We start from the raw sequence: 60,948 nt of genomic DNA on the forward strand, positions 1-60,948 counted from the left end.
CATAAAGCAAGAACTGTCTGTATTTAGTGTTGACTTAGTGCCTTTCAATAAGGCATTTAAATCCCAACTTTAAGTATCTCTGGGAAGAGTCCTAGATGGGGATTCAAATATGGAATCTTAGGTGCTAGAATCCAGGGCTTGGGTCACCTTGTGATATTGACAAACTAGAGTGTATCCAAAAGGAAGGCAAGCAAAATGGTGAGACTTTTAAACTGTGCTGCATGAAGATAGTTGGAAGAACTGAGACTATTTCATCTGGAAAAGAGCAGACCTAGCAAGGATGTCATCACTGTCCTAGAGTGCTTCAAAGACTGCCACAGAAAAGAGGGATTGGACTTGTTCTGGGTAGCCACAGAGGGCACAAGAAGCAGTAGTTGTAAGGGAGGCAGATTTAGGCTTAAAGTAAGAAAAAATTTCCTGTCACTTAGAGTGGTCCAAAAGTAGACTGGCTTCCCCATCACTGTAATCTTCAAGTGAAACCTAAATGAGGTTCTGTGAAATGACTCAGTTATTTTCATTTAGTGTTGAAAATTCTATAGGTGTGTTGGGATGGCAGTGGGGAGGGGAGGAGAAAAATGGAGGAAGTGCCTTTGTTCCACAGTTATACATGCTTCTTTGAGGTCATGATTAGTATTTCTGCATTATTTTATTTGGGAGATCTGTAGTAAAATGTAATAGGCTACGATAAGAGAGATGAAAGGGGACCATTGCTCTACCAGAACAAAATGAACATCCTCCTGGGCCTAGGCTAAAACCTGTAGGGCTTGGATTTTCAGGATCATAGTTTGATTTTACTGCTACTCATTTACCATATTGCCATAAATGCAGTTGTGGGGGACTACCTGATTTCCCCAGAAGGTTGTCTGAACTGGGCAGCTTGGTATTGATTTACTGACAGTTTGGTCCAGACCCATTTCAGTTGATGTCATGGACCTCTTAAGTTTCTAAAAGACTCAACATCCATCTCATAGGTATAAACTGCAAATGCAAAAGAAGACAGCTCTGACAGACTGGGAGCACGGCAATTGTAGGTATATTCCAGACAGGCTCCCAATGATACAGGGACCTATAGGTTCTAGGCTAGGGGTGTGAAACTCAAATAGAAAAGGGGCTCCCCCAATCCGTACATAAAGATCTCTGCGGGCTATATATTGACTTCGTTTTAAAATGTGATATTAGCTATGCTTCATTGTAATTGTATTTTTTTTGCACTAGCCGGGAAGTCAGGAAATAGGAGGATTATAGACCTAGGAAAGATCTCAGAGGCCATTTAGTCTTCATTTTCCAGATGAGAAAACTGAAACCCTGGGAGGTTAAATGATTTGCACAAAATCACACAGCTGGTAAATGCTGAAGGCAAGAGCTGAACCCAAGCCCTCTGACTCCACTGTACCATACTGCCACCCAACAGGGTTCTCATGCTGGCTCTTAACTGAAGTTGCTATGTGGTCTTGGGCAAATCACTTCCCCTTTTGAGACTCCATTTCTCCATCTGTAAAATTATGAGGTTGGGCTAGCTAATAACCAATCCTTATTTTGCATATATTGTCTTCTTTGATCCTCACAACTCTGTGAGATATGTGCTACAAATATCCATTTTACAGAGGAGGAAACACTGGAAGAAAGTGAGGCTTTCCCAGCATCACACAGCTAGTGAATGAGGCAAAATTTGCACTCATACCCTCCTGGTTTCTACACCATACTGCCTTAGACAATCTCTAGCCCATTCCTACTTTAAGTTCAATGAGTCTATCCATTTTACAACCCTTCCTAAAATCTCTCTAAGCTTCCAAGATTAAGGTTTGGCCTCACCTCTTGTTGAGTGGGTGTAAAGACATCTGTAAGATTAGTTTGCGCCCAAATATGTTACCTCTGAGAGCAAAACAGACCTTCTTTAAACAGACATTTTTCTGTCACCAGAATGAGTGTAGGTGGTTCTTTCCCTGGTGTGGAGCTACTTAGAGAAGCAGGCCATAGACAGCTAGCTTCACTGTCCATTGGGTTCCTGAAGGAGTTAGACTTCCTTTGAAAAGCGACTTTCTTGTAGATATTTACAGTAGTGTTTCTTTTTGTGTGTTCATCCTTAATAATCCTGCAGAATTACTGTGACTGTTTAAGCTGCTAGTGTATGACCTGTCACTGTCCTTGAGCATCCTTTAAAGATGTTCTCCTTTGATAAATGAACTCCCTTAAAAGAAGCACCCACATACTTTTGTTTAATTTTTTTAACTGGGTTTCCTTATCTCACCAGGCTGGGAGGGCAGTGGCTACTCATGGCTGGTCCATTTCCTTTGCTTCATTTGCCTGAGTGCTCTTGCCTCCTGCATGGGGCTCACCATACTGATGCGGGACTTTTTCCGACACCAGTTTGGCTTAGACCTCCGCCGCTCAGAACTCCCAAACTCAAGGGATCTATCGGCCTCGCCCTCTGACCGCGGAGATGCACACGGGCACCATCGTGCCAGGACCCTCCTCCCCCAGCTTTAAGACAATTTCCTTTATGGAAGCTGTGGTAGTGGAAGCAGCGGTGGATTTGCAGTCAGATAATCTATTCGAATCCCAGCTCTACTACTTACTAGCTGTGTGATCTTAGGAAAGTCATTTTCTAGTTCTACGGACCTCAGTTTCCTCACCAGTGAGATGAAGGGATAGGACTAGATATTTAGATCCTTTCTAGCTCTAACCTCCTACGAATAGCTCGGGCGTCCTGGCAGGTCAGTGGGAGGAAGGCAACAGCTCTGAGGCAGCTCTGTCCTTGGTCTCCAATTGCGTCTCCCTGGAAAACGGGGACTCCTTTGAAGGAAGGTAGTTGTGGTGGTGGGAGAGTTGTTAAAAATAAAACATTTTGTCCTTTCGTGTCATGTAGGGCTCTCTCCCTGTTCGTTTTATTCCCCAGGCTCCCCTTCCCGGAGCCTTGTGCTGCCTAACCCTTACTTACCAAGCCTGTGCTGTGAGGCTGTGGCTCAGTTTCCCTCTGTGCTGTCTATCAAGGGACGAACCACCAAGTGTCTTAAATTCACTTTGTATCGCATTGTTTTTCGTGCCAAGTCCGTTTGTGCTGTGATTCCGTGTATGACCGCTCAGCTCTGTTGGCCATGGCCTGGACGGCTCTTGTGTCTCTCCTCACCCCACTCCCACCCCAAAACCCGAAATAAAGTACGGGATTTGACTGGCCTTCAGTGTTTGAGTCTAACTCTGTCTGCGCCTCCCACTCAATTATCTCAGGGTGATCATCCTGCCCCAGGGAAAGAAGCTCAAAGGCCCCGCCCCGTGCCTGCATAGGCCACGCCCTGTGCCTGCATAGGCCACGCCCCCTGCCCGGAGAAACGATCTGGTGGTTCCTGGCTCCGCCCGCCGTGCTGACCACGCCTTTCCCCGCCCCTCCCCAGCCTAAAACAGAAGAGGAGGGATCCGACTCCGCCCCCCCTCCTCCCCCCCCCTCTCCGCCCCCCCCCCCCCCCGTACCATGAGCCCGCCCCCGCGCCCGCCTAGGCCTGAGGGGGACACTCGCTCCGCCCCGCCTCCACCCTGCTCGAGAGGCTCCGCCTCCATGCCGGGACGCAGGGCTCCCGGGCCCGGGTCCGCCGGGATAGAGACGGGTCCTGCTACCGCGGCTTCCGCTCCTCGGAGTTGCGGCTGCAGGAGGTAGCAGCTGGGGGGGCGCCATGGAATCCGACGTGACGCAGCCGCTGCTGGGCAAAGCGGGCCCGAGGTCCGGGGCAGAGGAGCCGCGCCCGACGTGAGCCGGGAAACGGGCGGGGTGGGGGTGGGGGTTCCCGGGGCTGAGCGGGGCGGCTGCGGCCCCGCGAGCCCGGCCCCGCTCACCTGCCGCTGTCCCCGCAGCGCCCGCCGGCCCTGGGGCCTCTTCCTGGCAGCTTTCGCCGCCACCTTGGGCCCTCTCAGCTCTGGCTTCGTCCTGGGCTACAGCTCCCCCGCCATCCCGAGCCTGCGGACGACCGGACCCGAGCCCCTCCAGCTGACCGACGACGAGGCCTCCTGGTTCGGGGTGAGACCCTTCCCCCCAGACCTGCTCCTGACCAGTTCCCACCTCCCCAGACTAAACGTTCCCCCCTCCAGTCCTCTGCTTCCCTTTGCCCCTGGCCCCCTCCTCAGCTCTGTCCGAGACCCCCGCCCCTATTTCTTATCTTGCCCTCCCAGCGCCCCCTTCTCCACAGCCCTCCCTCAGCGTCCCCCCAACAGGTAACCTCCTGCCTCACCCTGACCCCGCTACTCCTCTCACCCTAAGCATCTCCCTAGTATGGGGACCCCCAGGGCCTTCCCTCCCCCCCACCCCCCAACTCCCCGCGGAGGCCCCATTGCCCAAACACATACCCTCGAGTTGCGAAATTCATAGACCATACGTTCATATCTTATCTGAACTTTGTATGTTCCTCAGCGCCTAAAAAGTGCTCTGCCCAAGGCTGATCGCGAGTAGAATCCCCTTTTCCATGTTTTTAACATGTGAATCAGCTCTGGTAACTGAGGCTGAAATTGTCTGAAGTTAAATGGAATTACAAAGACAGCCTGCGTTTAAGACTAACCGAGCACTCCAGAGTTAAATGTCAAGTTATTTTTGGCTTATCCATATGGGCTTTGTAGGAAGACTCTTGTGTTTATTCTTTTTATTTCCCCACTCAGAAACTGTTCTTTCTAATTCTCCCCACTTTGGGTGCAGAATAATGGTTTAAGTGGCTTAAACTTGTATGCTGCTTCTGTCCTCTTGTGGGTAGTCCATTGTGACCCTCGGTGCTGCTCTAGGAGGGGTGCTAGGTGGCTGGCTGTTAGACAAGACTGGAAGGAAGCTGACTCTGATGCTGTGCACGGTGCCTTTTGTTGGGGGCTTCAACCTGATCACTGGGGCCCAGAACATATGGATGCTCTACGGGGGTCGCCTTCTGACTGGCTTGGCAGCCGGAGTCACTTCCCTTGTTGTCCCGGTGAGTCACATGTTAGTCTGCTCATCTGAAATAGTAAGAAAATAAGAAAACAAAACCCTTAGAGATGGAGTTGGGGAGAATTTCCACTTCCTGAAACAATTTGCTTATGACAAAAACCAAACTAATTAATAAATTGTAATAAGAAATTGGTTTCAGGAAAACACTTAGAAACATCACAGGAATAGAGATTTTAAAATACTTGTGCCCTTGAATAATCTGGCAAATGAAAGTGGTAATATATGGATAAGGGTGATGGCCCAATGTAGCCTGGCTCTCATAGCGTTGGGTGACCCTGCCTTAGAAAGCATTGTCATTTCAGATTGTTTACATTTATCACATGAAAGATCAGTATCATCTTGTTTGCAAAATCTTCTGGTCCTAAACCAGAACCACCTGTTCTTAGTCTTATTCTGGCCAGGTTCAGAGAGTCACATACTGAACTGAACTTGTAAAAGTCTACCAGGATGAAACATGCAAGTCATTATTTTAGAGTTGGAAAAGGGGATTTTCAGGTCATTTAGGCAAGAGATCAGCAAGCAGTGATCTGACCCCTGCTATTCATTTTTATTCCTACCTGTTTTTGAGCAGGCCCTCAAGCTAAGAAGGATTGTTTAAATGATTTTTTAAAGTTGCTATTGTTTTTAAAAATCTAAAAAGCATTCTTAACCTTCTGGCTGACCTCAAACTGGGGACTGGCGAGATCTGGCTGTTTTTGCTAAGCCCTTATCTAGTTCAGTCCCTTTATTTTGCAGGAGAAAAACTAGGGCTGGGAGGCAAATGCACCTGCCTGTGCTTGCACAACTAGTGACAGAACCACCATTTGAACTCATGTCTTCTGACTCAAAATCTTAGTACTATATTACACCAGCTACTTCTTCCCCAAAACTTGATTATAATGAAAATAAGTACCAAATATATTAATTCTTAGACTTTCTTACCCACTCATATCTCCTTAAGCATTGTAGGGTGGGATTTTTGGGGGGTTTATTTCAGCCTGGGACTATGATGTCATTATCATTAGGGATAGAGAATTCCCTCTATCTGTATTGATCAGATCAGCAACCATTCTGCATAGTTGCCTGGGGTTACCAGAGGGGTTAAATGATAGCCAATATGTTTCTGAAGCCAGATTTAATACATAACTCTGGACTTGAAATTAGAAAAAAATTGGAGTTTGAAATCTGTCTTAATATCCTCATCTGTAAAATGGAGATAATAATAGTACCTACTACCCAGAGTTGTTGTAAAGATAAAATGATACAATATTTGTAAAGCACTTTGCAAGTTTTAAAGTTTGATATACTGTTAGGTATTTCTATTACTTCCTTTTCTTTTTCTCCTGGGCAAATCATTTTGAAAAACACAGGGTTTACAGAAATAAAATCACATTTGGATTCAACTTGACTTTTTTTTTAGGGTAACAAGTACCTTCTTGCTTAGTTTCAGTCTTCAAAAATTTGAAGGGTTGTCATATGAAAGAGAAATTATTAGATTTGTTCTCCTTGATCTCAGAGTACAAAACTAGAAGTGGTGGATACAAGTTTTAGAACGGAGGCTTTCATCTCATCGTCAGGAAAAACTTCCTAACAATTAGTTATCCAAAAGTGAAATAAACTTCACTTCCAGATGAAGGGAGGTAGGCAGCTAGGCGGTGTTGTAGGTAGATCATATGCTTTGCAATCAGGAAAATCTAGGTTTGAATTTGCCCTGACTCATTTACTAGCTATGTGACCCTGGGCGAGTCACTTAACTTCTGCCTGTCTAATAGTTTCTTCATTTGTAAAATGAGGATGATGATAGCACCTAACTTACAGGGTTGTTGTAAGGATCAAATGAGTTTGCATATACATAACGCACTTTGTAGACCTTAAAGCGTTATATTACATGCTAAGCTGTTATTATTGTTGTTTATATTACTATCGTTATTACTAGTGGGTTCTGCCCATTGAATGTCCTCAATGAAAAACTGGATGATCACTTAGTAGGAGAGAGAAATTCTTAGATTCTTGATCATTTTAGGTTGAAATAGATCAATCAACAAACACTTATTTATTAAGCACCTACATATACCAGGCAATATGCTAAGTGTTGGGGATATGAAAAAAGACTGAACAAAATCTCTGCCTCCAGGGAGCTCACTTTCCATTGAGGGAGGCAACATGCAAATGACTTGGTGATCCTTGAAGTCCTTCCTTGCAACTAGATCCTTTGGGATTCTGGTATAATTGTTCATGTGTTTTCTACAGTTGAGATGGGGGCTTCATACATAGGGGCTACAGAGTATGCTTTTAAAGCAGTGGAACATTACCTTTTTTTTCAGATGAATCTCAGCAAATCTACAGCAAAAAAACTGATAAATTGGTTATTTTATTTACCTGCTTTTGTTCAAAATTCTATATAATGCGAGCTGAATTATTGAATTGGTCCACATAGGAAATGTAACTACTATTTAAAAGTTGGATTGTTGCTTTTTTGATTTTGGAACCTGGCCAGAATTTGTTTAAACATAAAGCTGGGTGTGCCAGTAAATGTTTAAGTAGGCTTTCCAGAAAAAAAAAAAATCAGTGCATGAAACTTTTAAATATAATCTAAATTATTACATTTCTCCATGGCTTTAAGTCTCAGCAGTTAACAAAACAATAAGTCAAGCTCTGATTTGTAGTGTTTGCTGATTGATGAGGTGAAAAGGCTCAGACTGAAAATTGAACAACCAGCTTTCCTCAGATTTGAGCTGACTCTAGCATACTCCTACTTGTCCCCACAGGAATTCAAAAAAACCAGAGGATCCTGGTGTTGGTTCTCAGGTTCCACTCCAGAGGAGTCAAAGGCTTGGGGGATCTGGTGGGGAGGAATGGTTAATAGGTTGGTTTCTTCATTTTCTGTTTTGGTGCTTGATACTTTGGGATTGCCCAAATAATCTTTATTCTTAGGAGGATAGTAATGAAATAAGTTTATATGTTTCAGTCTGTAAATTTGTTTTAAAAAAATAGGCTAGCAACAATAATCTTTTTGTTAGAGGTTGTTATTCCAGTACTAGAGTCTTAACTTTTAGAATCCTAGTTCCAGAGGACTTGTGGAAAAACATGCTACCTGTGTCAAGATAGAGACCTGGGGACTCAATGTAGAATAAGCCATATTTATTTTTGATACAGCCGATACAGAAATTTGTTTTTCTTGATGTACATGTTTCTAACAGGGTTTTCTTTTGAGTCAGAGAATTAAGTAAAATTGAATTTAAAAAATAAAATAATTTAACTGATGTCATTGCCGGGCACATAGGCATATACTGATAGTTCTTGCTGCTAGAAAGACTGAGGCTATTGGATATCTTGACTTTGGGAGCTCTAAGTTACAGTAGCATTGAATAGCCAATCAGGTGTCTGTATCAATATGGTAGGTCCCCAGGAGCTCAGGGCCACCAGCCTGAAATTGGGCGAGCCAGCCCAGGTAAGAAAAATGGAGCAGGTTAAAGCCTCCATGCCAGTTGAGATTGAGTCTATGTGGCTGCTACACTCCTAGCCTGAGAGATAGGGAAATTCTATCCCAAAATAATTTTAAAAAATAGACTATAGGTACAGATTAAGATAGACATTTTCAGATTTAACTGGTCTGAATTTGTTTTGTTTGTCCTTATTTGTTACATAAGGGGACTAATGTTTGAGGATAGTTGGAAAGGATAATGGTAGAGATGAAAAAAAGAGAAAAAGAAAAAGGTTCAGGGAATCATTTTGAAAATACAAAAAATGCTAGGAATTTTAGAAAGAAAAACAGATAAGTGTTGATATTAACTAGTTAAATTAGTTAAATTAAATTAACTAGTTTTTCAAAGAATACTCTGTACATGACACAGTAGAGTTTCATGGTTTCCTATCTAATCTTTCTCTTCTTTGTATATGAAGATATATTGGTTGGTGCCTGTTAAGTTCAATAAACATGAAAAAAAAGCTTAAAGGGACCTACACATGCAAATTAAATTCAAAATTCCACCTACTTTGTATTGGTAGTTACTCACTTTTAATGCTTTCTGGGTTACCCAGGTGTACATAGCTGAAATATCTTACCCAGAAATCCGAGGACTGCTTGGCTCTTGTGTGCAGCTGATGGTCGTCATTGGTATCCTTGGAGCATATGTTGCAGGTACAGTTATCTAGATTTTAGCCATGACAAAGCCTTAAATTTGTGTTGTGTTGTACTTTTCAAAACATCGTCACCAGATCACTTCGCAATAACTGCCATCTCTATAGAACTCTTAAGATTCACACTGTGCTTCATGTCACCAAAAAGTCAAGTGATGTTTTGACCACAGGATGTAGATCTGGGAAGACCTTAGACATCATTTAGTCCAACTCTCTCTGAGGAAATAGAGACCCGTAGAGCTAAAAGAACTTGCTTAGGGTCCCAGAGGTACTCTTTCAGCAATACCACATTGATCCTCAGAATAGCCTGGTAAGGTTGGAAGGGCAGGTATTATAATCTCCATTTTACAAATGAAGAAACTCAGGTTCAGACCCTGGACTAAAAAGTCGTGGCTGATTGTTCCCAAATCCTGTGTTTTTCCACTGTACCACCTTATCTGTCCTATGCCAAGAGATGGTTGGGTTTTGTGGACTGAATGGTAGTAGGTGTAGTAGGTGGTTGAAGTGGGCTTAGTCATTAGGGAAGGAAACTAAATGTTCCCTTTCTCTTTGGTGTATGGACTAAAGGAATAAGCCAGAAAAGTCAGGATTGTATGAAAAAAACTTTTTGGAGGCAGTCAAGGTTAAATCACTTGCCTAGGATCACACAGTTACTAAGTGTTTGAGACTGACTCCAGGGTCAGTGCTTTACCCACTGCACCATCTAGCTATCTCATGGATTGTATGAAATTCTTGAGGTTTCATTGTTCTTAGAAACCTTCATTCTCCCATCTCCTCTTCTTCACAGGGCTGGGTCTAGACTGGTGCTGGCTCTCAGTGCTGGGCTGCATCTCACCCTTCTTCATGCTGCTGCTCATGTGTTTCATGCCTGAAACCCCGAGGTTTCTGCTGATTAAGCATAAGAAGCAGGAAGCGGGGGCTGCAATGAGATTTCTGTGGGGGATAGAGCAGGAGCAGGGAGTAGAAGAGAAGGAATACAGTGATGTGGATCAGGTAAGGAGGTCGAAATGTTTCTTCATAATAGCTTCCCTTTCCATAGCACTGCTAGATTTACAAAACATTTTTCCATACAACTTACCCTGGAAGGTAAGTAATGCATGTGTCATTATCCCCATTTGAAAGAGCGAGAGGCAGAGTGTTTTGGATCTAGGATTCAAACCCAGAGCTTCTGTCTAAAAGACTTCTCGCTGTGCTGTCACACCATGCAGAGTTTCACAAAAAAAGGTCAGAACTAGGAGAGACCTTAGAGATTATCCAGTCCTTTTTTACATATGAAGAAACTGAGATCCATAGAGGTCCAGAGACTTGCCTAGGGTCATACAGCTAATAAGGAGTAACACCAGGATTTGAACCTACATCATTACCCACTGCTAAACAGAAACATATCACAGTGTGTATGCCGCCAGCATGTGGGGATGTGCAAAGAATCCCGCTGATGTGGCCATCTTTTCTTTTGTTCGTAATAGACCCTCTCCCTGCCCATTACTTCCTGTGGATGTCCCAGGAACCCTGACCAATGATCTGCAGTGATAATGAATGGGGCCCACTCACTCTCTACTTTTCTGACCAAAATTAGCACAGTAGGAGATCTTTGGGGACCAAAAAGTATTTGATTAAGCTCTTTTTAGTAACTATAATGGTGAGGGAAAGATGAGTGCTTCATTAACATTTATCCATTTGGTTACTAAAAAGTATTACTAACCAAAAAGTCTGGGATGTGAACTTAGAGGGAAGTCAAATCATAGAGGCTGCTAAAAACAGGAAACCTTCATCTATCAAGGGCTGGGTTTGACAGACACATGGCAAGAAAACCAGAATTTTCATAAAGATTTTGTGCAGGCTCAGCCTTTACTCATCATGCCTTTTGTGGGTATAAAAATTGCTGCTTTTCTCAAGCACTTTATTCATAAACACTTTTCCTTTAGCTCCTTTGAGGGAGGGAAAATGGAGATTACCATTGCACTGAATTTGAGTTGGGAAGGGCCTCAGAGATTTATCCAGCCCCACCATGCCTGAGCAAAAATTCTCCAACAAGTGGTCGGTCACTCAGCCTTTCCCTGAAGCCCTTCAGTGAATGGGGAATCTGTACTAATTACCTCATAAGGCAGCCAGTTCAACTTATGGACAGCTCTGACTTATCAAGCTGAAATTTTCATTATAACTTCCTCGTGCTGCCGTCTAAGGTGAATAGATTGTATCCTTCTTCCACATAGTAGCCCTGATGATGGCTGTCATGGCCCTAGAAAATCTTCTCTTCTCCAGGCTAAATTCCCTGACTTTCTTCATCAGATAAATTCTCATAACTTGGCCATCAGTCCCATCAGCGTCTTTCCTGAGACAGAACATAGTATTCCAGATGGGGTCTGAGCAGGGCAGAGGAGGAAAGAGCCACAAAATTCAGACTGACTGCAGCTTGCCCTTCAACCCAAGGGTCCCTGCTTGCCCAGTGATTGTCATTTTGGCCACATTTCAGTATCAAGTGCTTTCTTCTTTGATGATTTCCCCCACATGGGGAAAAAAGGGATAAACCATTTAATTTAGTGGAAAAACAACTTTCCCTCCTTTCATTGGGGGTCTTTAGAGTCAGCCTGGACTGTGGCTCCGCGAGCTTGCCCATATGACTAACCACTCTTTTCATTCTTCTTATCTTCAGTTTCATCATCTTTTTCCTATGAGGACACTGAAATACCATGGTCTTCCAACAGTGATTTCAAACTTAGACAGAACCGGGAAGCAAAAATGTGATATTATCTACATCTTATTGTATTTTTATTTATTTTATTACGTATTTCTCAATTACATTTTGATCTGGTTCAGGTGCACTCAGGAGTGTTGTGGGCTGCACATTTGATAGCTCTGGTCTTCAAGGTCCCTTCCAAATCTAAAATTCTTATTTTTAATGTAAAATTAACTGAAAATGCCTATTTCTGAAACAGGGATTTCATCTGGCAAGGCTGAAGAATCCAGCGGTTTACAAGCCATTTCTCATCGGTTTGTCGCTGATGGCTTTCCAGCAATTCTCAGGGATCAATGCGATGATGTTTTACGCAGACACAATTTTTGAACAAGCCAACTTTAAGGTAGAAGTTGACCCCATGACCTTTTCAGAGCAACCCTATGTTCTGAGGGGCTTGATTGATTTCCTGTAATCTTTCTCTAAAATATCCTTGTTGGTCCATGGAGGTGGTATTTGTGACAAACTCCTGAATACTTTGTGGAAACATTACATCCTTGTTTATGAAAATCTCTCTCTAAATTTTCTCTTTCTTGGAGATGTTAATGCTCTGGATCCTCTGTCTCCTGTCCAGGACAGTAACCTTGCCTCAGTCATTGTGGGGATCCTACAGGTGGTCTTCACTGCCATAGCTGCCCTTGTCATGGACAGAGCCGGCCGAAAGATACTCCTAGTGCTGTCAGGTGAGATGAACGCAATCCCAGGCCTTACCAGCCTCTGTAAGGAAATGAAATTGTTTGTGCTGGAATAACACTTGGCATCTCAGACTTTGGACCAGTGTCCATGGACCACTGGGGGAACCTTTATGGTCAAAGGGAACTAACTTCCTGATCTTGTAGATTTTCAGGATCTTTCTCATTTATGAGTTTGGACCTAAGCCTAGGGACCCTATTCTCAGTGCTGCATAGGAGAGGTAAGGCCTTGCTGTGGCCAGCCTTAGTGTGACAGTTTAAGTTTCATTAGCCCTAAAGCAGGGATTCTTAACTTTTTTGTGTGTCATGGACCCCTTTGTCTCCTCAGAATAGTACAATAATAGTTGATAATCAATAAATATTTATTAAGTCCCAATGTGCCAGGCACTCTGCTAAGGTCTGGGGATACCAATAAAGAAAAAAAAAGACAGCTCCTGCCTTCAAGGAGCTTACAGTCTAACAGATTTAATATTTAATACATAAACATACAAAGGAAACCAATTATACTGAAATACAGTTATTAAAATATTTAAAAAGCAGTTTCACAGATTCCAGGTTAAGAACACTGGCTTTAAAATTTTCTAAGCTGATTAAGGTGTAGGAGATCCCAAAAGATCTGAATTAACCCTGATTACAGGGTTCCAGGACAGCTAGGTGATGCAGTAGATAAGTCCTGGGCCTGGAATCAGGAAGACTTTAGTTCAAATTTGACCACAGACGCTGACTAGCTGTGTGAGCCTGGGCAAGTCACTTAATCTCTGTCCACCTCAGTTTCTTTAACTTTAAATGGGGATAATAGTAGCACCTATCTGCCAGGATTGTTGTGAGGATCAAATGAGATAATATTTATGAAGCACATAGCATAGTGCCTGGCACATCGGTGGTACAACATAAATACCTGTGTCCTTCCCAATCAATGGGTCCAAGCAGCTCATAACATTGAAGGAAATGAAGCCAGCTCACATTTTTATAGCAATTTAAGATTTCAGAGCATTTTCCTTAGAACAATCCTATGAAGTAAGTGCTACAGGTTAATCTCTCTTTTTAGAAATGAGAAAACTGAAACTTGGATTTCCCTCGCTGCTCCATCCTCTATGGGAGAAAAGCATTAAACAGTGTTTTACACCCCACCCACCAATTCTGGAGGTGCTTGTTTGATTAGCTTAAATGGTTGGGTCACCACCCAGGGTCTTTCCCTTCAAGCTATCTGTTCCAGAATAAAGGGCACCCCTTTAATGCAAGGGCTGGTAATGAGGAGACACCTAGCCTGTACCCTATGGCCCAGGAGTTAAATCCTCATGACCAATCCCTATCCGTGAGTGATATGGAGAGCTTAGTCCCAAGGAGATGGACATGGCAGCTGTTTTTCTGAATCTTATCTCCCTGTGGCAAGATAAACTTCAGACTTTACTCTTCTTGAAGCATGGCTTACACATGTACAGCCACAAGAAGAAAAAAAAAGAAAAAGCATGAAAAATGGCTCTGCTGGAATCTTGCTCTGTCACCACTTTGTTTTGTTTTTATTTTTTAAAGAGCCTCTGACCTGGGCCCAGACTCCTTGCTACTGATTGTCCTCTGCCTCCTGCAGGTACTATCATGGCCATGAGCTGTGTACTGTTTGGTGTCTACTTTAAAATTTCTCTTCCAAGTCCCAACAACTCTTCGAACCCTGACCTCCGTACATACTTGAATACAGAGTCCATGGGAGCCAACTCTGGACTGCCATGGCTAGCGGTGTTTAGCATGGGATTCTTCCTCATAGGTAAGAGTATATCAGATGCTTCTTTGTGAGGGTCTGACAGGGTGGTCTTGTCAGGCTCCAATTCCCATCCTGACTTTCACCCATCTTTTCCTCATGTAGACTGACCCTTCTATGCCATCTAAATGTTCTTCACGACCTGCTATGTTGGCAGATTTCATCTGTCCATGGCCAGCTTTATGCTATGGCTTTGGTAATCTTCTGTTTCTTTGAAATTTCAGGTTTTTCTATAGGCTGGGGTCCCATTCCCTGGTTGCTGATGTCTGAAATATTCCCCCTCCAAGTCAAGGGGCTGGCCAGTGGTGCTTGTGTTCTCACCAGCTGGATCATGGCCTTTCTGGTGACAAAAGAATTCAGCAGCCTCATGGTAAGAACCTCCTGTGACCTAGGGGTGGGTTTTTACTTCTAGTGATGGAAAAAGAAAAACACACTTTAAAGTATCCAAATTCTATAGTACTTTATCGTAGTTTCAAAGTGCTGTAAACATAATGTCATGTGTATATGACAGAAGCCAGCCATAATCACATGAGACAGGAGAAAGGTAGTTTCAGGGAACAAGAATGTGGTCAGGTAGGTGGGAAGAGCTTGTTCTGCACCTTGGCTTTGTAACCTTTTGTACCTCTCCTCATTCGTAAGGTATATATCAGTAGCAGTGCACTCTGGTCACTTGGCTAAGTTTAGTATTTGGAATTTGGGAGACATTTTGCTATGAAATATTATAAGTAATGGTTAGGCTCCCAGGACCACCTACAAAAACCTGGTCATCTGTTCATGTAACTGAAATACTCCTGAGTGCCTTCTCCTAAGGTCCGGGCAGCATCAACAGTCATTTATAGTGAGGAAAACAATTTGTAAACCTTGAAGTGCTGACTACATGTGAGTTGTTAATGTCTTTTTAAAATTTTTATCATGATTGAGTTCACTCTCAATTAGTCATGGATAACTGGGCCCTTACCACTGAACTATAACCATCTGATTGATTCCCTGCCACACTCCTCAAAGCCCAGCATTTCCATTTAGTTTTTTGGATCTAGTGTTCTGATATTGTTTTGTTTTTCTTCTGTTTTTAGCATTCCTTGACACTAGCCCACTCTCACTAGAGGACTTTACTTCTTTATTAAAAACAAGACTATCCAAAAGGATCTCCTTCAATATTATTCCTCCACACCCCTAGATCTCTTATTCATTTTCTTTTTTTACAGGATTGATCTTCCTGCACCATGACCTCAATGCCATTCTTTCCTATCTTCTCCCAGATTCATTCCCTAGTCCTGGTGCATCTTCAGTTTTTCCCTCTCCTGGCTTCTGCCTCAACCTACTGCTTAGATCTTCCTTTTCTTTAAAAAAAAAAAAGGCTCATTCCTGCTGCCTCCTACTGCCCTCTTTCGTTTCCTTGACTACCCAAATTCTAGAAGGTAAAAAGTCATCAACCTCCATGCTGCTTCCTAGGTCCGTGTGTCTGCTGGTCATTTCCCCTATACAGAACTGCTTTCCTAGGCACTAAAGGGCAACTGTATCTCTTTGGATCCCCTTTTTCTATCTTCTCTTCTCACTCAATCAGCAGTCATTGTTACATGCCCAGTATGTGCAGCCAGCTCTACTCAGAGGGACAGTCACAGCCTGCAGACAAGAGGGTTTCTTACTAAGAATGCTAATAGATTTCTAATGTTAGAAAGGGAAAGGTACTAAACTTCCCCACTTCCTCCTACCCGAGAGTTTAAATTATTGAATCTAGAGTTTGTGTTTTGTTTTTAAACTACCAGTTATCATTTTATTTGCAGGGTTTTCTGACTCCTTATGGAACGTTCTGGCTCTTCTCTTCCTTCTGTGTCCTCAATATCATTTTCACATTACTCTTTGTTCCTGAAACAAAGGGAAAGACTTTGGAGCAAATTGAAGCTCATTTCCAAGGAAGGTGATGACCTTCTGATTGAATGTCCTTGCTAAGCAAGGGAAGACTACCTGATCATAATGAAAGAATGGTGATTTGAAAATGGGAGTTCTGTATCTCTCAATATGCATAATTGCTCTCCAGATCTTTCAGGCCTTATCTGGAACTGAGAGAGCCAATATAGAACAAGTTTGTAATTGCTGCTAAATCTAGTCTAGGTGGATTTTTTTCCCCACAAACCATCTCCACAGTCCCCCAAGTGCCCTCATTCTTGAGCTGGTTTTAGCCCAGTTATATGGGGTGGGGTCTAAGGTTCCTGTTGAAGTTAAATTCTGAGTTAAATTGGGATGAAGGGGGAATAAACTACAAGAACCTTGAAATCTTAGCATTGGTCTATTTCATCCATGCATTTTCCTTTGAAGAAGGAAAGGGATAAGACTCAATTATTATAACCATCTCCCTTTCTTCAGACTAGCAAAGGAAATGATATAAGAAGTGATTCCTATCCTGATGATTTTGGCAATAATCTAATCAAGAAGTATGTCTGTTTTCCTCAAATAAAGTTTTTATTCTGAAAATCAAGTGGCAGCACTGTATTTCATATTCTGACCTCTTGTGATATGATAAAAATGAGGGAGTTGTGGGTAAGACACCTTCCCAAAACACCCGGTAGTCCTACTATGTCCTGAGAAAGCCCTTTGGATAATCATTATCTTTGTTAAAGAAATATCTAAAATTGGTCCATTGATTCTAATTCTGCCCTCTGGGGCCAAGCAAAATCAATCTAATTTCTCTTCCTGTAACAGCCTTTCTAATATTTGAAGACTGCTAACAAAAAAGAATTATTAAAAGAAAAATTTTAATATTAAATCAAAATCTAATTAGTATATGATAGAATACTTAGTATATGCCAAGAACCAGGCTAAGCCCTAAAAGTACAAATACAAGCAAGACAACCCCTGCCCTCGAGGAGTTTACCTTCTAATGGGAGAAGAAAACACATAAAGGGAAGCAGGAAGTGGAGGGTGTGGGGAGGAGAGGTCAGACCAGTGCCATGGCATGACATGAAGATGGAAATAGAGGCTTTGATCCTAACCAGATAAGGGGAAAGTCCTTTAACCAAATTAAGATGGTTCAAAGTTCTGGTGAAGAGGAGATGATAAAAAGGAAGTAGAGAAGGGTAGGAAACTGTACAGAAAGATTTAAAATATTGCAACAACATATGAAAAAAGTTGATTTTAAAGTTCTGATCTTATTACCTGTCCTAAGTTTATCCCTTTTCCCATCATGTACAATACCAGTTTATTATAAAACTTGATTCCCTGGTTTTCATTCATATGGCTTGCATTTGGTCATGTACAATTTTTTATTAAAAGATCTAAAAATAGAAGTAGAGGGAATCTTTCAGTGTTCCCTATAAGATGATTTATATGTGGTGGAATGGTAACTTCTATACCTAATTGCCAAATATTTTTTTTTTTTTTAAATGAATGGGGGTGTTGAGGGGGCAGAGCCAACATGGCAGAGTAACAGCACCAAGATGGTTGAGTAACAGCACAGACTTTCTAGAGCGCTACCCCCAGGCCCAGCGAAATATTGGTAAAAAATGACTCTAAACAAATTCAGGAGCTACAGAACCCACAGAATGACAGAGTGAAGCAAACCTCCAGCCCAAGATAGCCTGGAAGGTCACTCGGAAATGTCTAGCGCACCATGCTGGAAGCAGAGCACAATCTAGTGTGGGCCATGAGTACACAGAGGGGACCTGAGAAGGCCTTGGGGGGTACTGAATCTCTCACACCTGTGGCAGTTTCCAGACTTCATGACGTCTAAACGCTGAGGACAAATTGGAAGGTCAGTGGAAAAAGCCTGTGGGACCAGTACAGGAGGGTGGAGTGGCCCCAGCCCCAAGGCGTCAGAGGTGGGAGAGGGTGGAGGAACTTCAACAGGAGCAGCTGCAGCCACTGTTTCTGGAGCTCTAGGCCCACAGATTGTGGAGGAATGGAGCAGCTTACAGTTCACTCCCTACCTCCACTGGAAGCAGAGAACTATCTTGACAAAGAGCTCAAAAGTCAAATAAATGGCTGGGGAAATGAGCAAAAACCAGAAAAAGAATCAGATTATAGAATTTTACTTGGTGACAAGGAAGACCAAAGCATGCAAACACAAGAAAACAAAATCAGAACTCCTCCATCCAAAACCTCTGAGGAAAATAGGAATTGGTTTCAGACCGTGGAAGAGTTCTAAAAAGATTTTGAAAGTCAAGCAAGAGAAATAGAGCAAAAATTGGGAAGAGAAATGAGAGTGATGCAAGAAGAGCATGAAAAATGAGTCAACTGCTTTTAAAGGAGACCCAAAGAAATGCTGAAGAAAATAACACATTAAAAAATAAACAAGATGGGGGGGCGGAGCCAAGATGGCAGAGTGAGAGCAACAATTCACCTAAGCTCTTAGACAAACTCTTTCAGATACCTCTAAAAAGAGAATCTGACCTTGTTTTGGAGGCACATAATCCAATAGGAGACAGACTGGCAGATTCACAGCCCAGGACAGACTGGAAGGTCCACAGGAAGGATCTGTTCCACTGGAGTGAGCCCACAGCGCACAATGCAATGAGTCCAGCGCAGCGGATCGGGAGGGCCCCAGGGAAACCTAAGACAGCAGCAAGTGGAACTGGCAGAGTGGCAGCCCAGAGTGAGAGACCAACAGAGCCGAGCGAGTGACAGCCACTGAACCCCAGATATCAGCTGCAGCAGCTCCTGAGACTTTCAGCCCGCAGATTAAATGTCTGTAAGTCACCTACTTGAACTTCCGGGAGCCAGGAGGGCAAAGTGATCAGTAAATACTCTCTCTTCCCCCGCTTGATGACCTCAAAAGAACCATAAAATATTTCCCTAGAAAAATCCTGGATCAGCAGGAACAGCAGAGGTGGCAAATAGTCTCATAACACCTGAGGCTAGGAAAATAGCTAAGGGGGATTCCTCCTACTGTGGCAGAGGCGAACTGGAAGGAGAGGGGCCCCAGGGCAGTGGAAACTCACACTAGGACCCAGGTGAGCCTCAGAGCTAGGAGAGGAGCTCCAGGGGAGGTGGAAACTCGCACTAGGACCCAGGCGAGCCTCAGCACTAGGAGAGGAGCTCCAGGAGGGGTGGAAACTAGCACTAGGATCTAGGCATGCCTCAACACTCCAGGGGAAATGGGAAAACAATAGGGCAGCTGGGATCACCATCCTGTGAGCTTGCCTTTGCCTCAGTTCAGCTGAGATCTCCTGTGACCAGACCACCCCTCCCCCACACTTAACAAGCTAACCCCAGGGCTGATAGGGGAAACACAAAACAAAAACCTGCTCTTAGCTTTTTCACACAAGTCAGCTCAACACCAAGTTCTGCAGCTTCTAACTGAAAGAACCAGAAGCCACAACACACAATCACCATCATGAACAAGAAAAAGCAAAATAAGAGCGTAAAAACTATAGAATCTTTCTATGGGGACAAAGACCAAAACACAAATACCAAAGAGGTCAGTAGTGAGACCATACTTCCATCTGAAATTTCAGAAGGGACTATGAACTGCTCGCATGCACAAACAGTTCTCATGGAACAGCTGAAGAAGGAAATGGAAAAACTGGCCAATGATTTTAAAAGTATGAAAAAAGAATTCACTGATGAGAACAAGGAAAAAGGAAAGGAAAATTGAACAAATGGAAAAGGAAACACAAAACCTAACTGGAAAAATTGGACAAATGGAAAAAGAAGTACAAAAATTAATTGGAGAAAATAACTCTTTAAAAGGAACAATTGGACAGATGGAAAAAGATGCAAAAGTTAACTGAAGAAAACAATTTGATAAAAATTAGAATTGGGCAAGTAGAAACTAATGATTCTATGAGACAGCAAGAATCAGTCAAACAAAATCTAAAGAATGAAAAGATAGAAGAAAATGTAAAATGTCTAATTGGAAAAACAACTGACCTGGAAAATAGACCCAGGAGAGAAAATTTAAGAATTATTGGCCTGCCAGAAAGCCACAATGAAAAAAAGAGTATGAACAATATCTTCCAGGAAATCATCAAGGAAAACTGCCCAGAAGTGCTAGATCTAGAAGGTAAAATAGTCATCGAAAAAAAACACTGTTCACCTCCTGAAAGGGATCCCAAACTCAAAACCCCAAGAAACATCATTGCTAAATTTCAGAACTATCAAGTGAAGGAAAAAATACTACAGGCAGCCAGAAAGAAATCATTCAAATATCGAGGAGCTACAGTCAGCATCACACAGGACCTTGCAGCTTCTACCTTAAAAGATTGAAGGAACTGGAATCTGATATTCCGTAAGGCAAAGGAGCTAGGACTACAACCAGGAATCAACTACCCAGAAAAGTTCAGTATAACATTTCAGGCAAGGAGATGGTCATTCAGTGAAGTAAGGGATTTCCAGACCTTCCTGACAAAAAGGCCAGAACTCAATAGAAAATTCGATCTTCAAACACAGGCCTCAAGAGAGGCATAAAAAGGTAAACGGGGGGGAAACAAAAAACAAAAAGCTTGTTACTCAATTTGGGCAAACTGTTTAACCTCCCTACAAGGGAAGATGATACTTGTTAATCTTGAGAACTGTACATCTATTATGAAATATAAAAGGGATATACATAGAGGGAACAGGTATAAAGTAAATGATATCATGTTAAAAATATGATATAAGCATGCGAAGGGATTGTAACAGGAGGTGTGAAAAGGAGGAAGCAGAAAATGATAAATTACATCACAGGAAGAAGTACAAAATTATAGTAGAGGGAAAGAGCGGAGGGAGATGAGCATTGTTTGAGAGGTACTCTCATCTGATTTGGTTCAAGGAGGGAACAATAAACTTAAGTATATAATTCTAACTAGCTCTATAAGCAGTAGGAGGGGAAGAAAGGGGTGGGAAAACTAAAAGGGAGGGGAAAAGCAGTAAGGCTAAAGGGGAATAAAAGGGAGGGGGCTAAAAGAAGGAAGGGAAGGTTGCAGGAAGTGGTGGTGAAAAGTGGAAAATATACTAACCCAAATGGCAAAAGGGATCCAAAAAGCCAATGAAGAGAAGAATGCCCTAAAAAGTAGAATTGGCCAGATGGAAAAGGAGATCCAAAAGCTCGCTGAAGAAAATAATTCCTTAAAGATTAGAATGGAGCAGATGGAAACTAATGACTTTATGAAAAATCAAGAAATTATAAAACAAAACCAAAAGAATGAAAAATAGCAGACAATGTGAAATATGTCATTATAAAAACCACTGACCTGGAAAATAGATCCAGGAGAGACAACTTAAAAATTATGGAACTACCTTAAAGCCATGATCAAAAAAGAGCCTAAATATCATCTTTCATGAAATTATCAAGGAAAACTGCCTGATATTCTAGAACCAGAGGGTAAAATCAATATTGAAAGAATCCACCAATCACCTCCTGAAAGACATCCAAAAAGAGAAACTCCTAGGAATATTGTAACCAAATTCCAGAGTTCCTAGGTCAAAGAGAAAATATTGCAAGCAGCCAGAAAGAAACAGTTTGAGTATTGTGGAAATACAATCAGGATATAACACGAAATCTAGCAGTTTCTACATTAAGGGATTTAAGGATTGGAATATGATGTTCCAGGAGTCAAAGGAACTAGGATTAAAACCTAGTTTTAGAATCACCTAACCAGCAAATCTGAGTATAATACTTCAGGGGGGAAAATGGTCATTCAATGAAGTTGAGGACTTTCAAGCATTCTTGATGAAAGGCCAGAGCTGAATAGAAAATTTTACTTTCAAACATAAAAATCAAGAGAATCATGAAAAGGTAAACAGGAAAGAGAAATCATAAGGGACTTACTAAAGTTGAATTGTTTACATTCCTACATGGAATGATAATACTTGTAACTCTTGAGACTTTTCTCAACATTAGAGTAGTTGGAGGGATTATATACATATAGACAGAGGGCACAGGGTGAGTTGAATAGAAAAGAATGATATCTAAAGAAATTAAATTAAGGGGTGAGAGAGGAATATATTGGGAGGAAAAAGGGAGAAAAGGAATGGAGCAAATTATCTCATAAAAGAGGCAAGAAATAACTTTTTCAGTGGAGGGGAAAAGGGGGGAGGTGAGAGTGGAAAAGTGAACTTATTCTCATCACATTTGGCTTAAGGAGGGAATAACATGCACACTCAATTTGGTATGAAAATCTATCTTACACCACAGGAAAGTAGGGAAGAAGGGGGTAAGTGGAGTGTGGGGGGGATGATAGAAGGGAGGGCAAATTGGAAGAAGGGTAATTAGAAGTAAATACTTTTGGGGAGGGACAAGGTCAAAAGAGAAAATAGAATAAATGGGGACAGGATAGGATGGAGGGAAATATAGTTAGTCTTTCACAACATGACTTTTATGGAAGTCTTTTGCATAACTACACATGTACAACCTATATTGAATTGCTTGCCTTCTCAGTGGGGATGGGTGGGGAGGGAGGAAGGGAGAGAAGTTGGAACTCAAATTTTAAAAAACTAATGTTAAAAATTGTTTCTACATGAAACTGGGAAATAAGAAATACAGGTAATGGGGTACAGAAATCTATCTTGCCCTATGAGAATACAGATGATATGGGGATAAGGGAAAGGAGGAGTGTGATAGAAGGGAGGGCAGATTGGGTCTGGAAGGGGTAATCTGAATGCACCTGTGTCTTGGGGTGAGGGGAGGGGAGAGAGGGGGAGAAAATTTGGAACTCAAAGTCTTGTGGAAATGAATGTTGAAAACTAAAAATAAATATTTTTTAAAAAGAAAATAAACCAGAGTCTGAAAAAGGTATCAAAGCTCCAGAATGGAATATACACAGAAAAGAAATATTATTATATTATTTCACTCTCAGAAGAAAAAGAAATAATGGGGGTGTTGAAAGAGTCAGGTAGAAAGATTCAGAGGAAAATGATATATGAGAATTGTGGAACTATGAACTGGAAACATGAGGATAAGTTATAGAAATGCCACTTAGAGAGTTCTCAGAGTTCCTGAGGGTTCCTGAGTGAGGAAAGCTACTCTAGAAAAAAAATCAGTTTTCAATATAGAGAAAAACTGACTGTTTACTTTAGCTAGACTCAACTTCTTAAGGAAGAGGAACTTTGGACTTCTCAAGGGCAAAAGTAATTGAACATGTAGGTTACAGGGTGTGCACTTTCTGTTATTTTAGTCTTTTTAGCTCAGCATAGTCTACAGTGATGTCAACCAGTGAAACAGTTGCTTACCAGGCTTACCAATGTTGTCTATATTTTTCATTTTTAGACAAGTTGTTCCCTTGGAAAAGTTAAGGTACCCTGATTCAACTCTTTATAAATAAAAAGGAAAAAAATTGTATTTTATCTGGAAAGTTTTATGCCAATGTGATACCTTCCATCAGATTATTACTGAGTATTCAGGTCATTTAGAATGGACACCCTCTGACAAAATTTCATTATAATGTTTTCCTAAATCCATCTGAATTTAAGGTCATATTCCTCTCACTCTATACCCAGCATGAGCTGAATGAAGTTTTAATGATGTTTGTCTTTGTAACCATATTCATAAATTTCCTCCAGATGGTAGAAATTGTGATTGCTCTACAGCAACAACCAGTGTTGGAAGACACGAACTCAAGACATGAGTTCTTTAAAAAGTGATGATACTTTGGAAAACTATTAACCATTTACATCAATTTAATTCATGGGTTGTTGTTCGGTCATTTCAGTCATGTCCAACTTTTTATGACCTCATCTGGGACTTTCTTGGCAGATATACTGGAGAAGTTTACTATTTCTTTCTCCAGTTCATTTTACAGATGAGGAAACTAAGACAAATAAGTTTGAGTTGATTTGTCCAGGATCACACATCTTGTGTCTAAGAGTAGATTTAGGAGTCTTTCTGACTCCAGGGCCAGCACTCTATCCACTGCACCATCTAGCAAATAAAGAAAATTCCATTTCACAGACATTTTTGCTAATACTAGAACAAAATTTTGGTTGTTTCTTTTTTCTTCTTGGGCAGCTTAAGAATAATCTCCCTCCTCTAGGTCCATGAAGAAACAGGGCTTAAAGCAAGAGTCTGAGTCTGGCCTTTCAACCAGTTCCAAATTCATCTACCTGGACACCTATCCAGTCATATTTCCCCATCTTTTTCTTAAAATATCAATAGAGAATTTGTCAAATGCCTCACTAAAATAGCATACTATATCTTTGACCTGCCATCCTACTAAACTTGTCAAAAATGGAAATGTTAATCTAGCAAGATAATGGCTTTTTGGTCAACACTTCCTTGCTTGGATATTTCCCAACTCTTTTAATCATCTACTCTAAAGTTTTGATAGGAAACAGTCAATTAGACCACTGGCTTTGAGATTACTGGCTCCATTCTCTTACCTCTAAAAAAAATCAGGATGACATTTGTCCTTGTCCACTCCTCCTTTCAAAGATCACAAATGCTGGCTCAGCAACCCCATCTGCCTGAAATGTAACACTAACAAGAAGTACTATTTATATAGTGCTTAAAATTTGCAAAGCTCTTTATAAATACTATTTTATCTTCACAACAATCCTGGGAACATGATCCCATTTTAATGATGAGATAACTGAGGCAGACAGGTTAAATGCCTTGTAGTTGTTCAGTCATTTTCAGTCATGTCTGATTCTTTGGTAATCAAGAAATTGGGAAAGATACTGGAGTAGTTTGCTATTTCTTCATCTCATTTTACAGATGAGGAAACTGAGGCAAATAGGGCTAAATGACTTGCCTAGGGTCATATAGCCAGTAAGTGTCTGAGGTCAGATTTGAACTCAGGAATAGGGGTCTCTCTGACTCCAGGCCCTGCTCTCTAACCACTGTGCCACGTTGCGCAAGGTTTGAACCCAAGTCTAGCACCCTATCCACCATCCAACATCCACCTATCTGCCTATTTCATTTGGGTCTAGTAACAATTCTTCAAGGGCAGCTAGGTTCTTATTATTATTTCCCTTCTTATTTTGCATAAAAATTTGTGGATGATACAATGCTGGGAGGAATAACTAGCTCATCTGACAATAAAAAGATTTCCATGAACTTAGCATGATGGACTGAATATGATTATGAGAAAATTTAATAAGGATAAATGTAAAGTTCAATAATCAGCTGTATAAATACACGAGTTAAACAATAGCCTCAGTTCTATCCTTACTACATTGTGACTGGGCAAATGAATTAATTATGTCATGCTTTACTAATCTTTACATACTGTCCTCACAACAGACCTATGAAGTAGGAGATGTCCATAAAAACCAACCCCAATTTGCAAAGAAAGAAACTGATAAGAGATTTTCCTAAGTTCACATAGCTGGTAAGTGACATGGGTAACATGACATGCTAACCCACATCTCCCGACTCCAAATCCAAGTTTCATTCTCTGGAAAATAGGGTTAATGTTTACACTACCTACCTTGAAGGGTTGTTCTGAGGCTCACATGTGAAGGTGTATGTATATCAATGTACATCATGTTTGTTTATTTGTATTCATCATTATGAACCCTGTGATCTTTAGAACCTTGAGAGTCCCTTCATAAAATCCTACCCTGATGCTTCATGGGGGTGGGTGGGACCCTAAGCTCTCAAAGGCCAGGACAGCACAATCTCTGGCAGGTTCTATCACCCTAGGAAGGCTGGATCAAGTACAACTAAGGTAAACAGATTGATTCTGCTTTCTGAGGACCATCCTAGCTAGGGATGAGGAGTCTCATACCAGGAGGCTGGCCTCTTGGTATTCAGTCAGTCAATCAACTATTATTTATTAAGCAGGCACCACACCAAAGTAAAAACGAAACTCCCTACCCTCAAGGAGCTTACATTCTATCAGAAGAATCAATGTGTATATACTCCCTTTCCTAAAAGCCTTTGTGCAGTTTTAAACTTTAATAACTTCAGAAGCATAAATGCAACAAACCTGGCAAAAGACGTCATTTGAAGGTTTGATCATTTAAGTTTCTTTTACACTTAATTTTGTGAATTTGGAATAGCAAACTTTTAATTTTAATTTTTAACAATCTAGGGAACTCTGTCTTTATGCATTGCATGTGTGTGCATGACAATCAATGGGTGACACTATCTCAAACCAGTGCATCATGGTAGGATGGTCACTTGGTCACTTCAGTCATCTAAGGCACCTCTAGTAGGTGTTTTTCTTTTGGGTTAGCCTCAAAACCATCACGTATGCAATACAACCTTGTTCTTTGGATGCTCTTATGTCTAGGATTACAAATGCAATCCTTCAATTTACAAAGCAGCAGCTGATGAAAGTTTTCACAAAGTTCAAAAATAGACTAGAGGGATGTATATCACAAGATGGTAGTTAGGTTGAATTTTAATAAGAACCATATAATTATTTAAAAATCTTAAATAACCTTAAAATGTGATGTTTTTAAAGTATGTAGCATTTATGCTTCTTATGTTATTAAATTTTAAAACTGCCCTAAGACTTTGGGATACTTTATATATAAACACAAAGGCAGCTGCTAGGCCTGGAGTCAGGAAGACCTGAAACCAAATTTGGCCTAAGACATTCACTACCTGAGTGACCCCAGACAAGTCATTTAACCCTGTTTGCCTAAAATGAGCTGGAGAAGGAAATGACAAACCACTCTAGTATCTTTGCCAAAGAAACCCCAAATGGATCAGGCAAAGTTGGGCACAAGTGAACCACAACAAGATATGCATATACATATATATATGTACAGATCAGGGTAAAAAATAGTAATGAGTTTAGGGAAGGAAGTCACTAGCAGTTGGGGGAAAGGTTCAAGAAAGGTTTCAGGGAGGAAATGGTGTGTGAGGTTACTTTTGAACGTATTCTGAAAGAATGAGGTAAGCAGGGAAGAGCTTTTAAGGGCCAAGAAACATCTAATGCAAAAAGGCACAGCATAATGAAGAGACAGAGGAAGAGTAAGAAAGCCAGTCTTGCTAGACCACAAAAGCCTCAGAGAGCAATAAAAATGAGGTTGGAAGGGGAGGGTGGGAGCAGATTGGAAGGACTTTAAAAAGCCAGAGAGGTTTGTATTTTCTCCCAGTGGTCATAATGGCCCACTGGGGTTGACTGAATACAGAAGTTCACACAGTCCAGACCTATGGTTTGAGGAGTTGGGGGCCTAAACTAAGTTTTAGGGGAAGGGGGGTTTTTTATTGTCTGCAAGCAGCAAATGCTGCTTGGATTTGTGCAGTGACCACCACCAAGGACAAGACAAAGAGAAGACAGCTTTCATTGACCAGATGGATGTTATTATTTGCTTTTATTCCCCAAGGCATCTCAGCACCTGTCATTTCTCAGTGTTTATGGAAGAAGTAGGTGGAAGCACGAATGACCTAGAAATTGTTCTATCCAGATGACCTCATTGTCTTTCTAAAGGTAGTGGAAGATAAGAGGGGAGGAACATTCTATGCATTTTTGTTACAAAGGTCTTGTGGGTTTTGTTTTTCTTCAAAAGGGGAAATGGGAAAAAAAATTTTTGTTGTTGACTGCAAAAATAAAATAAACAAAGAAGATAATTACTGAAGGATTGTTTTAATGTTTAAAGAACAGAAGGAAAACCAGAAAGGATCTAGACAAGCAGGACAACTTTGAAAGCTTCAAGTTGTATACATGCACACATACACACATATATACACATATATATTTATATATATATACACATATATGCATACATATATACATACACATACATATATGTATGTATATATATATTAAGGTAGTGTATAGTAAGTCTATAATAGTCGTTTCAATTCAATCCTCTTTTTTCTGTATTACTATGTATATGCAAAAATGTTAATTTTATTTGGTATCAAGTTCAATTTAAAAAAAAATAGAAGAAGACTTAAGGAAAGGCTAAGGAAAGTTGATTTAGATAAAGGCTGCTGGTTTGAAACTGTCAGTTGGCATGTACCAGTTTTGCAGAGACTGTTAAGGGTAAGGGTAACATAGTATGTCATCACTGACGCTGAGTGAAGTGAGCAGAACCAGGAGAACATTGTACGCAGTAACAGCAACTTTGTGTTACATCAACTGTGACTGACTTAGCTCTTCTTGGCAATACGATGGATGATCCAAGATAATTCCAAAAGACTTAATGATGGAAAATGCTATCCCCGTCCAGAGAAAGAACTATGGAGTCTGAGCACAGATTGAAGCATACTATTTTCACTTCCTTTATTTTTTGTAGCTTTTCCCTTTGGTTCTATTTCTTCTTTCACAACATGACTAATATGGAAATATGTTTTACATGACTGCACATATATAACCTATATCAAATTGCTTACCATCTTAGGGAAGTGGGAGGGGAGGAAGGGAAAGAGGAAATTTGGAACTCAAAATTTTATTTAAAAATGAATATTAAAAATTGCCTTTATATGTAATTGGAAAAAATAAAATATTATTTAAAAAATATGGTATTTCATCAAGGAATGAACATTAACCTTGAGAAGATAGAAATACTTATAATTGTCCATGTCTGAAAAGTTGTGGGGGTCTAAGACTAGTTCAGTTTTTTGTGGCTATTATCACATATTTATTAAGAACTATGTTGCTTGGCAAGGGAGATGGTCCCTTCCTTAGTCAGTATGAGTAGCAGAGGGACTGAGACCCCTTCAGGAAGCCAGGGGCAGAGGGGAGGAGGATGGGGAGGGGAGCAGGCAGGAAATGAGATCCGAAGGGATCGACGAGTTAACCAGTTCATTTTACTATCAAGGATCTAGGAGAGTCATTCTAGGCTGTTAAATCACTGACCAATTATTCAAGGAGAAATATGTGACTGGAAAATAATTTCAGAGAAAGAGGACCTGAAAGTTCTTGAGAATTTGAGGAATGTGATCCAGGAGACAAATGAACAGATTCTACCTAAATGTTAGAAACAATGCAGGACTGTGCCCCCCGCCCCCCCGGAGCCAGGCACCCCAGAGATGGCAAAGAGACAGCCATTTTAGTCCCTAAACTTTAGCAGAAGGAGCAGGGTCAAAGAAAGCTTCCCAATCACTTCTTCTTGTTCAGTCGTAGATGACTCTTCATGACCCATTTGGGGTTTTCTTGGCAGATATAACAGGTGGTTTGACATTTCCTTCTCAAACTCACTTTACAGATGAGGAAACTGAGGCAAACAGAGTGAAGTGACTTGTCCAGGCTCAGATGGCTACTAATGTCTGAGATCACGTTGAACCCAAGAAGACAAGTCTCCAGGCCTGGCAGTCTCTCTGCTTTGCTACCTACCTGCCCTTGATTAGTGAAAAACATTCCATAACCCAATGGGAAGAGTTCACAGAAAGAACCACAGCAAACAGGCTTCAATGGATTGAGAGCAGAAAAAGGACACAGACTGTCTTAAAGGGTAATACGCTGAGATGGAGAAAGACTTACATGAATTTTCATCTTCTTGAGATTCAAACAACAAACTTATCCCTCCTTGCAAAACAAAACAAAACACTAGACTTATTTGTGCTCTGTTACAAACTTAGCAATAAGTTTGGATGATAATGTTTTATCAAAGCATTGATAATAAAGATAACTTCTGCTAGAGTTCAGATTTAATGTTCCTTATAAAAAGAGTCCCATGTGTCTCCGACTAAGTGCCTCTGTATAATTTATTTAAGTGGGAGATAGGAAGAATGGAATGGCTTGATTCTTAGATATAGACAAGAATCTTAGATAAGAATTCATCCGAAGTCGCCGTAGATGAGTAGATAAGAAAATGGCAAATGTAGCCAAATTCTCAGACTGTGAAAGATAATCTAATCCATTCTCATACAGGGGAGTTAGTGTTGGATTTTATACTTGAGGCAATGTATGGGCAGCTAGGTGGTATAGTGGATAGAGGCCTAGGCCCAGTCAGGAAGTTCAAATTTGGCCTCAGACACTCATTAGCTCTGTGACCCTGGGCAAGTCACTTAACCCTGCTGGCCTCAGCTTCCTCATATGTAAAATGAGTTGGAGAAGGAAATGTTAAACCCCATCAGCATCTTTGCCAAGAAATCCCCAAATGGGGTCATGAAGAGTTGGACATGACTGAAAAATGATTGAACAACAAAAAGACAATGTTTACAGCTAATTACCAGTCATTCCCAGGCTCGAGGAGGGGAATGTACTTTGTTCTTATGTGAACAGTGTTCACAAACTACTGGCCCTGAAGCAGAATTTGGATTAAAGAGTAGATAATCAAAATAGTTTCAGTGACAGCACAATGATGTCCTTCCTGAACAATAAACTGGTTGTGTAAGGATATTGGTGTGAACTGCACAGTGACATCATGACTACATATTCCAGTGGACTAAGACAGCAAGATTCTCACAAAGATTCATGGCTTTTTACAATATAAGATTTTGAACTTTCAAAATCTGGTCAAGGAAGAGCTTGCCAAAAATTTGGGTTATTATTTTACCCTTTTCAAGAATCATGATTTTACCTGATTTACCTGATTTACCATGATAAATACCTTACAGTATTTACCTGATTATACATCTGCTTAATAGGGGATTAAGCTTTCTTAGGTTAAATAATATCTACACATTTTATAAATATAAGTAATTCTCTGTAACTTTATTTGTATTCTGGCTCTGGAACAACCAGAAGTGTTGGCTCACATGACAGAAGGGCTATGTTAGATATCAAGATCTTTTCATTGATAATGTATGTTCTCATAATCAAATGTATTATCTTGTAAAATGTACCAATGCTGTCATCACTGTGATCTTTAAAATATGCATTTAACAATCTTACCCAAAGAATGTAAGTTGTATTGTTTATTTATTTTACATAAATCAAGAAGAAATCAAATGCAGTAATAATAAAAAGATATATATTACAAGTGAATTCTAAAGCATGGATAAATATTTCAAATATTATTATAACTTCTATGCAGTGAAGAAAGGAGCAAGAAAAAAATCCAACTCTTGTTATCTCAGTGTTGGGACTACATGAAATCTAGAATGGCTGCCTATGTAAATTTATGGTTTAGTGGCATTCTTGGCAGCAAATTGAAAATGTGATTAAAGTTAGCAGAGGAGAAAAAGAAGAAGAAGAAGAAAAGAACTGTGCTGCCAAAAGCAAAACCAATTCAGTCAAAATCAGAAGAGAAACAAGAAACTGGGGCAAGGGAGAATTTTGCAGCAAGTTTCCCTGACAAAGGTCTTTTCCTAGGATAAATGGGAAATTGATTCAAATTTATAAAAATAGGATATGAATAGGAAGGTTTTCAGAGGAAGAAATTCAAGCCATAATATCCATGTGAAAATTGCTCTAAATCACTAATCGAGATATGCAAATTAAAACAATTTCAAGGTACCACCTCACACCCATAAGATTGGCTAAAATGACTGGAAAAAAAAGGTGCCAAGTTGGATGTTGCCTGCACCAGTCAACTCTTAGTTCAGCCTGCACTATCTATTAGCTAGGGCTGCCTAACACGGATGCAGTTTCTTATTTCTGCTGGCCATATAGTGATATCTAAAGAAGTAAAAGTTGTCCATGATACCTAGAGTAATGGGCTGAAGGAACAGTTTATGACTTCTACCAGACAGTATACCAGCAGTATATATGAATCTTATTTTACTGAAGCAACTCTGTTTCTACTAGGTGTCTTTGGATAACTGGCAGCAAAAACCAATGGCAGATAAAGGACTGAGAGAAGCGCTACAAGCCCAAGAAACAAAGAGTAAATCTAGGGGGTGCAAGTTTCATTCCCTGGAAGGCTCTTTGCTATTGAGGCAAAGACAAAGTTGGAGCTGTGCAATGTAGTACTGGGCCAGACTATAACCCCACACGTTGCACTAGCAAGCAGTCAGTACCCCTCCTCCCAACATATATACCTCTAAAGCCATGAAGGTATTACATGATGACTGGTAAGAAATTGTTTTTACTGGTCTGAAACAGCAGCAGATGTCATTAAGAAGTGGGGCAAAACCAATGGAGGGTCTTTCCTTGGGAGGGGCAGGGCCTATGCACAAATCCAGGCTCTGGGAGTTGGAGACCATGACTTCCAGAAGCCTTAGAGGTTGCTAGGTCCACCTTGGACCCTCATCCTCAGAAGTCCCTGCTCCAGGTTTGGAATATAAATAGCGAGAGTCAAGCTAGCCCCAAGGTGAATTCCATCTCTCAGGATCTTCTCCTGGAGGTCTCAGAGAAGGCGCGAAGGAAGACCACTGAATTCAATTCTACTAATGCCATGGTGAGTTGAGTGGCCTAGCACAGCCCTGCTTGACTTTAGAGATGAGTGAGAATATACCATCACCATCATTACCACCACCACCTGCCCCTGCCCAGAATTTCCATAGATCTCAGGGTCCTCACTAGGCAGGGGAGTATTGTACATCCTATATATTTGAGAACGAGCAAGTTTATGGTTGCCATGACAATTGTCACCACACACACCTCCCCTCCCTTCAGGAGAGGGTGAATAAACCTTTTCTTCTTTAGCCCTGCCCTTTCAGAGTGATGTGGTCAGGGCTAGGGAAATCTCAATATTTTCTGTAAGTGCTTGTCTTCTCCTGTCTCTGTACCTTTGCCCAGGCTGTGTCTCTTGTCAGGTATGTATTCCTTCCTCACTTAGAATCCCTAGCTTCCTTCAAAGCTCCTCTCTTGCACTACTTGCAAGAGGCCTTGCCTAATACCTCCAGTTGTTAAGCCCTACCTCAAAATTCCTTTGTTATCTACTTTATAATTATATGTGCACATGCTGTCTCCCCTGGCCCTACCCCAGCAGAAAGCAGTAATCTCCTTAAGGGCAAAGATGCTTGGTTGTTTCTGTTGCAGTTGTTATCTCTAGTGATTCAACAGTACCTGATATATAGTAGGCATTTAATAAATGGTTGCTGAATGAATACTGCTCCTACTCCTCCAATATTTAGGATGATGAGCTGATGTCTATTATATGTATGCATGTTTTATGTGTTTGTATGTATGTATTTATGGGGGGTGGGGGAATACTTATGCATGTGAGTATCTATGTCCATGGGCTAATGTTTCCTTGTTTTGGAGAATCTGGATGTGCTGTAGGCTAGCACAGATTGAATGGGATAAGAAAGTACAATCCTCTCCAATTCAGGCAATCAAGAAAATTACATTAAGCATCTACTATGTATAGAACACTACGGTAGGCAGATTAGATGAGACATGATGCCTGCCTTCATGGCGTAATGGGGGAACAAGAAACAGAAGTAGAAAAATATAATAATCCCTAACCATATGATAAGAGCATCAGAAAAGAGCAGATAAAGGGTTCTTTGATTTCCATTGAGGAAAACTGGTCATTACTGCTTACATATCCATCTCCTTTTTGGTTGGGCCAACAGGCTGCTGCACAGTGGATAGCGTCAGGCCTGAAGTCAGGAAGATTCATCTTCCTGAATTTAAATCCAGCTTCAGATACTTACTAGCTGTGTGACCCTTAAACACTTAATCCTGTTTGCCTCAGTTTCCTCATCTGTAAGATGAGCTGGAGAAGGAAATGAACGCAAACTACTCCAGTATCTTTGCCAAGAAAACCTCAAATGGAATCACAAATAATTGGACATGACTGAAATGACTGACTACCAAGCTTCTGCAACGGCTGTGAAGTGTCAGAGTGAAAACAGCATAGTTTCCAGAGTACAGAGGGATGTGGGTATCTTAGGCACCTCCAAGCTCTCTCTGTACTATGTGCTCCTGCTTCCTTTTTGGTCCAAATATCTCTTGATCATCTCTGAGGAACCCTGAGGTCAGCTTTGAGGGTTTTTCTTGCTGACTGTAGCCAGTCTTTACTGACAATTGCCCTTCGTGGATTTTCAGGCCCTATGTGACTCTGGGCTTTCAAAAGCAGATTTTCTGCTGAATAGGCTCAGATCTAAGCCCCAGACAGGAAGATACAAGTTAGGTAGAAGTTGCCCTGGTGTATATTGCCATTCCAGAGATAAAAGATAGAAGAGTAATAAGAGTCAATCCAAGAATTTTGATTACATAAATGGAAAAGCTTTTGCACAAACAAAATAAATGCATCTAGGCTAGGAAGGGAAATAGTCATATGGAAGAAATTTTTCTTTATGCCAAATTTCTAGGACAAAGGATGGTATCCAAGATATCTACAGATAACTTAAATAGGTAAGACCAAAAGCCATTCTGCAGTATTATTTGACCTTCATTTTTTGAAGGGGACACCAATGACATTACAGGATGATAGCTTGACTTGTGAGTAAATTAGATTTAAGTGAGGCAGAGCTGCACAAAGTCATCAGCCTCACTCTGTCTTCCAGAGTCAGTGCCAAGATAAAAATGGCCCAGAATGTGGTGTATAATCTTGCTGTCTTCAATGTTTGACCAAGCTCTAAGTGCTCCACAGTGCCTGCTTCAGTCACCTTCATGGCAAATGGAGCACATTGTTCTCATCTGCTCATTCCACAGGGTGAGGGGAGGGGTCGAGTCTTCATATGCTTAGGGTAGACATCCTCCAAACTCTCCTGCACTTTTCGGGCCTGTCGGTTACCCTCAACCTGTTTTAGCCTGTCCACTGAGACAGTTTTACTTGGGTGTCCCCACTGCACAAATACTACAAGAAGAGAGAGAGAGAGCAGATAGTCTGCCTCAATCTACATTTAGACTCTAGAGCTCTTTTTTTTCTGGATGTGGATAGCATTTTCCATCGGGAGTCATTTGGAGTTGTCTTAGATTCTTGCATTTCTAAGCAGAGATAAGTCTATCAAAATCATTGCACAATGTTGCTGTTACTGTGTAAAATGTTCTCCTGGTTCTACTCACTTCACTCAGCATCGGTTCATGTAAGTTTTCCAGGTTTTTCTGAAGTCCGCCTGCTCATCATTTCTTCAGGACTAATAGTATTCCGTTACATCCATATACCATAACTTGTTCAGTCATTCCCCATTTGATGGGCATCCCCTCAATTTCCAATTCTTGGTTACCACACCAAGAGCTGCCATAAAGGTTTTTTTTACATGTGGGTCCTTTTCCTGTTTTTATGATTTCTTTAGGATACAGACCTAGAAGTGGTATTGTTGGGTCAAAGGTCTAAGATCTTTTCAGAGGATCTGTAAAGTCAAAAATATTTTCATAATAATATTAAGACAGTATTTGTCTTTTAAAATACTCTTCCCTTTTCCAACTACATATCTGTGTGAGTTCAAATTGTCTTCATATATTTCAACCAAATAACATTGCAGTAGATTAAATGTAGAAGCATATGATAAGAAACCAGTTATTTTCTATTAAGCCAGACATTAAAAGATTTGCAAAAGTACATTTTCAATACATTTTTTGAAATAGTTATTGTTTAGGGAAATAGTTATTTTTCATTAAAATATATTTATATTAATATATTTCTTGTTGTTTTAAAAGAATTTATAAATATACATTTTAAAAATTTATCAGTTTTAATTTATATTATGATAAATACAGATACATATAATCCATATAAATAAAAGCTTTAAAAAATTTTTAATAATAATAATAATTTTAATAATAATTTTTAAGAGATCTAAGCTCAGAGTTTGAGACTGCTGCTCCAAATCACTAATATAATAAGAAAGAAGCATATCAGAACAACTCTGAGGTTTCACATCCAGGAAAATTGCAAAGGGAAAATAACTAAACAAATTGTGGTGCATGAATGTAATGGGATATTACTGTGCTTTAAGAAGAACCAATATGATGACTACCTAGAAGCACGGAAAGATTTACAGGACATGATGCAGGAAACAACACACACAATGGCTACAATGGGAAAGAATAAATACCAAACATCTCAAAGAAAATATTGTAAAATTTCAATGAATAAACATGGCCCTAACACATGAGGAATTGCTATCCTCCCTCCCCACTCTATTGCAGAGTTGGGGGACTTACAAGTACCCAAAATTATATCTATTGTCAGATTTTTTTCTATGTATTGATCAGTTTTGCTAATATTTTTTCTCTTTTTTCTTTCTTCTTAGAATGAGGGGAGAGGAAAAGATATAGGAAGAAATTTGGGTGATGTAAAACCAAAACATATCACTAGTTTTTTTAAGGAGTCAATCCAACGATGAGAGATCTAATCCTCAACTTGATTTTTAGTGTCTCAGCACTGAGGGTAAAGAGTCACAGACAGGAACAGATCCTAAAGCAATTTAAGATCATCCAGTCAGTGGAGGCACAGACTCAGAGGAAGTAATCATTGCACCTATAGATCATGGAAGAGGCAGTCAAGATAGGGACCTGAACCGAATGTTTCTTAAATAGCTGTCTCTTCCTATTAGCTGTTGTCTAACTATACTTCTTAAAATTTGTATTTGTAGAGCTGATTTTTCTTTTATTTTAATCTTAAACACAAAATGAGAAAAGAAAAAAAAACATTGCCAATTACACAGCAAACAATAGGAAAGGATTCAATATAAAACGAAAAATTTCCATTTCAAGAAAACCTGTATAATAAACACTACACATTGTTTTCAAACTGCCTGGGTTTTCTTTGCTTCATTGTTAGTTTTCTTTTGCTCACTGCTGTATACGTTTTATTTTATTTTTCTCCCTTCCTCCCTGCAACACCCTAAAGAAGGATACAATTAAGCATGGATATTGATAGATGTAGATACACACATACACACATATATGTATAACATATGCACATATGTATATGTATTACATAAATATCTATAAACACACACATATACACTCATATATGTAAGACCATATTATGCCTATTTCCTCCTATCATCTGTTTCTCTGAACGTGAATAGCATCTTCTTTCATAAGTCCAAGTCTTTCCATGCTTTTCTAAATCAACCAGTTGATCATTTCCTACACTATAGTAATCTACCCACCCAATTACATCCTATCTGAGAGATTATCTATGAATGTTCTGCATTCCTTCTGCATTTTGCTACATAGGTTTTGTTTACACAAGAAGATTTTAATTTAAAATAATTAAAATTATCTTTTTTTACACTTGCATTCAAGGTTACACTTAACTTTGGTAGGGAAGTTACTGGTCATAATCCCAGCTCTTTTGCAATATGGAATGTAGTATTCCAAGACCTATGGTCCTTCAGCATAGTAGCACTAGGTCTTGTGTAATCCTTATTGTAGCTGCAAGATATTTAAACTGTTTGTTTCCTTGTTGCTCACAATATTTTCTCTTTACCCTAAGATCTTTGAAACCTGGTTATGATATTTCTGTAAGTTTTCCTCCTAGCATCTCTTTTAGCTGGTGATCAGTAGATTTTTTTTCCATTTCTACTTTGCCTTTCTGTTCTAGAACTTCAAGGCAATTTTCCTTGTTAATTTCTTGTAATATTGTATTAAAATTCTTTTTTATCATAATTTTCAGGTAGTCGAACTATTCTTATATTATTTCTCCTCTATCTCTTCTCCAGATCAGTTGTTTTTCTGATGAGATGTTTCATTTTCTCTTCTATTTTTTCATTCTTTTGATTTTGTTTTATGATTTATTGATATCTTAGAATATCATTAGCTTCTCTTTGCCCAATTCTAGCCTTCAAGGAAAGCTTCCTTAGGTTTTTGATTCTCTATTTCCAGTTAGCTGGCTTTCATTTCATAATTTTCTTGGATTGCTGTTATTTTTTTTTCTGATTTTTCCTTGATATCTTTTGTGGGGTTGATTTTTTTTTAATCCTAGTATACTACTTCATTATTTTAATTATCATTATTTAATTAGAAAAGACCATCCAGTTAATCTGGTACCTGAACCAGGACTACTCCTTCCTCTATAACATCCCTAGCAAGTGATCATTTCAACCTTTATTGTTCCAGTGAAGAAAAATCCACTACCTATTGAAGTAAGCTGTCTCATTTGAGAATAGCTTCATTTTTTTTAAAAAAAGATTTTCCTTGCATCAAATCTAAATCTGTAATTTCTACCCCTTTCCTTTAGTTCTGAATTCCAGAATCAAGCAAAACAAGTCTAATCCATCTTCCATAATCCATCTTCCAAAGCCCTCTGAAAACTGTAAAATTCTTTCTCTGCTCATGAGATTTTAAGACCAGAGGGGCCATTAATCAATGGGTCTAATAACTGATCCATTGATTAACTGGGCTCACAAAAGCCCCATGAGTTGAATACGACAAATATTATACCCATTTTACAGATATGCACATGCCAAGAAAAGGCAAAAGACGTCAAAAAACCACATAACTGTTCAAATGACTGAATTGAAAACTATCTCCCATGCTGCTAATCCTGTATGTTTTTTTTTTTACTAAGTATTGCTGACTTTTTAATAATTTATTTGATTCACAACGCTGCTTTCTCTAAGATGGTCAAAACATTCTCTTTTTTTAAAATGATTTATTTATTTTTCAGTTCTCAACATTCACTTCCACAAGAATTTGATTCAAAATTTTCTCCCTATCTCTCCCCACCCCCCACCCTAGGACAGCATGCACCTTATCCACCCCTTCCTCCAGTCTGTCCTCCCTTCTATTACCTACCCTTCTTCCATCCCACTTCCCCTCTATTTTACTGTTGGGCAAAACAGATTTCTATACTCTGTTGCCTGTATATCTTAATTTCCAGTTGCATGCTAAAACATTTTTTAACCTTCATTCTTAAAGCTTTGAATTCCATGTTCTCTCCCTCCTTCCCTACCTGTCCTCATTGAGAAAACAAGCAATTCAATATAGGTCATACATATGTACAAAGCAAAGCACTTCCATAACAGTTATGTTGTAAAAAACTAGCCACATTTCCATCTCTCCTATCCTACCCTCAATTTATTCCATTCTCTCCCTTGACCTGTCCTCTCACTATAGTGTTTGCTTCTGATTATCCCTTTCCCTGATTTGCTGTTCCTTCTATAATCTTCTTTCTCCTATCCCCTTCCCTCTTGCCTTCCTGCAGGGTAAAATAGATTTCCATATCCAATTGAGTGTGTGTTATTCTCTCCTTAAGCCAAATCCCATTAGAGTAGGACTCAATTGTTTCCTTTCATCTCCCCCCTCTTCCCCTCCATTGTAAAAGCCCTTTCTTTGCTCTTTTATGTGAGATGATTTGCTACATTCTACCTCTCCCTTTCTTTTACTTCTAGTACATTCCATTAAACAATAATTTTATTTTTTTAGGTATTCTCCTTTCATATTCAGTTCACCCTGTGCTCTCTGTCTATATATATATATATATATATATATATATATATATATATATGTATATATATATATATATATATATGTATATATATATATATATGTATATATATATATATATATATACACATACACACACATATATATGTACACACATACACATATACATTTATATGTATACACACACCCCCATGTATATATATATACCTAAACATATATAATACACACACACATATACATATATATATATTCCTTCTAACTACCCTAATACTGGAAAAAGGTGTCATGAGTTATAAATAACATCTTTCCATGTAGGAATGTAAACAGTTCAACTTTAATAAGTTCCTTAAGGCTTCTCTTTCCTGTTTATCTTTTCATGTTCCTCTTGATTCTTTTATTTGATAGTCAAATTTTCTACTCAGCTCTGGTCTTTTCAACAAGAATGCTTTAAGTCCTCTATTTCATTGAATTACCATTTTTTTTCCCCTGAAGTATTATACTCAGTTTTGCTGGGTAGGTGATTCTTGGTTTTAATCCTAGTTCCTTTGGCTTCTGGAATATCATATTACAAGTCCTTTGATCCCTTAATGTAGAAACTGCTAGATCTTTGTTATCCTGATTGTATTTCCACAATACTCTAATTGTTTCTTTCTGTTTGCTTGCAATATTTTCTCCTTGACTTGGGAACTCTGAAATTTGGCTATAATATTCCTAGCAGTTTTTCTTTTCAAATCTCCTTCAGGAGGTGATTGGTGAATTCTTTCAATATTTATTTTACCATCTGGTTCTAAAATTTCAGGATTGATAATTTCATAAAAGATGATGTCTATGCTCTTTGTTTCATCATGGCTTTCAGGTAGTCCCATAATTTTTAAATTGTCTCTCCTAGATCTATTTTCCTGGTCAGTTGCTTTTCCAATGAGATATTTCACAGTGTCTTTATTTTTTCATTCTTTTGGTTTTGTTTTGTAATTTCTTGGTTTCTCATAAAGTCATTAGCTTCCATCTCCTCCATTCTAATTTTTAAAGAGCTATTTTCTTCGGTGAGTTTTTGAATCTCTGTTTCCATTTGGCTAATTCTACTTTTTAGAAATCCTCATTGGCTTTTTGGATCTCTTTTGCCATGTGAATTAGTCTATTTTTTAAGGTGTTATTTTCTTCAGTATTTCTTTAGGTCTCCTTTAGCAAGCAGTTGATTCATTTTTCATGATTTTCTTGCATCACTCTCATTTCTCTTCCCAATTTTTTGCTCTATTACTCTTACTTGATTTTCAAAATCCTTTTTGAGCTCTTCCATGGTCGGAGACCAATTCATATTTTTCTTGGAGGTTTTGGATGCAGAAGCCTTGACTTTTATGTCTTCCTCTGATGGGGTGCATGTTTCTTCCTCATCTGAAATGATGGAAGAAAATACCTGTTCACCAAGAAAGTAACCTTCTATAGTCTTATTTTTTTCCCTTTTGTGGGCATTTTTCCAGTCAGTTATTTGACTTCTGAGTCCTTTGTGAAAAGGAGCATATGCTCTAGGGAACTGTAAGTTCTCAGTTCCTCCAAGGTGGCACAATCAAGAGAGAGGAGTTTACTCCTCTCCTGGACTGCACTCTCCTTTGGAAGTAACCACAAGTTTTCTGCCCAGGATCTGGGAGTAGAATTCCTTCTCCAGAGCCTCCACTAGCTCCACCAGTCAGTGCTCCTTCTCACCCTAGGACCACCACTCAAGGTTGAGATCCAGATCAGCAGTTCAATTCCCCCAGGGTTTTTAGGCTGAGGGCTCCAAAAACAGATTCTGAGGCTGCCTGGGGCTGGGGCTAAGGCAGGACCCTGCTCCCTTTTCACCCAGGTGAAAGAGTTGTCTCACTGACCTTTGAGCTGTTTTTGGCATTTGTGGGTTGAGGAACCTGGGAACCACAGCTGTTGCCAGGGATGCCATGCCCCAGCCTACTCCAGTCCTGTCCCTGCCATGAGGCATAGTCAAGGCTAGACTGGGCTCTATTGGCTGTGCTAGGCTCTGAGACTGGTGTGATAGACCTTTCCTGTTGGCCTTCCAGGCTGTCTTGGGTTAGAGATCTCTTTCACTGTGTTGTTTTGTGGTTTCTGCTGCTGTAGAATTTGTTTAGAGTCATTTTTTACAGGTATTTTGTAGACTGTGGGGGTAGAGCTTCTACAGGTCCATCCTTCTACTCTGCCATCTTGACTCCACCCCCAGGGAAGCATTGTTTTAAAAATTCAAAGAAAAAAACAGGAGAAAAGCCAGAAAGAACCTTAGTCAAGCTAGTTAACTTTGAACATTACATGTTGAATTTATTATAACTATGTTATAATTTATATTTTAAAAAGAAAACAACTTGTGCATAGTAGAGATTCATAGTTTCATGGATAGTCTTCTTTTTTGTTCTGCTATGTATATGAATATGCCTGTTTTATTTGGAGCTTAAGTTCAGAATTTTTTTTCAATAAAAGAACATTTACTCTATAAACATTTACTCTAGATCCAGAGATATACAGAAATCCAACCAATAAAGAGGAAACAACTCCAAAACACTAAAAGCAGAACTAAAGGAAAAAATGAATTTTTCACAATGTGTACATTAATACATAGAAGAAATTAAGAAAAAATTTTAAAAATGAAATTAAAGCTTTTGAGGAAACTACAGGAAAGAGAATAAATAACTTAAAACAGAAAATGGTAACTTTATCCAAGTAATAATAAACTCCCTGAAAATTAAAATAGATCAAATGGAAAGCAATTTTTATGAGACAAGTAGAGTAATTAGAACACAGCTAGACAAAATATCCAAAAACATAGAGTCAATCAAAAAGAGAGTATAACCAAAAAAGTTAGATAGTTGAATAGAATTTTTTTAAAAGTTAGATATTAGAAATCATTGGCAATTATTGAAAGGGTATAGAAATGAGTATATATTTCTCAACTATATACAACACTTTTACAAAAATCAACCATGTATTAAGACGTATATTCTCACAAATGCAAAAAAGAGTTGCAACATAAAATACATTTTTACTGACCAAAATGCAATAAAAATTATATTAAATAATGAGTCACTGAAAAAAACATTAAAAATCAGCTGAAACCAAATAACTTACTCCTAAAGAATTAGTGGGTTAAAAACCAAATTTCATTTAAGATAACTAGATCAATGAGACAACATACCAAAATTTAGAGGATATGGCCAAATTATTAATTAATAATCTTGATTATTAATTAATATAGTCCTTAGGAGGAGAATTATATCTCTAAACACCTAGATCAACAAAAGAGGGAAAGAACAGATCAATGAGCTGGGCACAAAGCTTTTAAAAAAAACCCTAGGAAACCAAAAAATTTACTAAACTATAATTTAACACCAAAATAGAAATCCTGAAAATCAAGAGAGAGTTCAACAAAATTAGAAATAAAACAACCATTTAATTAACAAAATTAAGAGCTGTTAAAAAAACCCAATAAAATAAACAAACCATTAGCTAATTTGATTGAAAAGAGAAAAATCATATTACCAGCATAAAAAATGAAAAAGAATTCTCAACAAGGAGAAGAAATCAATTATTATTGAATACTTAATTAATAATCAATTATTATGAGAAACAATTTTGCCCAACTATTTGCCAATAAAGCCAAAACCTTAACTAAAATAAATGAATATTTACAAAGATATGACAGTCAGATTAACAGAATAAGAAAAAGAAAATTAATCTAATCTTAAAAAAAGAAATTAAACAAGCTATAAATGAACTCCCAAAGGAAAAATAAAACAACTTCAGGATCAGATGGATTCACAAGTGAATTCTGTGAAACATTCAAAGAAAAATTAATTCCAAAATATGCAAACTGTTTGTAAAAATAGCAAAAGAAGGAATCCTATCAAATTCCTTTTATGACACAAAAAACATGGTCTTGATGCATAAACTAGGTAGTCAAAACACAGAAAGAAAAGTATAGACCAGAGAGTCTCAAATGTTTTGGTCTCAGGACTCTTTTATACTCTCAAAAATTATTGAAGATCACAATGAGCTTTCTTTCCTTTTTTTTTAATGTGGGTTATAGCTACATATTTTTTTAACATGGGTTATATCTATATTTACCATGTTAGAAATTAAAGCTGATTAAAAAATATTTATTATCAAAACAATCTGATGCTGGCTAAGAAATAGAGTGGTGAATCTGTGGAATAGATTAGGTATAAAGTACATTATGATAAATGATCATAGTAATTTAGTATATGGTAAATACAAAGATCCAAGTTTTTGGAACAAAATCTCATTATCTGATAAAAACTGTTGGGAAAACTGGGAAACAGTATGGCAGAAACTAGGTATAGACCAACTTTTCACACCATATACTAAGATAAGGTCAAAATAGATACATGATTTACACATAAAGGGTGATACCATAAGCAAATTAAGAAAGCATGGAATAGTTTATCTGTCAGACTTATGGATAAGGGAATAATTTGGGAACAAAGAAGACATAGGGAGCATTACAAAATATAGATAATCTTGACTATATAAAATTAAAAAGGTTTTGCACAAACAAAACCAATGCACCCAAAATTACAAGGAAAGTGGAAAACTGGGGAAAATTTTTTTGTAACAAGAATCTCTGATAAAGGCCTCATATCTCAAATATATAAACTGAGTCACATTTTTAAAAATACAAGTCATTTCTCAATTGATAAATGATCTAATGATACAAACAGGCAGTTTTCAGACAAAGAAATCAAAGCTATCTATAGACATGAAAAATGCTCTAAATCACTTTTAATTAGAGTAATGCAAATTAAAACAGCTCTGAGGTACCAACTCATACCTATCAGATTAGCTAATCTGACAAAAAAGGAAAATGTTGGATGTTGGAGAGGATGTGGGAAAATTTGGACATTAATGCACTGTTAGTGGAGTTTTGAACTGATCCAACCATTCTGGAGAGCAATTTAGAACTGCTCCTAAAGGACTACAAAACTGTGCATATCCTTTAATTTCGCAATACTACTGCTATGCCTATATCTCAAAAACATCTCCCCAAAATGGGGAAAAGACCTATTTGTACAAAAATATTTATAGCATCTCTTTTTGTGGTGGCTAAGAAATTGGAAATCAAAGGGATGTCCATCAATTGGGGAATGGCTGAAACAATCTCTGGTATATGAATGTAACGAAATATTATTGTGCTATATAACAAACAACAACCAGGATGATTTCAGAAAAAAACCTAGACTTACATGAACTGATGCATAGTGAAGTAAACAGAACCAGAACATTGTACACAATAACAGCAATATTGTTTGATGAAGAACTACGAATGACTTAGCTGTTCTCAGTAAAACAATGATCCAAGACAATCCCAAAGGACTGATGATGGAGCATACTATCTGCTTCTAGAGAAAGAACTGATATCATTTAAATACAGACTGAAGCATGCTATTTTTCACTTTCTTTGATTTTTTCTTTTATTCAAATCTTCTTGGACAAAATGGCTAATATGGAAATGTTCTATATAATTGCACAAGTATAACCTATATCTTATTGCTTACTATGTCAGGGAAGGGATGAACAGGAAGAGATAAAATTTGGAATTCAAAACTTTAAATAAAAATTAAAAAAAAAAAACATAAGCTCCTTGAAGGCAGAGACACTCACTCTGGTCTCTGTATTTTCAATGCCTAGTACAGGATCAGGCATATAGTAGGCATTTAAATGCTTTTTCTTCATTCACTTATTCATAAACTAAAAAATGGCTCAGGAGATTAGGGAAAAGACAACCATGCTTTAACTTGGATTATTAATTCAATTTCTATATTTCTCATTGAATCATAGCATTTTTTTAAAACTGTAATACATGGTCAGCTTTTGTAAAAATTCTATGTTGTGCTGAGAAACAAGTATATTCCCTTGCTGTCTCATTTAGAAGATGTCATAAGTCATATAATTCTAATTTCTTTTATAAAAATATTTATCTATTAATTTATTCAAAAACAAAAAATTAATGAGATTAGCACTGTTTTGCACGCTTTTGCAGATCTCTTCCTTGTCTAGTTTATTAAAAGGCAGCAGGATTCTCATATTTGCTTTTGTGTCCAGTCAGTTGTGATATGTTATTTTGGTTGAAGTTTATAAAGAAATCTGGCCACACAGATATGTAGTTAGAAAAGAAAGGAATATTTTAATAGGCTAATTATGTCTTACCATTATTATAAGAATAATTTTGACTTTGCAGACTCCTGAAAGGTGAGAACCACTGCTATTCCTAATAATATTCCTAATGAGCACTCATACAAAAAAATTTTAAATGAAATATTAATAAAGAGTCTATAGAAACATATCACAAAGACTATATAATATCACCAGGTTGGATTTATGCCAGGATTGCCAGGTTGATTTACTATCAGAAAACTATTAACATAATTGACCATGTTGATAGCAAGGACAATAAAAATCCAACGATTATAGCAATATAGAAAAAGCTTCAAACAAACAAACAAAAATACAATTATTTTAAAAACACTAGAAAACGTAGGAATAAGTGGACTTTTCCTTAACATGTTACATAGTATATATCTAAAACCAAGAGCCAGAATTATGTGTATTAAGGATAAACTATGTTCTTTTCCCATAAGATCAGAATGAAGTGAGGATGACCATTGTCCACACTTCTATATGACATAGTGCTAGAAATGCTAACTCTAGCAATATGAAAAGAAAAAGAAAATATGGGAACACATACCCTTAGGTATAAAGGAGAAACAAAAATTTCTTTCTTTTTTTTTTGCAGATGACATAACTGTGTACTTAGAAAACCTAGAAAGTCAATTAAAAATTAATTGAAAGAATGACTTCATCAAAGTTGCAGAATATAAAATAAATCTAAACAATCATCAGCCTTTCTATATAATACCAATAAAACCCAACACAAAGAAATAGAGAAATTCCCAGAAACAGGGATGTTTAGAAAAGTGGGTTTAGGATGGAAGATGATGAATTCCACATGAGGCAGAAAACAATGTATGGTGGTGATATAATCCAGAACTATTGTGGAAGCACATTTTAAAACCTCCTCTTTCATAAATCTGAAAATATTAAGAAATAATATTTTTCTTTAAAGCTCTTTCTAGATTCCTGGGGAAAAGCCCCTTGGAAAGGTGGGTTATAAGTTGAAACAAATAAACAAAAAGTCTTTGATGGAAACAGATCGAGTGGTTCCCAGCCTTTTAACTGGAGAAGCCATTGGAAAAGTGGGACTTGAGCTAGATTTTGAAGAATGGGTAGGATTAATACAAGCTCAACATGCATTCATATATATATATATACATCCTGATGTTCAACTAATTTGACTAGCGGGAACTCTATGGTTTGATATCCAAGGGCTGACGCCTCTTCTGGGGAACCATTTAAATGTGATTCTATAAAAGAGATCTCTGACCCTTTTGCCTTAACTTAGTCTCCCAAGCTCCTTCAATGTGTGAAAGCTGTGGGCAACCTGCCCCAGCTTACTTAAAGTTTGCTCCTGCAGAACTTCTTGCCAGTAGGCACCCCATAGAACCAACTCCTCAATATCCGGAGAAAGATCAATTTTCATTACCCAAGGAAGGTCATCTCTTAGATGTAGAAACTGATGCTCAGAAAGATTACACAAGAAAAAAGTGACAGAACCCAGATTCTCTGATCAAGTCCAGCATTTTTTCCCCATTGCACCACTCTGAGAGATGGCATTTTGAGAATGACAAATGTCAGTCAACAGTGTAACTGTTCCCCTAGTAGGGGAAGGAAGGAGGAGGCAGCATTTGGGGTGGGAAGGTAGTAAAGGCTTTCGGGAATGAGCCTATCCCAGGTGGGTGGATAGGTACAGATAACTTTCAGATCCTATCAACCATAAAGTCAAAGGGTGGGAGTTGTATCATGAAGGAAGTAAACCCTGATCAGATACCTAGCAAGTTGCCAGGGCAGAGTCAATCTTTGGTAGGTCCCAGGGACTCCAGACTGGGCTAGAAAGAAATTCAATTCAGGTCCCAAACATGTGTATCTGATCCAAAGGAGACTCAGAACTACAACTTCCAAAAGTCTCAGCTATTGAGGAAAATAGCATTTCAAACTTGACAAGTGAAAGGAACTTTCACCTTTTTTTTGGGATTCTGGGATATGAAGTCTGGACACAAGCATTCTGGTGAATGAAGTCCACCCAGGTGCAGAGCCTAGGCTGCTTGCAAGAGTGAGATTAGTAACTGAATGGAAATTGTTGATAAACTTGGAATATACTCTCCCCCACCCCTACTCTTCCCTCTGCTTCTTAGAATGCCTCACTCACTCCAAGTGAGTACTTCAATAGACCAAAGTCGCCCAGTGCGTCCTGGAACTTCTCCAGTCATCCTGATGAACATCTGGTCACTGGATCAAAACAGCCCAGGAGGGCAAGTGAGGCTGGTGACCTTGCACAGCCCTCCTTCACTCAAAACAAAGTCAAGTGTAAGTCATGTCATCATTTCTCTGATGTCATGGTCTTTTTCAAAAATGAAGGACGAACACAGACAGACAGACAGACAGAATGCCTAAACTAGGCATTTTCTTCAAAGAAAACCTAGCTCCAAGCCACCTCCCACATAGAGTTTTTCTTGATTCCTTCTCTCCCACACCCCCAGCAGCTATACAGCCTCTCCTTGTATTTCCTGTCGATATATTTTATACATACACATGCAAATTATATATGCATATTGTACCTAATGAACACTCATGTTCCATACATGTGTATTTTGCATGTGTATACTATGGATATGTATATATGTATTGTGAATATTGTATAAATAAATGTATATGTATAAATTGTGTGCATATGCATGTCTGCAAATATGTATATACATGCACATGCATATTGTATATATAAATGTATATATTATGTGTTTATGTATGTATGCATGCATATGGGTATGTTGTATATATGCACATGTATATAAATAGAGTCTACTTATGAACATGTAGATTGTATAAATCTATCTATCTGTGCATGTGTATGTAACAAGCTCAGATATGTAAATGAAAACACTGATTGACAAAGTGAAGAGGAATTAAGAAGCCTTTTGATGAGGGTGAAAGAGAAGAATGAAAAAGCTGGCTTGAAGCTTAATATAAAAAAAAACCTAAGATCTTGGCAATGAGTCCCATCACTTCCTGGCAAATAGTAGGAGAAGAAATGGAAGCAGTGTCAGATTTTATATTCTTGGGCTCAAAGATCATGACAGACGGTGACAGCAGCCATGAAATTAAAAGACACTTGCTCTTTGGAAGAAAAGCTGTAGCAAATCTGGACAGCATACTAAAAAGCAGAGACATCGTCTTGCTGACAAACATTGCTAGAGTCAAAGCTAGGATTTTTTTCAATAGCAATGTGTGGCTGTGAGAGTTGAACAAAAAGGAAAGTTGAGTGTTGTGAAATAAACCCTTTGCACTTGTGGTGCTAGAGAAGAGTTCTGGGAGTCCCTTAGACAGCAAGGGGATCCAATCAGGCAATACTTAAAGAGAGAGATTAATTCAGGCTGTTTGCAAGGTCAAGCACTGAAGCTGAAGCTTAAATACTTTGGCCGCATAATGAGAAGACAGTACTGGTTCAGAAAAGGCCCTGATGTTGGGATAGATGGAAGGCAAAAAGAGGAAGGGATGACAGAGCATGGGATGGTTAGGTAGCGTCCTGGGAAAAACAGACGTGAACTTGGACAGACGTCAAGAAATACGGAAGGATAGCGGGCTGGGCAGTGCTATGGTCCGTGGGTCATGAGGAGTCCGACACAACTGACCACGTGTATATGTATACATATATGTACATACATGCATGTGTATACTGTATGTATATATGTATGCATACATGTATATAGTATGTGTGTCCGTTTGTGTGTGTATACACACATGCAGCTAGATGGCAGAGTGGATCGAGTGCTGGGGGCGGACTGTTCCTGAGTTCAAATCCAGCCTCCGACACCTACAAGTTGCGTGACCCTGGGCAAGTCACTTCACCCTGCTGGCCTCAGTTTCCTCATCTGTAAAATGAGCTGGAGAAGGAAATGGCAAACCACTCTACCATCTTTACTCAGAACACTCCCAATGAGGTCATGAAGTCAGACACGACTGAAAACAGCAAAGTGTGCGTACACGTGTGTAAAGGTGTGTTTATGCAGGTACGCACGTATCCATAGCTATCGATCTCCTGATGGACTGACTAGTATTAATTTGGGAGACAGAGCGCGGAGGCCGTGGGCACTCTGCAAAGGCGGCGGGGCAAGGGGGACGGGCGAAGGGTTCTGCGCATGACCGGAAGTGCCCCCGGCGGGGGTCTCAGCCCGGTTCGGCCGCTGCTTTGGTCACTCGCCCGCTCACCCCGCGCTTCCGGGGGAGGGGGGAGCAGCGGCCTCCCCGGGCTGGGCGGGGCGTCCCGAGCTCGGCCCGCGCTCCCCGCAGCCGCGGCCCCCTGGGGTCTGTAGGGCCTACGCCCGTGGGGTTCCCAGGAGACCCCGGAGCCTGCGCTCGCCTGGGCCTGCGGAGGGCCAAAGCTAATCGCGCTACGTTTGCAAGCTCCACTGACCTGGATCCGAGCCCTGCCCCTTCCCGCTCCTAGCCTTGTGACCTTGGGCTGGTCACGGGCCTCGTTGCGGCCTCGGCCGATTCATCCCCAAAATGGGCTATGACCCGATCCCCGAGGACCCTTGGACCCCAGGAAGCTGACCAGAGCCCTCCCCACGCTTCTTGGAGACCGAAGCGGGAGAATCCCAGAGAAGTCAGGGCTGTCCCTCCGTCCACGGGCCGTCCTGGAGGCAGCGACCCAGAGCCTCCCGCCCCGGCGCTGGAAGGAGAAGGTGAGAGTTAGCGGAGGGTAGGGGGTAGGGCTGAGTGCCCGGGAGGGGCGGCGATTGGGAGAGCGGACCCCTCCCCTCGGAGGAGCGGAGGCCTTGCCTCCTTCGCTCCGGTCTTTCTCGCCCCGGGCTGTCCGGGGCGGACCTTGGGCTTCTTTGGCTCTCCGGCCTTCCCGCTCGGCTTCGCTGCGAGCAGAGACCTTCCTGCCCCGGCTCCCACGCAGCCGCGTGGGGATCTGCTGACCACCCTGGCTGATCTCGAGACTTTTAGGGAACCGTCCCCCTGAGCTTTGTTCCCCTGGCATCATATGATCTCCCTGTGATCCTAATAACAGACGGGGCGTTTGCTGCCTGGCAGAATCTGTGACCTTTTCATCGAGCCGAGAAAGACCCTGGTTACTCCTGTTTCACTGGGATTCTCTCTTTGCGGTAAAAACATGAGAATTTCCAATCTGGTGAGACTGAGGACTGCAGCACCGGCCCCCTTCATGACCCCTTCCCTTGTGGCTCTGTATTCTCAGGACTCTGTACGTTCTGAAAAAGGGAGACTAGGAGACGAGGGTATGGCTGGTGTGCTCTCGTCAGCCAGGTCCCAGCGACGTTGGGAAATGTTTTCTCATTTTGGACAGATTTCCTTCCCTGATCCTAGAGGTTCTTGGCCTAGCTAAGTTTCACTTAGGTACCTGAACTTCAAGTCCTCTTGCCTTGCAGGAGATTGGGCCAATCCTGACACGCAGTGAATTCCATAGGGAATATTCTCGTTAGTTAGCCCATCATTCCTCTTCTTTGCACATAACATTCATATTCTTCACATATTTCTTCAGATTCCATGTTTGGGTGACCTCTGTAAAGGATGCAAGGTTTATAACAGAATTTTTACCTTAAGCTTAAATAGAGAAATCAAGATATCAGTGAATGGAACATTCAGATAGGTGTAATGGCATGGTGTAATGGAAAAGGCACTAGATTTGGAGTTAAAAGATGTGCAATGGAACCCTAATTTTGTTTCTAAGTTGACACCTGAAATTCCACTTTCTTGATCTCTAAAACCTGGTGATTAGACTCCATCTCTCATGCCTCTGCCATTGCTGTAGATCATAAGAGCCCAAATATTTAGATCATTGTGGAAGAGGCATAAATGTGGTAGTCAGGAGACTTGAGTTGTAGCCTTGACTTTACTACATCCTTACCATGTGATCTTATGCAAGTGATTTCACCTCTTAGGGCCTCTGGTTACTCATCTGTAAAAATGAAGGGATTGGATTGGGTCACCTCTAAGGTCCCACTCAGATCTTTTTAACTTATCATAATTTATAATTCCAGTTAATATCGTTGGGAGACTTCATGGAAGAAATGGGGTTTGAACCATGCGTTGAGAAGTGGGTAGGATTTTCTTGTTTTTGGTAAGGAGGGTGGAAAGTGGTTAGGAATAATCTGAGCAAAAAACTTAGAGGCAAAAGAAAACACATAGTGTCTGCTAGAGCTGATGTTTCCTTTTGGAGAATGGATGGGAAATAAGGTTGGGTATTTGGAACACTGTAGAGTCTTCTGGAAGAGGTCTGAAACCCCTCAAAAGAAATGTCCTGACCATCCACATAAGAAAGACCAAGTGGGTAAAGGATGTTTTATCCAGATTATGACATGCATTGCTTTTCATGTCAAAAACCTAAATAATCCACAAGTATAATTAACAGTCAATGTGAACTAGAAATATTAATTCATGAAGGTAAATTGACCTCATAGATAATCACTGAAACTTGGTGGAGTGAGACCCATGAAGAGAATATGGTTCTGAAAGGCTTTACCATATGTAAAAGAGCCAGGTAGCTGGCACAGTGAATAGAGAACTGGAACTCTAGTCAGGAAGACCCAAGTTCAAATCCATCCTCAAACACTTGCTAGCTGTGTCCCAGAGGTCCCATAGACCCCTAGGCAGGTCACTTAACCCCTCTCTGCCTCAGTTTTCTCCTCTGTAAAGTGAGGATAATAGTAGTACTATCTTTGAGGGTTGTTTTGAGGATAAAATCAGAGTCAATAACATTTATTAAGTGCCTGCTATGTGCCTAGCATTATATTAAGTGCATAAAGAATACATGCCCTCAAGGAGCTTACAATCTAATGGTGGAACACAACATACAAAAGGCTAAAAAGTGGAGGGGGGAAGAGGAAGAAGGGACCCAACACAGGGCATGGTGGATAAATGAGAAGAGCCCAAGAGTAGTGTGGTCAGTTAAGAAATGAGGAGATATCTGAGTTAAACTCCCTCTTTAAATGGAAGTTTTGGAGTTCATGGCTCCACCCATGAGGGAGTACCCAGGCTAATGGGATCTTACAGGTTGATGATGTTATCCCCCAGTAATGAGCTTCCTGGGGCGTGGTGGGACCAGAGAAGCCCCAGAATATAGTGACCAGATGAAAAATGAGGACACTTGTAAAATCACTTTGCAAACCTTAAAGCACTATAAATGCTAGCTCTTATTATTATTAATAAACTGTGTTACCCCAAACTGAATGCAGTACTCTAGGTGTTTGATCAGATAAAACCTGCATACTCTTCTTCCGTCATTTTGGATACTTTGCCTCTATTAACGTCACTTAAGATTGAAAGGAATCATGGTATACAAACAGTTCTTGAATTATGCAGATTTGAACTTTGAAATGTTGTTATTGTTGTTTAGTTGTTTCCAGTGGTGTTTGTGACCCCTTTTGGGATTTTCTTGACAAAAGTACTAGAATAATTTATCATTTCCTTCTCCAGCTCATTTTACAGATGAGAAAACTGAGGCAAACAGGTTAAGTGACTTGTCCAGGCTCACACAGCTAGTAAGTGTCACGAAGATGAGTCTTCCTGATTCCAAGTCTAGTACTCCATCCACTGTGCCATCTAACTGAATTTGTATTTCAAAAAAACACCTTTGTTAATTTTAATGTACAGTGCCATGCTCTCTGCTCCTCCCTCTCACCTATGTGCTTGTGGCCTCCCTCCCTCCACCCCTCCAACAAAAAAAAAAAACCATAAAAAACCCCAAAACTCTCCAAGTAAAGCAAAAGAAAGGACACACCTGCTCACCTACAGGTTGGACTCAGCATGTCTGTCTTCTCTCAGCTGCAACTTGCCTGTCCCTGGCCCCTGAGTGTTACCCATCCTCTCCTGTCATGTCTATGTCCTGCCCCACATGTCTGTTCCCTGCATGTTCTTTCTCTTGGTTCTGGCCAGACCCACATGTGGCTGGCCCTGGCCCCCAAATGTTCTTCCTCCTTCTCTCTCTTCTCTGTCCCATGCCCCTACATGTCCCTGAACCATCTGCCAGCCCCTCTCACCACAGGCACAAGGCCCCCTTCCTGCTTTTCTTCCTTTCTGTCTTTCCAACATCTGCAGGCAAATTCACATTACATAAATCACATTACACATTTCCTTCAGTTATGAATGTAGGTAACAATATGTAGGGGTCTTCAGGCTTGCCATACTACCCAAGGCTTCTGCGGCACACAAAGTTGTTGGTAAAGTTGCATATTTTTCTATAAGCCATCAGGGTGTGTTTGTGTACCTCAAATTCAACATGTCCAATGATGAGCTTTTCATCTTTCCCTCAAAAATCTGTTTCTTCTCCTGACTTTACAGTTTCTTTCAGTGGCACCACCATTCTCTTGGGTTCATATCATAGGATTGTGTTTGACTTCTCCTCCTGTACTTCATCTCAGTGATGGAGGCATCTCGGCCTTCACTCTCCCTCCTCTCCTTAAGCACAACCACCCTCATGTAGGTCCACACTGATGTCCTGAATATTGCAGCTTCTCCTTGTTTTTCTTATTTCTATTCATTCTTTCCCCCAACCATACTTCACACTGGTGTCCTCCATGTGTTAGATTGACTGTATTTCTCCTCCACCCAAAACCTTATAGAAGGTGTTGTCAAATGTCTCCTGTATGAGGCTTAGACTCCTCTGCCTGGCACTCCAGGCCCTCTGCTTGGCACAAGGTACTCTAGGGGAGTGTCTCAAATGATTCCCTTTCACGTACCCTGTGCTCAGCCGGACTATATTCATTTTGTGTTCTTCCCACTGTGCCTTTGTTTACACTGTTCCTTCTGCCTATACTTTGGAGCCCAATTTGCATGTTAAAGTCTCTCCTTAAGACTGCCATCATCTCCCTTTTTTCCATTAGCAATGACCTTTCCCTCCTCTAGCTTTACACCTCTCATGTGCTGTAGTTACTTACATGTGGATTATAACCTCCTACTCAATAGTAAGCTCTCTGAACCTCTTCCACCGCCTAGCAGTGTCTTGCACACAGTGGTCCCTTCACAGATGTTTGTTGAATTGGGAGTAGAGACCTTGCTGTAATTATCTCTTTCACTGCCTAGCCCAGTGCTTTGTACACATTTCCTAGAATATGAATCATATGATTTCAGGCCTAGAAGGAGCCTCAGCAGTCATCCAGTTTAACCCATGGCTGAACAGGAAATTCCTCTCTATAATCTCCCCAAATATTACTCTCTGCTCAAAGACCTCTAATGATAGAGAACTCACTACTTTTTAAAGTTCTTATTCAACTCTTGGATAGCTCTAATTGTTAGAAAGTTTTTTTTTCTATATCAAGCTGAAAACTGCATCTCTAAAACATTAGTACATTGTGCCTAGTTATAGAAATCATATGGATGATAAAAGCTAACAGGGTCTTTAGAATTCACCTACTCATAGATGTCAACTGCTCAGTGATTTCATTTTACGGATGAAGAAGCTGAGATCCAGGGTGGTTACATGACTTGCCCAGATGCATTTGGATCTCAGATATTGACTGCCCTCATTTCAGAGATGAGGAATCTAAGGACAAGGGAGTATAAGTGATTGGCTAAAGGTGGCATCACTGCTGGAAGAAGAAATGTAAGAGCCAGGACCTGGATCCAGTTTGTGTAAATCCTAATGCAATGCTCCCAACTAGTTCTGTCTTAGGGCTAAATGAGTTAACAAATGTAGTGTGCTTTGTGAAACTTAAAGTGCTGTGTAAATGCTAGCTACTCTTATTGTTTTCTTCTTAGTAAAACTGTTAGCTCAAGAAGAGAAAATTGTTTCATAATTCTTTTCTGTCATAGAGCCTCGCCATCATAGGTAGAAATAATGCTCAATAAATGCTTGACTTGGAATACTTGAGACATCAGCATCATCAGGTGCTATTTCCATAGCATGTGGTTTGCCTCACTTAATTCTATCTGCTTTAGCCCTTTTTCTAGGGCCATGTGGGAGTGGGGGCCCTGAATAGAAATATTTGGTGTTTCAGGACTCTGCGGCATTTAAACATGTGGTCATGGACTTCACTCAGGACGAGTGGGGGCAACTGGACCTTCCTCAGAAAGACTTGTACAAGGACCTGATACTGGAGAAGTACAGGAACCTGGTTTTGCTGGGTAAGAACAACTGCCTCTTCTTAAAATCTGAAGTATGTTATTAATTTTTGGCCTATGGCTCATAGGTCATAAATACCAAAACTTCATGGGGCCTTGGGCAGATTCCAGGGAAACATCATTGTGATGGACTTTTCTCTAGCTATTGTCTTTCTATTCTTTTCTGCCACCCCCTAGCCCCCAAACACACATACACATCCCTTTTCCCTTCTAGGCTTAATTCCCTAAGATCCCAGGTGGGTCAATTGGGTAATTTTATTTATCAGTAAGAATAATTTCCTGACTTGTTTCTTCCTCAGAGCATGTTTGTAAGATCCTCTTTCAAATATTCAAGTCTCATCCCTTCCCTCATGAGCAGGGCTTCCAGTTTCTAAACCTGATGTGAACTCTGAGTTGGAGCAAGGTGAAGACTCATGGATACCCAGGAAAGAAGATCCAGGAAGCACCTGTTCAGGTAAATAAGAGAATAAGGGAATAACTGAAAATGAATGGAGCATATGTTTTGCATGATTTCACATGTATAATTAATATCATATTGTTTGCCTCTTCAGTGGGTGGGGGAAATATGGGAGGGAGGGAAAGAATCTGGAACTCAGAATTTAAAAAGAAAAGAATGTTTTAAATAAAAAGAAAGAGACTTAGTAGAGCACTGGGTTTAATGTCAAAGGGACTTGACTTCTGTCCCCAGATCCAGCATTGGTTGATGCTGAGTAAGTAACTTAACTACTTTGAACCTCCATTTGCTCAGCCACAGAATGAGGTTGATATATTACCTAACTTACCACAGAGCTGGTGTGAGAAAAACTTGTTTAAAGACACTATAAATCACTATATGAATGTGCGAGCTATTGTAAATAGCAAATTTTGTAGATGAAAGGGTAACACTTTTGAATTTGACCTCAAACCCCCTCCACCCCCATTATAACCATACTTGATACCTTTCCTCTTATACTTCCTTCCACAGTCAGAGGTGACCTTTCATCTGTAGGTAAAGTAGCAGCTCTTTCTACCTTCTCATGTGTCTCACTCCCATATAACAACAACTCACTTTTTTGTTTCTCTCTTTAGCATTTTCATTTTCACCTTATTTATGGACTCTTGCAAGGGTTTCATGTATCGAACAAGAACTTTTCCAAGATCTTGTTGTCCCTTCTAGCTCTTGTCCATTGACATTGCTTCATCCTCCATGGATGGTCTGGAGATCTTGAATCCATTTCCTTGCTCCCCATTCCATTCATACCCTCCTGAGCTGCTCATGGTAAAAGAAATGGGATTTGAATGTTTACTTATTCCTAGCCAAATCCAGTGACAGTTTCTCAATCTCTGTTCTCCTTGACCTTTTCACTGAAGTTGATGTCTGCTTTTACATCTTGAACTTGTACCTTCCTTGGTTTGTTTGACATCATACTGTGCTGGTTCTTGTCATAGCTCTGTGACAACTCCTACTATTTCCTATACTTCCTTCATAATCCTTCTGCATTTTAATTGTGGGAGTCATCCAAGGCTGATATTGTTTCTTTTCTTTTTCTCTTTCTAAATTCACTCCTTCAGAGATCTTGTTCATTTTTAATTCAAGTCACTTCCACTTAAGTTTCTAATGTGTGCTACGTACCATGTTAATTGCTGAGAATACAACGAAAAACAAAAGAGCTGCCTGCAAAGAGCTTACTTTCCACTGGGAAAGTCTGTGTCTACAGAAAAGTAAATATAAAGTAATTTCAGGAAGGGGAGAGTGCTGAGATCTCATTGGGGGTGTAGGGTAGGAGATGAGATTAGGAAAGATGGCACCTGAGCTAAACCGTAAAGGATACTAGGAACTCCAAGAAGTAAAGGTTAAAAGAAAGTGCCTTCTGGGCATGGGAGATGGCCTGTGTCAAGTCAGAGATTTGATATGGATGTTTGTGGGATAGAGAACAGCAAGTGGGTCGGGTAGTCTGGAATAGATTGAGGGGAGAGTAATATGAAATGCATCTGGAGAGGTAGGCCTGGAGCCAAATTGTGAAGGACTTTAAATGTCAAACAGGAGTTTCTATTTTATTCCACAGAAACTCTTCTGCTTCTTTAGCAGAGGGGTGACATGGTCAGTCCTTCTTTACTTTGGCAAGATTTATTTTGACAACTGTGTGACGATGGATTGGAGAGGGGAGATTCTGGAAACAGGAAGGCCAATTAGGAAGATATTGTAATATTTCAGGTGACAGATGATGAGAACCTGAACCAGAGGGCTTCCATTTCAGCAGAGAAATGAGAACAAATTCAAGACGTGTTAGTGCAGCTAGAATTGGCAAGACTTTGCAGCTGCTTAGATATGACAAGTGAGAGAATGAAGAGTCAAGACTGACTCCTAGGTCACAAACCTTAATCACTGGAAGGATGGTGGTACCCTGAACCTAAATAGGGAAGTTAGGAGGAAGCACAAGTTTATCAGGAAAGAGAATGAGTTTCATTTTAGACATGTTGATTTTGAGATGCAACATTGTGTCTCCTACATGTTTCCCCAGTGCTGGAATCCTCTCCTTCCTTATCTCTTCTTGAAATCTCCAGATTCCTTCAAGGCTTAGTTTAAGTGCCATCTCTTCCCTAGGACCTTTGCTCTTGCCTCAAGTTGTTAGTGCTGACTTCTACTTGAAGCTGCTTTGTGTTTATTTCATCCATACTTTATATTTGCTTATCAGTATATGTGCTTTACCCTGCCAATAGAATATAAACTTCTAGAAGTCAGGGACTGGTTTTGTATTTGTATCCTTAGTGCCTGGCATATTGTCTTGCATATAGTGGGTACTTAATAAATGCTTGTTGAATTGAATTGAATAGAATAGCTGAAGTCAAAAGTCTCATCTGACTCTGATTATCTGTGATCTATATATTCTATGTTAAGATTCTTTAAAAAATTTTTTCTGATTGTGATGTAATAAACATCAAAAAAATTTCCATGTACAGTATAAAGTAGAATAGAAAAAGGATTGTATTTGAAAACACTGATCTATATTGTGTACAGCTTACTTTTTTGATATGTATGTAATAAACTCAGTATGTTAGTTTCAAAGCTCTCATGCTTATCTGTATTTCCTTCTAAATTTCTTCTGTTCTGTGCATTTAAAAAATGCCTTCATGACTTTGTTCTCTTTCTTTTTTACAAAATTTTTTTCTCAGTTTAATGAACAAAATAAAAAAAATTCTGTTTTTGATACTTTATCAGTCTCTTCCTTTTACAGATAAGGAAACTAAAACTCAGAGCAGTAACGTGAATTACTTAAAAGTAATCTAAATAGTGCAGAGTCAGGACAGAACTACTGACTTCCCTTAACTCCCAATATGGTTTGATTAGTTTGGGCAGAAGTATCCAAGATATGTTGGAAAGTCAGGGGTAACGTTAGGGTCTCAGATGCCTGGGGAGTATTGCAAGTAGGAGAGGGGTATAGAATACTAAATAGGAGTGTACCAACAGCAGATTTTATTTATTTTGTGATTTTGCAGTGGATCTTAGTAGTAACACCAATATATGCAACTGAGAATCATCTCAGTGCCTTTTTTAGTGTTGTGGCATAAGTTGCTAGCTTCTAATGTACTCAGAGAAATAAATTGTGTCCTGAACTATTTAAAGTATGTATATAAACCTTAATTAATTGTAGGGGTATGATGTTACTGCTAATCAACATTCCCATTATTTTAAGAGTTATTTGCATTTTTTGTTTCTTTCAGAATGGAAGACTGTACCTGAGTCCAAAGAATCACCTCCACATCCTGGCTGGTTTGAGGATAACTCAACTGCACCCAAAGAAACAATAATGGAAACACTACCAAGAATTGGTCCGGAGGACCCCACATTTCAGGAGACCTGGGAATATGATGGCAGACTAGAGAGGCAGCAGGAAAACCAGGAGAGAGATTTAAGACAAGTAAAAATCACTTACAAGAAACCTTCCCCTGGAGAGAGAGGTCATGAAGGTGGTGAACTTGGAAGGAACTTTGGCCTAAGGTCAGTCCTTGTTACACAACAGAGAGTTCCTATAGAAAAAAGCCTCTTTAAATGTAATACACACAGAAAGAATTCAGATCTACTTAAACATCATAAGATACATGCTGGAGAAAAACCTTACATTTGTAGTGATTGTGGAAAAGGCTTCAGTTACTGCTCATCCCTTTCTCAGCATCAGAAAAGTCATACTGGAGAGAAACCATATGAATGTAATGAGTGTGGGAAAGCCTTCAGCCAGAGCTCATCCCTTGTTCAGCATCAGAGAATTCATACTGGAGAGAAACCCTATAAATGTAATGAATGTGGAAAAGCTTTCAGTCAGAATGCAAATCTTACAAAACATCAGAGAACTCATACTGGGGAGAAACCCTATAAATGTAATGAATGTGAGAGAGCCTTTGGTGACTGCTCAGCTCTTATTCAGCATCAGAGAATTCATACTGGAGAGAAACCTTACGAATGTAATGAATGTGGAAAAGCCTTCCGCCACAGTGCAAATCTGACAAACCATCAAAGAACTCATACTGGAGAAAAACCCTATAAATGTGTTCAGTGTGGAAAATCCTTTGGTTATTGTGCCGCCTTTATTCAGCATCAGAGAATTCATACTGGAGAGAAACCCTATAAATGTAATGAATGTGGGAAAGCTTTCAGTCAGAGTGCAAATCTCACAAACCATCAGAGAATTCATACTGGAGAGAAACCCTATAAGTGTAATGAATGTGGGAAAGACTTCAGCCAGAGTACAAACCTCATAATCCATCAGAAAATTCATACTGGAGAGAAACCTTATGAATGTAATGAATGTGGGAAGGCCTTCAGTGATAGCTCAGCCCTTATTAGACATCATGTCATTCATACTGGAGAGAAACCCTATGAATGTAATGAATGTGGAAAAGCTTTCAATCAGAGCTCATCACTTACTCAGCATCAGAGAACTCATACTGGAGAGAAACCTTATAAATGTAAGGAGTGTGGAAAAGCTTTTAGGTGTAGTTCAGCCTTCATCAGACATCAGAGACTCCATACAGGAGAGTAAAAACACAAGGCTATAATGAAAGCAGGGAATTTCTTAGTCATGTTTTTTTCTTTCTTTTCTTTTTCTTTTTTATTTTTTTTAACAGTGATTAGTTGTTAGGAAGAAGAGACCACATAAGAGACTGCAAACTATTTTAGGCCAGGTGGCTGTTGCAGATTTTTTCCTTTTATAACATCTAGGCCAGGGTCACATACAGAGGCCTTTAATAAACACTCATTGATTTAATAAGTGCTTGTTGATTCACTGATTGAGATGATTAATGTAATCTTCCAAATTTAAGACTTTGCTTTATTTTTCTTAGAAAATTCTAATTTGACAGTAATGTAGGAAGTAGGAATAGAATTTCATTTTGTTCTCAGAAGATTATTTCCTTTATGCAGAGTATCTCAAACTACAGGCCTCATCTTGGGAGTCTGGGAATCCGGGCAGCTTTCA

The 60,948-nt window shown here is 39.7% G+C and overlaps 2 protein-coding genes and 1 pseudogene across 5 annotated transcripts; all 3 read left to right on the forward strand.

Annotated features, from left to right (window-relative positions):
- The first annotated feature begins 3,536 nt into the window (after nucleotides 1-3,536).
- SLC2A8 (solute carrier family 2 member 8) lies at nucleotides 3,537-16,731 on the forward strand. Of its 2 annotated transcripts, XM_072631965.1 has the most exons (10): nucleotides 3,537-3,739; nucleotides 3,844-4,006; nucleotides 4,731-4,937; nucleotides 8,975-9,074; nucleotides 9,861-10,066; nucleotides 12,010-12,153; nucleotides 12,382-12,490; nucleotides 14,088-14,261; nucleotides 14,480-14,625; nucleotides 16,040-16,731. In XM_072631965.1, exons 1-10 carry the CDS (start codon nucleotides 3,666-3,668, stop codon nucleotides 16,175-16,177), a joined length of 1,461 nt encoding a protein of 486 aa, XP_072488066.1. In that variant the 5' UTR covers nucleotides 3,537-3,665; the 3' UTR covers nucleotides 16,178-16,731. The 2 variants fall into 2 exon arrangements, with proteins under 2 accessions (XP_072488066.1, XP_072488067.1); XM_072631966.1 differs by lacking the exon at nucleotides 3,537-3,739 and having other exon boundaries at nucleotides 3,888-4,006; nucleotides 4,759-4,937.
- Nucleotides 16,732-28,814: 12,083 nt separating this feature from the next.
- LOC140518320 (biogenesis of lysosome-related organelles complex 1 subunit 5-like) lies at nucleotides 28,815-30,713 on the forward strand (annotated as a pseudogene).
- Nucleotides 30,714-49,958: 19,245 nt separating this feature from the next.
- On the forward strand, nucleotides 49,959-60,738 carry LOC140519188 (uncharacterized). Of its 3 annotated transcripts, none has more exons than XM_072631998.1 (4): nucleotides 49,959-50,097; nucleotides 55,372-55,498; nucleotides 55,795-55,949; nucleotides 59,198-60,738. In XM_072631998.1, the coding sequence occupies exon 4, from the start codon at nucleotides 59,284-59,286 to the stop codon at nucleotides 60,511-60,513; it is 1,230 nt and encodes a 409-aa protein (XP_072488099.1). In that variant the 5' UTR covers nucleotides 49,959-50,097; nucleotides 55,372-55,498; nucleotides 55,795-55,949; nucleotides 59,198-59,283; the 3' UTR covers nucleotides 60,514-60,738. The 3 variants fall into 3 exon arrangements, with proteins under 3 accessions (XP_072488099.1, XP_072488098.1, XP_072488100.1); XM_072631997.1 differs by having other exon boundaries at nucleotides 49,965-50,097; nucleotides 55,854-55,949; XM_072631999.1 differs by lacking the exon at nucleotides 49,959-50,097 and adding an exon at nucleotides 50,430-50,692 and having other exon boundaries at nucleotides 55,374-55,498; nucleotides 55,854-55,949.
- The last annotated feature ends 210 nt before the right edge of the window (nucleotides 60,739-60,948 follow it).

The sequence above is a fragment of the Notamacropus eugenii genome, chromosome 1 (genome assembly GCF_028372415.1).
Source record: "Notamacropus eugenii isolate mMacEug1 chromosome 1, mMacEug1.pri_v2, whole genome shotgun sequence".
Taxonomy (NCBI): domain Eukaryota; kingdom Metazoa; phylum Chordata; class Mammalia; order Diprotodontia; family Macropodidae; genus Notamacropus; species Notamacropus eugenii.

Coding starts and splice junctions, on each gene's coding strand:
- SLC2A8 (XM_072631965.1), top strand. CDS start 3,666: ATGGAATCCGACGTGACGCAGCCGCTGCTGGGCAAAGCGGGCCCGAGG. Junction 9,075..9,860: donor CCTTGGAGCATATGTTGCAG/GTACAGTTATCT, acceptor TCTTCTTCACAG/GGCTGGGTCTAGACTGGTGC. Junction 12,154..12,381: donor TTGAACAAGCCAACTTTAAG/GTAGAAGTTGAC, acceptor TCTCCTGTCCAG/GACAGTAACCTTGCCTCAGT.
- LOC140519188 (XM_072631999.1), top strand. CDS start 50,532: ATGAGAATTTCCAATCTGGTGAGACTGAGGACTGCAGCACCGGCCCCC. Junction 50,693..55,373: donor TCGTCAGCCAGGTCCCAGCG/ACGTTGGGAAAT, acceptor GGTGTTTCAGGA/CTCTGCGGCATTTAAACATG. Junction 55,499..55,853: donor CAGGAACCTGGTTTTGCTGG/GTAAGAACAACT, acceptor CCTCATGAGCAG/GGCTTCCAGTTTCTAAACCT.